This window comes from Thermobia domestica, chromosome 18, assembly GCF_964235325.1.
Source record: "Thermobia domestica chromosome 18, izTheDome1.hap1.1, whole genome shotgun sequence".
Classification (NCBI taxonomy): domain Eukaryota; kingdom Metazoa; phylum Arthropoda; class Insecta; order Zygentoma; family Lepismatidae; genus Thermobia; species Thermobia domestica.
In genome coordinates, this window is record NC_137471.1 from 145130596 (window position 1) to 145202684 (window position 72089).

The following is a 72089-nucleotide window of genomic DNA, read 5'->3' on the forward strand; positions in this document are numbered from 1 at the left end:
CATCGTCCCCCGAAGCGACAGCATCATGAAGATTTTCGCCATCGGTTTGGCTGACTTGTACGAGTAGTCTCACGATACTGCTCGCGGTCTCGCATAGTTTTAAATAGTTGATATTATCGAATTCTTTCTTTTCTTCTTCTTCTTATTATTATTATTATGGCATGTTATATTATCTGCAATTAGTAGTAGTAGTATCAGTAGTAATAGGAATTATAGCATTAGTTGTAGTAGTAATAGTACTTGAACTAGTAGCAGCTGTAGTAGTAGTAATAAATCTACCATTAATAGTAATAGTTGTAGTAGTAGTAGTATTGTAGTAGTACTAATAGCAGTAGTAGTGGTAGTAGTAGTAGTCTGTTGTAGTATTTTTTTCTTTTTCTTTTTAATCCTTTCATCCTTTAATTTTTAAACGTCTGTAATGTGTCATCAACAAATTGATCACATCGGACCCTAGACAAGATTTGATTATGCCGTTCCAATATAATTTCAAAACTAAAGGAGTTACTATTAAAGAGCATTGTGTGAACAGAGTGCACATTTCAATACGTATGTATGGCACCACCTTAATTTCGAGGCATGGAGGCCTCTTAAGTACGTTGATCGACCTTTTGTTCGGGATAGACATGGCGAAGGTTATAGGCGTAACCTGTAATTTCCGTATTAGAGTGGAGTATTTGTACAAGAAGTGATACCTGTGTGTGTGTGTGTGTGTGTGTGTGTGTGTGTGTGTGTGTGTGTGTGTGTGTGTGTGTGTGTGTGTGAAAAGAAGTAATTAAAAGTCGTTGCACGTTACGATCAAAGGATTGCGATCTTTTCTAATAATTACTTTTCGGATCAGGGATCACAAAATTTTTGAACAGCCTCTAAATTGATTTTTCGTATTTTTTACGGAATGAGCACATCATACTGACTTTAGAGATAGTTTGGGTTCAATTGGATCCAATTGGCTAAGGATAAAAGTCAATGGAGAGCTTTTGTGAACGCGGCATTGAACCTCCGGGTTCCATACGCCATAGAGTTAGTTAGTTAGTTATATGTAGTTCTCCAGATGTAAAGCATAAAAGAAAATTTTTGATTGAAGTATATTAGATCTTTTGGGTAATTGGATCAGCGCCTACAAAAGTTTTGAACGGCCCCTAAATCGAGTTTTCGTATTTTTTTTTACGGAATGAAAAAAAAATGAAATCTTTGAGTTTTACGTCCCAAGGTTATGCCGGTTAGTCTAAAGGAGACGGTGATGATGAGTAATGGATGAAATCGTGGAATGAAGAAGGTGGGAGGAAACGGGAGAACCCCGAGAGAACCCACGAACATGGTGTCTGTCCACCACAAAGTTCACTTGGCGGGCTCCTCGGATCGAACCCGGGATGCCAAACACCAGAGGTGAACGCTCTACCACTGAGCCACCGCGGCCCCTCTTTTACGGAATGAGCACATTATACTGAGTTAAGAGATAGTTTGGGTATGTCTATACTGCATGTAGTTCTCCAGATATAAGGCATACAAGAAAATTTTTGATTGAAATTTATTGGATACTTAGATCAAAAAATTGTGGGATTTTTTTACAGTGTCTGTGTTGCACTATTAGTAGTTGCTATAGCATATTGTAAACATGTTTATTTACAAATAAAATATTTTGAAAAGTATATATATATATATATATATATATATATATATATATATATATATATATATAGTGGCGTATTTAGGGGGGCTTCCAGGCTTAAGCCCCCCCGAAATCGTACTTACTATAGTAAAGTATATGTAATATCTTGCAGAATTTTCACATTTTTAGGCAAAGCCCCCCGAATCAAAATCGTAAATACGCCACTGTATATATTAACCGTGATTCTTAGTTATTAATTTATAAGGATAATCATATCCTATAAAACATTTTAGAATATTTTTTACGTGAAAGTGTTTACGTTTCAATGATTAACTTAAAACCTATTTATTCAAGTTGAAAGAGTATATAGTAGAAAATCACTATATTATTGTCACGATAACCAATCGACATATTACTTCACCTACTTCGACACTTCCTACTTCACCTACACTCAATACACGTTTTTTTAATCTCTTGATAAAATGAAATCTTCGAATAAATTGCAACTTCCATAAATATAAACAAATCTCCACAAGTATAATCAGAATAGCACAAAGCAAGAATGAAGTATTGAAGAAAGTATTAATATAGTATTAGTAAGAGCACGTGTAAAGAAATTATTAACATTTGGACAATAGCTTTATTCGCAATGCTTGTGTTGGTACTGTGTGTATCCAACGCATGGTGTGACACATCTACATTGCGTAGGTTGTTCTAAAAAAAGAACATTCATTACAAAAGGTGGTGGTGTGACGAGGGTATAAAATAATAATTTTAATATTATCAGGTGATAATTCACAAATTTACTTTTCAGTATGCAAATTCCCTACTGAAGTCAAAAGTGGACTTTCTTCTGGAGCAGCCACTACCATGCTTGATACCTTCAGAGAGCATGAGAAAACAAATACTATATAAAAAAATAATATCTCAGGGATTTGAAAAATATCTCAGGGTTTTAAAATGTTACCTTCAGCTATGGTCACTGATGCTACTTGTAAAGGAGAGTAATTAAATTCAACACTTTTAAAAGAAAAAAAAAAACTTAAATTAAGGTGAATAGTTAGCAGCCTGTTAATTCCCCATTTACACTCACAACTGAGGTATGTGGTTCTATGGGGCGATGCCTTCCTGAGCCCCAACCAGGAAGGTGGTCAGAATACTTGAGTTAAGTGATGGAATCTTTCCTTAATTCTCCATCCTGCAAGAAAACACATCTGAAATTAACACTTTGGGAAAGGAAAACCAAACAGGAAAAAGGAAACCCTCTGGCTACTGTTAGGTGGTATGATTTATTTTCTGAATGATGATGTAGGTTATTCCACATAAACACTTGATAACTGCATTTTCACTAAAACACTAAAATGCCAATTACTTAAATGGTGCACCACTGAACACACAATTAAAATTTTATATTTTCACACTTTGTAATAACCAATACGTACAACTGGGTGATCTGATAACACATGATATACGTTATATGTATATATATATATATATATATATATATATATATATATATATATATATATATATATATATATATATATATATGAATAGATAAGTAAACAAAAAAACTTCACCGATCATAATAATTTACAGCGTATAGAAAATGAATTCTATATCCTCATTTCCTGACAGTTTATATGTCTCTTTCCGTCTTTCACTATGAGGACAAGTAAATAAACAAACATTTACCAAACTATATTACAAGGCACAGTTTCATTATTATAAGATAAATCAGGTTCCACATCCGCTGAGAGTCTCTGCACTCGAAAGGGATGGTGGAAGTTCATGTGATGATTAAACACACTGGATCCTTACAATTCATACTGAAGTTTTGTCTATGGAAACCTGAAAAGATCCTGGTAGTAGTAGTGCTACAAATATGAACTGGAGTGCTAGACAGCACAAGTAAAATATTATCTTCTCTGTCTCCTTAAGAAAGTTCCGGAGAGCCCTGCCCATAGGCTAGGACAGGCAATTAGCTCTTTTGAGACATGTTTCTAGTAGTACAGATCTTCACTAATAAAGATCAAAATGTAAGTGCGATGCACTATGCAAAGGTCAACCTAAATAAGTTGCACTGAAAATCTTAAAATTATAGGTGACCATTATAGCCTACGGTTCCTGCAGAAAGAACAAACACGATGAAACTTTACTTCAAGATATGGTGTGTATGAGCACGGAGAACGTTGTTTCACAGTTTTAAGCTTTTATATAAACACTCATGATGATATAGTTGTAGTATAATAAATACTTGAAGACTATAACTGAACACACAAACGAATCACGGTATATAACTTCTGTTATATACAAGTCAACGGAAGTCCTCGTAGCCGTCGTGCTGACGCTTCCGGGTTCTAATCACAACTAACTTTCGGTTTGTCTCCTTTTCCCTGCATAGTTCTGTTTCTTGCTGAAAAGCAAGAGACTCGCTCTTCTCGGAATTGTTGTTGGAATTTTTAGTAGCCGGAGGCTAAATCCTGGGTGGTCTGTGCAGACACAAGGGCCAGGACCGTCAAAACTGAACCGATATTTCAAACCACACTTGATAGGTGCTGCCCTCACTGCAAGTAGCGGCAGTTCTGAAAGTTTTTGGACAAACAGTTTTCCATTGCAGCAATACATGTAAACAAATACATATTTTGTTATTACATATTATTTACAACATAGAAAACCATCATTAAACATACATAAAGGTATGAAAGGTAAAACAGAAGATAATTACACAGATATACACTGATGACACTAAATAATTATAGTATAGGGATTCATTTTTCCATGGCTTACCCATTTTCTTCTGTTATTACCGGCTGTCATTTCTCCAAGAAGGAGAGAGAAGGAAAATTTGTTGATGCTAACAAATTTTGAAAACAAACCAAAGATCTAAATGTCTTTGACGAAAGGAATCACATTTAAAAATCAAGATATGAATTATAACGTACTTTCCAAGACCTTGTGAGCGTAATACGATAGTATTAGTAAAATATATATGAAATAGTCAAAATAAAATACACAATTTCAAACAAGCAATGCATCTCGGGAAAAATAGAAAAAGATTTGCTGGCTGACGACCAACCGTCACTTGCTATAGACGCTCAACGCCCGAGAGGTGAGACATTCTTTTGAAAGGTGTGAAAAGCACACGTATAGAAATTCAAAATCCAGCATATCGATGCTAAAATTTTTATGATATTTTAAACAAAGAGTACAGTGCATTGCAAGCTCAATGTTTCCAGCTAGGGATTCTGTACAGAGGAAGTTTCCTGCATACTTCCTATACCTATATTATTTTCCTCTTCATGGTTAGCTAGACATTTCTTCTTCCTCATAGTAGCAAGCAATTGTCAACAGACTTTCAGGACAGAACGCTGTTGCCAGAAAAAAATCGCTGAATTTGGTCTCTCAGCATAAAGAAATCCAAATCTGCGTTATACGAAGTAACTGATATTATATATTTTCTTCCTATCTCTTGTATGCAGAATATTCAAATACGGTCATACATATAGCTATTTACATACTACTTCCCGGTAATGAGATGCATGTGAACTACATATTCACATCAATAAACCTACGATAAATGTACATATATAAGAAAAAAATAAATATCAAAGAGTATTAATACTACCGTATTTCGCTCTGTGTTAGATATTAAACAATATGTAAAATAAACCTAATTAAAAAGCAATTAATTCATTCACAAAATTAACATAGTGATATGTAAATGTGCACTCATCTGCCTTTTGGTATGCAAATGAAACAGGGAACTCGGCTTCACACAATAATTTCCCCCTTTGATGCCATGTGCTGTGTTTACTAACACAGGACATAGATCAAACAGGGTGCATATTTCTTATTATTTCGAAAATTATATCACAAATATATTACACAAACACGCAAAATGATGAATACATAGTTACAAAATATAATATATCAACTAACTATATATCGAGAATTCAGGCTTCCCTAGCCTTAACTTATACTAAGACATGTATATAATATTCCCATATAGCACAAAATATCACCAAATACACAAATCACTAAATTACTATGTACTCACTATGTACTCCCTATGTACTCCCATGCGCAAACAAAATTGCGCGTATACTGTAACTCACGATTTTTCTCAATTATTTCATTTCCCTTATGTTTATGGGTAAAATTCAGTTATTAGTATGTGGAGATAATAGAAAGCAATCCATCTTACTATTAGCTTACTATTTATTACTAATAGCGATTGTTTTTAGTTTATGGTATGGTATGCTTAATCATTCCGTCTCCAGTTTTTTTTAACACAGCAGAAGTAACTTCAAACTTCAACTCACTGCGATTGTGTCTGTAGAAAACAAAACAAGCGTGACCTGCAGCTTTACACACAGCGTGACGAACACAATCACAGCCATAGCTCGTTGTCTGTTCTAGTGTTTCTGTGTGTGTGTGTGTGTGTGTTCCTTTTTAGAGTATTGACTCTCTCTCTCTCCTTTTGTTTCATATCAACAAGTGCAACAAATGCAAGTCTGTGTAAAAAAATCAAGAATGCTTTCTTTAAACAAAACTAAATTTTACAGCTCTCTTTGTGAATAACACGAATGCTTCCGACGAATTATACAGTAGCGTGAAAAACTGATAATAAAATGTTCTAACATGCATAAGCTCCTTTTCCTAGCGTGACCACACATTAAACATAACAAATTAAATTTTTGGGATTACAAATTATCGCATTACGTGTCGGTGTAGGCCTATTCGTTTTCACATTCGAGCGACGAAAGAAGAAAGTGTGGTTATAGTTATAAAAACCGAATACCAGATTTCAATGAATTCAAGTTACATGGCTCCTACATATCAAAAAAATGATTTTTCGATGTCTGCCCATCTATTCGTCTCTCGGTTCGTCACGCTTTTACACGCACTCAAATAGAGGCCATACTGTTCAACGTATCTGGACCGAATTCTAGACATAACGTTTTAATAACATAATATCTTACACATGTATATCCACAAGTTGATTGTCTTTATATACTAGGTGACCTTAATTGGAATCAGCTCTGTCTTGACAAAGCCGAAACAAAATATTTGAACCGTATCCTGGATATGTTTGGTTTTGTCCAACTCATTAAAGAACCAACCACAATAACAGAGTTCGGTGAATCATTACTCGATCTCATTATTACCGATAAAATTGACATGATAACATCAAGTGGAGTTAGTCCACCCATTGGATCATCCGATCACTGGGTGACACATGCTATCTTAAACATTAAAAAACCGCCAAGAAAGTCATTTGATATTATTCGTTATCGCAACTTTAATATATTTAATTACGACGCATTTCTACAAAATGCTGAAGCCTTAAACTGGAAACAAATTGAATCTCAGGAATCTATAAATGCTAAAGTTAATTTTCTTCAGACTTCTTTAAAACATCTGTTTGATCAGCACGCGCCAATAAAAACAGCTGAAGTTTCGAATAGCAAATTGCCTTATGTGTGTAGTAATACGAAGCTGCTAATGTAAATACGTGACCGTGCGCTCCGCAGGTTCAAACGCACTAAATTGAAGCAACACTGGGATGAGTACAAAGAGCTTCGTAATTTTACTACGGCAGTTATTCGACAAGAAAAGATTGCGTATTTTTCCTTTCGTGTAAATAACGCTAAAAACAATAAAGACACTTGGCGGACGTTACGTAATTTGGGAATAGGTGGAAAAAGTTCATCGTTGAACCTCCCTGAAGAACTAAATTTTCCTGATGTCATAAATCGTCATTTTGCTAAGGTTTCCGACATCTCAGTAACAAGTGACGATACATTTGATAAACAAATAAATCGGTACAGTTCACTGAAACACACTGCTTGTGGAACTCCTTTCATGTTAAGACCTGTTCATGAACATGAAGTTAGAAGAGCAATTGTTAACATTAAATCCAATGCAGCGGGCTTTGATGAAATAAACCCACATATGCTTAAAATAGCTTTACCTGTTATCACATCTCCCTTAACTAATATTGTGAACTACTCCTTATCGAATGGTAAATTCCCTGATCCCTGGAAACTAGCTAAAATTCTGCCATTACCAAAGAAGGCTTGTATTAAATCAACTAGTGACCTTCGGCCAATAAGTATATTGCCAGTTCTTTCAAAGGTAATTGAAAAGTTAGTGCTTCAGCAAATGATTTCATATATTGATAGCTCTGGCATACTTCCATGCGAACAATCTGGGTTTCGTAAATTTCACAGCACTTCTACTGCTTTGTTAGGTATTAAAGACAATGTGCTCCATGCACTAAATGACAAAAATGTGGTCATACTAGTTTTATTAGACCTCTCAAAGGCATTTGACCTTGTACAGCATGGTGTTCTCTTAGCAAAAATGAAATACTATAACTTTTCAGTAAATACCATAAAATGGTTCGAATCTTATCTACATAAGAGAAAACAGCAAGTTACTTTACGGAGTTCCTCTCATTATAAAATTTCTGAAGCTGCTGTACTTGATAGAGGTGTACCACAAGGCTCAATTTTAGGGCCAGTTTTGTTCACCTTATACACTGCAGATCTGGTATCTGTTGTACAGCATTCAAAGATGTACTGTTACGCAGACGACACTCAATTGTTTATAAAAGCCTTGCCTCAGGACTTACCACAAGTTGTTCGACTCCTTAACCAAGATCTTAAGGCTATCAGTGACTGGTGTATTGATAACGGTCTTATTATTAATCCCTTAAAATGTACTTACACTGTTCTAGGTTCCGCTAATCAACTTAATGAAATTGCTCCGGACAAATTAGAATTACAAATAATGGACTCAAACATTAGCTATTCACCTTGTGTAAAAAGTCTTGGAGTACAAATTGATGATAAACTTTCTATGAATAATCACGTCTCTACTCAGTGTTCAAAAGCTCTAGGAATGCTAAGAAACTTGTACAAAATACAAGACTGTCTGTCCAAAGATACCAAGCTACTCCTGACACAAACGCTGATACTGTCTTTGTTTGATTATTGTGATGTTGTGTATGGCCCGCTTCTAACAAAAAGCAATGCCATTCTGATCCAAAAGGTACAAAATTCATGCATCCGCTTCTGTTACAACATACGAAAATTCGATCATATTTTGCTTATTCTGAACAGTAATAGCATGCTGACAATGTCCAGAAGACGACATTTGCATTATTGCTCTCTCATTTATAAAATTCTTAAAACAACACGTCCCGCGTATTTATACAAGAAACTCACTGCTAGGTCAACTATTCACACTCACTTAACACGCAAAAGAAATACGTTTGATATTCAACACCATAGACTCAAGCAAACCACTGCGGCATTTTCAGTATTAGCACCAAGGTCATGGAATGCTCTACCAAATGTAGTAAAAGAAGCTAACACATTTAATTCTTTCAAGAAAATGTTAAAAATTTATTTACTTAGCCAACAAAATTTAAGTTCAGGTACCCATGAATTGTATTCTATCACTTGAACCACGTAAATGAAATCAGACTTGACTTTGTACATATTCTTTATTAAATAATCATGCATTGTAAAAATATTTCATCACCCTCCCCCCTGCATTGTGAATCACAAGCATAGCTTATTTTGTCTCTATGTTATTGATTGGTATGTGTTTGTTTTCATGTTTGTATTTGTATGCTTTTTTTTCTTTCTTCACTTGTCGTACTTGTGCGTGTGTATGTGTTTTGTTAAAAGTACCACTTTTCTCTTTTCTTTTTTTTTCTTTTTTTATCATCTTACTGTATACCTGTATTTTTCTTGTATGTAACCGTATCTTTTGTACTCAATTGATTGTATGTTTTTTTGTATAACACAATGTACTTCCTTAACAAGGGTTAGGTGGTAGAGCAGCAATATGCTGAACCTCGCCCGCTTGAATAAAGCCTTTTTCAATTCAATTTTTCAATATCTTTCGAATTTTATGTCCTTCGACATCTAAAAGCAAGGGTAATTTACTGAAGGATTAAAATTTAAAACAATTCAATTTTCTCAAGTAAAAAAAGCTGTCACGATTTTATTTACTTTTTATAAATATATATTTTATTAACGAATCTCCATCGCATATGTATATTTTTTCTGAAAAAATATATATGGTGTAATTTACTGTATGGTATGCGTTCCTTTTGCAGAATTTTCTCAACCACATTTCATAAATAAACGTATCATTAATAACCTAACAAACAACTCGTTCGAAGGAGTAGCTTAATCTTAGGGTGAGCTTTACCCCGATAGTTTTCCCATTAACGCCTCAGGCAATTTTGTTCATATTTCGTAAAGAAATGTTTCATTAATAAACTAACATACAGCATAAATCGTTTATTCCGATAACATACAGAAGAAGTGGTTTTCTCAAGGGTTGAATTTTTTTCGACAATTTTCTCAGTAATAACTGATACAAATTTGTTCTAATTTCAGTAAAATATTTTCTGTAATAATCTTACAATATGGTATAACTCGCTTGTTCCGAAAAGAAAAATCCAAAAGAGATACTTTGACAGTGATTTTTTTTCCCAGCGATTTGCTTAAAAATTACTCGATATACTGTCAAAATTACAGATAGAAGAGTTTACCTTTGGGGGTAAGCTTTTCCGGATGACCTTCCTAAAAAAACATTCAGGAGATGTTTGTTGTTCATACTTTACAAATACATGTGATATAAACAACCTAGCTATATGGTATAATTCCCTCATCCGGAAAAACTAGAAATGGTATATTACTTTTGACAGTAAGTTTTACCCTGCGATTTTCTCAAGAACGACTCAGGCGATTGTGTTCGTATTTCATAAATAAATGTTTTACGAAAACACTAACAATATAGCATAGCTCGTTTGTCCTGAAAAGATCCACAAGGGGTAATTTATTCTTGGGGGTGACTTTTTCCATGATTTTCTCAGAAATTACTCAGACGCTTTTGCTTATAGTTCACATATAATTATATCCTTAATAATTCTAATATATGGATCAAGTTATTTCTAACGAAAATATGACCAATGGGTACTTTACTTTTGGGCCTGAAGTTTCTTATAGCAAAGTTTTCCAAAACATTATTTTATTCGCAATTTCCCAAATACATGTTTCAATAATAGTTACAGCCTAACATAAGTCAGTGTAAAAAATTCGAGCGAGAAAGTACAGTGCGTTTGCTCCGTATCCTTTCTTAAATATATTTTTTAATGTTACACCTAATCACAATTTTCCTAACAAAATCGAAACTTCTTTTTAAATGTGCCTTGTTGTGGTCAAATGGTTCAAGTGCATTGGTTCTGGATTTGATTTCCAGTGAGACCTAGTGTATTTTCATCCAAGAGATGTGACACGTCGGTGCAAAGAAAAAAGTGTTTAAATAAGCCTAACCAAGCTAATCAACAAAAGAAATAATACAATGTTACGAAATTATCGTAGAAATGTTGTTAATATTAGGTAGGTGCGACTGAAATGTCCAAACGATTATTGTCAATTCCAAAGGCCTTTGTTTTCGTCCGGCGGGAGCTCATGTGGTTCGGATTCTACGTTAATCAGTAGGTCCACGTCTCATATAGCCTCGCTGCTGAAAGGGACGTTAAACTCAAAATCACATCACACATCTTTGTTTTCGCCTTTGTTTTAAATGTCTCTGTTTATGAGCTCCTTAGTGGCTAAGCGGTTAGCGTACGCGCGTTTGGCATGGAAGACCCGGCTTCGATTCCCGGCGTGAGCTCACGTGCTTCGGAGTCCACGTTAATCTGTAGACCGACGTCTCATATAGCTTCGTTGCTGAGCGAGACGTTAAACTCAAACTCAATGTCTTTGTTCATAAATGTCTTTGTGTATGGTTTTGCATATACGTGGCATGGACATTAAATTGTGATTTCTACGCCATATGTGTCTAATTACATACACAGCTATAGAACGAACACAACAAACTTGGAATATCTACATTGTTTGCGTATGGAAAATAATCACGCTCTACTGCACAGGAGAGCCGTGTGTATGGAATTCCATACACATGGCAATCAACGTAATAAGAAATGTATAATAATAATAATAAATAACAGAGGCTCGACAAATATTCTTGCAAATAATAGCAAAAAGTTTGCGTCACACACTTCACTTTGCTGGACACACCAGTGTGCAGCGTTATACCGATTGTGGCACACTGGAATATAGGGTGTTTTTTTTTCAACTATTTCAATTGCTTCAATTGAAATGGATCTATAATAATAAGAGAGTGAATTTAGTCTTCTTACCCTTCGATTTAGAAATAAGGTTCGCGAGAATTTCATAAAAGAATAATATACTCAGAATTGTATATAGTAGTTTGTTTTATTCAAAATTACATACTTCCTGCAACTGTTTTTTGATTGAAATGATTTGAAAATCTTTAAGTTTTACGTCCCACGATTATGCCGGATAGGCTAAAGGAGACAGTGATGATAAGAAATGAATGAAATGATCGAGTGAAGAAAGTGGGATAAAACGGGAGAACCTCGAGACAACCCACGCACAGTGTTTGTCCAGCACAAGGTTCACTTGGCGCGAGCATAGATCGAACCAAGGACTTCATGCACCAGAGGTGAACGCTCTACCACTGAAACACCGTGGGCTCTGAAATTACTTAAAGGAGAAAGGGACTAGTTTATGAAAACTTGATGACGAACACATTTGTTAAAAAAAATACCAGCTTTTCGTGAAATATTGCTTATAGACAGGGGTGGATTAAGGCTTTTGGGGACCTAGAACCAACTGTTTTAAGGGGGCCCTATGTTAAGAATAGTTCCAGTGCATAAATTTTCTTTTCTGCCTTCCACAGCCTCATAGGCATATGGAACTACCGAGAACTATGCTGTAATATTTGAATGTGCTCCAAGTTTAGAATAATTAGTTTAGTTAAATTCATTATTAACAATTAAATAATTGCATTCATTATTAACAGGTAAATGCTGCTGATAGAAAGTCTTAAATCTAGCGATACCGCGAGCGTAACGAGCGGGAAAAAAAATAGCATCGGTCTGAAGCCTATAATATAATAAGTTGATTACTATATTTTAGTATTAAACAGAGGGATTTTAAAGGGCCCCCTGAGCTTGGGGCCCCGAAGCCTGGGCTCCATTGGCTCCGCCCTTAATCCGCTAATGCCTATAGATTATAAATTAAAGGGGACGGGCCGGGTCCGTTCTAAAAATTCCGGCCCGTGCAGAACTCTAGCCCCTGTGTATATGCTATCTTTGAAAATACAGTAGAGTTTCGCTTATCCGACATGAAACAGGCATGCAGAACGCCGGATAATATGGATGTATTAAGTAAGACCTATTAAAAGTCAAACTATGATATAATTTTACATATTACGCATCTAATTATCATGTTTTGCAAGAAACAAATACAATGCATTGACTCAGTGACGTATCCAGCGTGAGGTCCTGGAAGCTGTCCCTTACCAAACCTCAAGCACTTTTAATAAAATTACATTTTCCCTTTTGAGGTTCTTTTATGTCAGACTAGCAGCGTTCACCCCGCTTCGCTGCGGTCATCTCGGAACGCAATAAACTTTGTTACTTAGATAATTTTTACTTTTTCGCTTTCAAGTGATATGATAAAAACCATAGTAGATTGCAGTAAATGTTAACATTATATCGCCTCTCATTTATGTTAACCCGCCCCGCTTCGCTGCGGTCACCCCGGAACGCAATAAACTTTGTTACTTAGATAAAAAAACCATAGTAGATTGCAGTAAATCTTAACATTATATCGCCTGTCATTTATGTTAACCCGCCGAGTGACACGGTCATGCGGGTTGCATATAAATATGTTTATTTTTATACCTATGATGAACTAACAAAGGATTTGTACGTAATGGACACTTGAATGGTCAATTATCTCAAGACACTGGTAATTAAAAATTAAAGTGATATGATAAAAACCATCTAGGGTCCAAATCCTAATAACCCCCCAAAAATGAAAGAAATTGGTTCAGCCGTATTAGCGTGATGAGGGAACAAAGGATTTGTACGTTCTCTTTTATATATATAGATTACTTTGAGTCAGTGTCCAAACTGTGGCCAATGCGTTGTTGTTATAATTCTAACAAGTAACAGTTCCCAAGTGTAACACTCCGATTTTGGTAAAATTTGGCAGGTAGATACTACACATAAAATAAACAAATAAGTGCTTCTTTATTTTTTGCTGGAAAACGGTTTTAGGGGGCAAAAGCCCTCACCCAAAATTTTGAAAGTTGACGCCCGAAAGGCAAAAACAAGTGGACCAAAGAGAACGAAATTCTGAACAGATATTGCGGACATAAAATTAGGAAATACGTGTTTTGTATTTTCCTGGAAAAAACGGTTAGGTGGGGCACAGACCCCTCCAAACCTTTGATCATGAAATATCAAAAGTGCTAATAACAGTATGCCAGAGGTGCCTAAATTTACACGAAGAATTGAAACAAAACTTTGTATTAGTACAATAAGTAAAAAGTAAACAAATACGGCATTTTTATTTCCTGCGAAAAAACGGATTTAGGGGACAAAAGGTCCCACCCAGAATTTTGAAATTGGACGCAAGAAAGACAAGAAGAAATGGACCGAACTGAATGCAATTGTTCACAAATGTTGTAGAGGTAAGATGAGGGAATACGTGCTTCGTATTTTCCTGAAAAGAAAAAAAAACTGTTGAGTGGACCGAGGCGTTGACTGTCGGAAGGAGAGGACCGAAGCGAATGAAATTGTCTGTAGACATTGGATATGAAAAATAAAGCCTCTCGTGTTTCACAAGCATCTCCATCAGATTTCTTCAAATTTGGCAGATCAACAACAAGCACAAACAGTTAGCGTATTTTGTAGTATATCACGAGGCAACTTTAACCCTTATAATGTTTTTCCGCATAAACAAAAACACGTGCCGATTAATTTCCTGTTTGTTGTTGATGTGCCAAAATTGATAGGAACATCTTAAAAACACGAAAGTCCTTATTTTACATACAGTCTATACAATATCTACACACAATTTCATTTGCTTCGGTCCATTCCTTCCTGCACTTTTACGGTAATATTTACTTTTTTTTGAGGGGCTCTAGGCCCCAACACTGTTTTGTCGTACAAATTAAAACGCATTTCATTTATTGTTTTGCAAATTGTTCCTATACGAAGTTTCGTTGCAATTCTCCATACTCTTTAGGAACTTCTGACGTATACTTATTTGCACTTTTAATATTTCGTAATCAACAGCTTAGAAGGTCCGTTCCCCACTCAACCGCTTTTTTTCCAGGAAAATACGAAACACAATTACCTCGAATTACGTCTAGAATATCTATGCACGATTTCAAAATTTTGGGTGGGGAATTCTGCCCCCGTAAAACCATTTTTCGCAGAAAATTAACCCGTATTCTTTTGTTTTTTGCGTATTGTCCCTACACAATGTGTCGTTCAAATTCTTCATGTCCTTTAAGCACTTCTGGCATACTATTATTAGCACTTTTGATATTTCACGATCAAAGTTTTGGAGGGGTCTGTGTCCCAACCAAACGTTTCTCTTTTTTTAAGGAAAATACGGAACCCGTATTCCCTCATTTTTCGTCTGCAATATCTTTGCACAATTTCATTCATTTCGGTTCACTTCTTCTTGCCTTTCGGGCGCCAACTTTCAAAATTTTGGATGGGGGCTTTTGTCCCCTAAAACCATTTTTCCGCAGAAAATAAAAGAACAGATATTCGTTTAGTTTTTGCGTATTGTCCATACACAAAGTGTCGTTGGAATTCTTCGTCCTTTAAACACATCAGACATATTGTTACTAGCACTTTTGATATTTCATGGTCAAAGGTTTGGAGGGGTCTGTGCCCCACCTAACCATTTTTCCAGGAAAATACAAAACACGTATTCCTTCATTTTACGTCTGCCATATCTGTGCACAATTTCGTTCACTTTTTTTGTCTTTCGGGCGTTAACTTTCAAAATTTTGGGTGAGGGCTTTTGCCCCCTAAAACCGTTTTTCCGCAGAAAATTAAAAAAAACATGTATTCGTTTATTTTATGTGTAGTATCTGCCTGTCAAATTTTATCAAAATTGGAGTGTTACACTTGGGAAGTGTTACTTGTAAGAATATACCGTAATGCCATTGATACCAGGTGGAATTAAAGAACACTTTTAAATGCGATTACAATTTCGTTTCCGTTCTGTTTATAACATTACTGTATTAGAGCGATACACTCATTGCCATTTGCTATTTTTGTTATGTGATATACGTAGCAGACAGTTTTCCTTACATGTCTCTAGAAAATATTTTTTTGATTTCGTTTGTGTTAGAATGCAGTTTGATCGGTTCATAAATGAAAAGTAAGAAATGTTTAAAAGATATACAGAACTGTTGCATTATTATTATTATTATTATTATTATTATTGATATTTTTGAAAAATTAGAATTACGTGCTTATGAGCTTTCGTGTCGGGCCCCCTCCGAAAAGTAAAGCTGGATATGTGCCTGCACTGAATGATACACGTATGAGTCAAGGTATAGACGGGCGTGCTAAACGATCGAGTCCGGAGCACCAAAAACAGACTAAGAACACAACTTGCAGTTTTTCTTGCCGATTGATGATTCTTTTTACCTGCTATGATATGTCGGATAATAATGTGAAATAAACGAAGGTCAAGACCATGGCGTATTGGTGTTTCATGCACGTAGACCTGTAAAATATTTGTGCCGAAAACATCTTTTACCCACTAGCTAAATTTTGGGAATGATCGCACATCTTGCCTTATAAAGAATATATATAGCATGCTAAAAACCTAAAGACCAAATTCAATGATTTTCTATAGTTTTGTTTTTTAATAACGGGAAACTTGTTTATTTCATCACGATAAATCACGTTTGATACTAAGATGTCTGTTTCTGTTTATATATATATTTTCATACTTTATTGGAGACAAATTTGTTTTTTTGTTATGTTTTTTTTTTTCAAGAAAAGGTGATGATAAAAAAGCTATATAACAGCATAAACTGAAACCAATGGCTATTACTAATAGTACACTAATTCTAAATAAATACGTCATCAGAGGAAACAAAAAGTTATTTCTTTATTGTATTGTTTCAGTTTTTATTAACATACAAATTATACACTTCTATAATGTTTCGTAAAAAAAACTTGAACAGGATCGGATGAGATTCGATCTGGGGTCAAAACAGTATAAGAATTACTAGTCCGTCACTCTACTCACTTGATCACACAGACTTTCTTTTGTTGCTTATCTTTTTCTTAAGAAATAAATCCTCATGGCTATAGAGCATGTCACTTCCAAACTTAAGACAAGAGTTTTTCTCTTTGTTTATATATTTCCGTACAACATCTTGGTCACAGAAACTAATTTATATTTTTGTTAGACAATTTACACCCTAGATTTAAGCCAATAAATGCAATATTTTACTCCAATTTCCAGTTCCTTGATTCAGCTAATCTTGTTATTCCCTCTGCAATCGTGCTGTGCTACTTCAAAAATTCCCTCGAAAACATTATTGCCAGTATACACAAAACCGAACATAATTTTGTTTTTTGCTTATAATTTTATTATTTTATTAAATTTTTGGTAATATCTCCTTAGATAGATTGCTTTCTATTATCTCCACATACTAATAACTGAATTTTACCCATAAACATAAGGGAAATGAAATAATTGAGAAAAATCGTGAGTTACAGTATACGCGCAATTTTTTTTGCGCATGGGAGTACATATATATGTGTCACCGTCAGGAATAATTCACGCTTTTTGTGCGACTTCGGCTTCGGTCTCCTCTGTACCATTACCTGAAGTTGTTTCATCCCTTGAAACATAGCTACTTCTACAGTAGGTAAGCATTCCCGATAATTTTGACCTCATTGGTTACTGGGTCAGCTAGTGTGTACATGTTCTTCCCTGAAGATGCTACGATCTTCCAGGGACCAGAAAATAAGAGAAGAAGTTTCTTAGAAACACCTGCTAGAGCATCCGACTTTGGAAACACCCTAGATAAAACAAGATCACCCACATTGTACACCATAGTACGATGTGTCTTGTCAAAATTTCTCTTTCGTGCAGCAGCATTTTTCTTGTGATTTTTCCTTGCAATTTCCACATAAAACTGCACGTCATGGCGTTGTTCCACTTCGGGAATCTCAAAAATTCTTGCTATGTCACGTGACATAGAGAGGCCAAAATGGCACTCATACGCAGAAACGTCAGTAGTCAGGTGTTTCGCTGAGTTTAAGCCTTTCTCAATCTTCTCCAGGTATTTGGGCCACAATTTCTGGTTATCATGGCACAATTTACGCAGCAGCCGTACGGTTGCCTTCACTGCCACTTCTGCCATTTCTCCCTGAGGATAGTATGGCGTGGACATAATGTGCTTGATCCCTAGATCTGATAACTCTCTCTTCCAGCGTTCAGACTGGAAAGGTGCCCCTCTGTCTGTTAAGACTAGTTCCACACTAGGACTTAGTTTCAAGTACTCCTTTAGCTTCCGTACTGCAGTGGTAGTGTTCGCTCTTCTGGATGCATATAACCCCACTAACTTGGAGAATGCATCGTAAAACACCAAAATATAATGGATTCCCCCAATTCCTTTTGTGATTGGCCCAATCCAATCTACGCAGACCAAGTAACTTGGTTTCTTCACAACAACAAGAATCAGTGGTCCTAGACGATAACATTGGTGTGGGGTATTCTTCTGACATAAATCGCAAGAAGCACAGTATTTTCTCACACTTGCTCTCATCTTCGGCTATACGAAAAACTTTGTCAGAAGTGGTAGTAGCTTACTGGCCGACATGTTCCCCCGATCCGAATGGTAATAATCGAGCAATGGAGCTACTAACACTTCTGGGATGCAGATTCGAACTCCTTCCTGGTCACGTTTACATAAACGCCCGTTCAATACTTCAAAACGATGACAAGCACAGTTCACACGTGGTGAGTTTGTCTTCTCTACTTCCTTCTTGATTTTTCCATAAAATGGATCAGAGGATTGCATCTCTGGCAATATGGCAATCATCTTCCTCAACTCACATGGGATCTCTGTGAGAATGGACATCAGTGATTCTTGAAGAATGGGTTTCCGTGCAGCACTGAGGTCTTCCTGAGTGTGAGGAAGGTATCTTGGGTGGCAATCACTCAAGGTTCACTCGACTTAACAAATTCGAATTCAAAATTGAAATTCGGGAGCAGCATAAAACAGCGGCTAATGCGCTGATTAGTAAGCCTACAATATAAAATAAACTTCAGTGCAAGGTGATCACTTCTAATTTTAAACTTTGTTCCTACAAGATAATGTTTAAATTTCACTAGCACACCTATGAGTCCCGCGAACTCCTTCTCAGTGATTGAGTAATTCCTTTGTGCAGCATTGAACACACGTGATGAAAAACCAATCACAGGAATCTCATCATTGTCATCACGTTGGTACAATAAAGAGGAGCACGCGAAGTCGCAAGCGTCACATTCAACTATCAATTGTTTATCAGGCAGGACACTCTTCAATACAACTTCCTCTTGGAATATTTGTTTAATCCTGTCTATTGCAGACTGATGAACTGGTTCCCACTTAAATTTTACATTTTTCTTCAGCAGACTGAACAACGGATATGACTTCCGAGTACTTCCTGCTGAAGCATCGGCAATACTGGCAGTAACCTATGAACGATCTCAGCTCTTTTACGTTCCATGGTGTTCTAAAATCCAACACCGACTTCACTTTCTCCGGATCTTTACCGATACCGTGTTGAGAAAGCTGGAAACCAAGTATGTTCAATTTCTTCCGCGCGAAGTTGCCCTTCTTCAGCCTAAGAGTTAGGCCACCTGCAGCAAGTAAACCTAACATTCTATCTAGGTGTTCTAGGCGTTCTGTGAAGGTTGTGTCGGCCAAAACTAGGTCATCGACACATTGGCCACATTAATCTCTTGCTTCAGAACCAATAATCATATCTAACGCACGTACACATGAGGCTAGACTTTGTTTTGTTCCAAACGGTAATTTCTGGAAAGCATACGAAATTCCTTCGTGCAAGGAACCGAGATATTTTTGGTCACTTTCCTTTACTTTTATTTGTAAGAACATATCAGTGGCTTCCATACAGCTAAATCATGACTTACCACAAATATCCTGAAGAACAGACAAGGGAGGCATGGGCCGCTCGGATAAATCACCAGAAACTTTCGCCAAAGCTCGACCATCTAAACATACGCGTATACGTCCATCACTTTTCGCAGTAACAACCAGTGGATTAATGTAAGCTGTTGGTTGTTTACGAATAATACCCCACGCTAACCATCTCAAAAATTTCGTTACATACCTGGTTTTTATATCTCTTAGGGTAAGGATAGAGTTTTGTGTTTATGGGACGTTCGTCCGTTACTCTAATCTCATGCTCGTAGTTAACTATGCAACCAGGCTTGACATCAAATAACGCCTGATGCTTAACTAGCACAGCTTTCAAACTTTCTTTCTGTCTGTCCGAGAGATCTGAGTAGTTCGAAATGAATTCTTCAATATCACTATGGGAGGCGCGAGTCTTTACTTACAACCACTCTTCCGGTGGGAAAATATAATCTGCCAATTCTTGGGTGCTTGGGAATCTACCATCGTCCAAGCGTGGTGCACGAGATGCCTTCTCTCTTGAGGTCTTACACTCTTCAGGTGCAATTACCGTATTGGCCTTCCTTCTACCATCTGACGGGAAAAACCATCATCAAAATTATCTAATTCATCCATTAATGAAAACGGTCTGCTGAACTCACCATTCCACTCAATACAACGAACTACTAAGTCTTCGGTTGCACAATCTACTGATCTAAAAGATATTTCTACATCATTGGGATGGTTAAGATGTAGAATGCCTGTGTTATAGTTTAACACGGCACGAGATTCTGTGAAAAAGTTCGAACCCAGGATCTATGACCTATTCAAACCAGAAATGATGATCCCTAACGTATGAAATTCCTTCCCTTGTAGTTCTATCACAAGTAGAGTCTGTCCTACTCACGTTTCCAAATGCTGACGTAACTCTAATATTCTTCGCACTTAAAAATACAGGTGGGGGGTTACTATTCGACACAGTGTTCCAAAATTCTTTCGAAATTGCGCTTCAAGTCGCTCCTGTATCAAGGAGGCAATCAACATCGTGACCAAATAATTTTATATTTATCTCTGGAAGAGAAATGACATTGTTGCTAGGCAACGGTTCATTACAAGAATCAAAAAGGTTCTTAAAAATTCAATTTGCCTCTTCAAAAATCTCCCTGTCTATGTCAATATGTTCTCCATTTCTACTTAACAATGAAATTTTATTTTCAACATTAACCTCATTAAAATGTGACGTGCTAATTATTTTTCTACAAAAATCACAATTATTTTCTTCTTCTTCTATAGTACTAATTTCCTTTACTGCAGTTTCGCGCTCATCTGAATTAGATTTATCTTCTACTAAGGTTACGCTATTAAGCACATATTTTGAAAAATTATTAGTCAACTCAAATAAACCAGTAATATCCGTGTCCAGTCTACCGTTGTCGCAAGTATGTGCAGACAATTCTCATTCTCTCCCTGAGAAGGATGAGCGATTAGTCATGTCTGCACGTGTGTTACTGTTTTGGTTGGGTGGAGGACGCTCCCTGTCATAACTCTCCAACGCTTGTATTGATTCTTCCCCTCTGAAAGTGTTTCGCTGAGGCGCGGGATTCCTTGCGTTGCCTCTCCTACCTCTGGCTCCACGGGTGGTATGGTGGCTGGAATTGTTGTTGTTTTTGCCACGTCACCAACCAGATGACCCGCTCCCATTACCATGGTTACGGGGCGGAGTGCTCTGGTTGTTGTTGTGTCGTCTCTGGTAGGGCTGTTGACTCTCGCGATTTCGCTTAGCCTGCGGGAGAGAGTGTCTCCTACCACTTTGGCCGGGGGAGTTCCTTCCTTCGTTTTCCATGCTTATTTCAAGCATATTAACTCCCTTCCTGGGGTTCTGTTGAAAGAACTGCTCCCTATTGTTCATAGAGGTTTGCAGTTCCTGCACCAGATTTAGCAATTCCGAAATAGTTTTCGGGCGAGACGACACAATGGCACGAAACAACCAATTTGGGAAGTGCCTGGGAAGTACTTTCAGCAACGTACTGTCAGACACCGTAGGCTCTAGGATGCTGTTCTTGTGCAACAAGTCCAGCAGGTACTCAGCTGGAGACTTGTGCACTCGACTGTCATAGTGTGACGTCAGTATAGTGGCCCTGAGATTAGCTAATCTTTCTTCACTTAAATAGCAGCTACGGAACAGTGATATGAAGTCCTCATACGAATTGATTTTACATAGGTTCACTTGAAACCACTGTTGCGATGTATTTTGGAGAGCCCTAGAAACCAAGCTTAGCCGCATTTCACTCAGTACCCCAGTTACCTCAAAGTACCGGTCAAGGTCCTGCAGGAAGTTAAACGTCTCGGTCTCGCTCTCGGTGCCAACATAGCTCGGAAGGGTGACATCTCTATGCAGCAAGCCGAGTGCTGTTGCCAGGTTCTGTCTCGTCTTGTGTGGGCCCACACGAGTCGTCGATGGAATTGGGTCTGTCTCGCCGGATGCTGCCAGGTTCTCAGGTTGAGAACCGGACAAGTCCGCCTAGAGGAGATGTTCTGTGATGGAGATCTTGCTCGTGTGGAAGAGGCGGAGATGTTCGCTAATTGTCTTTCGATTACTTCATTGGTCTCTCTCTGTACGGTATTCTTCCACTCCTCCATCTTTTGCTCTAATTTTTCACAAACATCTTGCACGGTGTCCTGCATCTGACGGATGCTACCATTACACTCAGAACGTATCTCCTCCAGATACGTTTCTTGTTCGATCTCCCCCCTCTAAGTCTGGCTATTTGAGAGGCGAAGATCACCTCTATTCTCCTGACCGGATTAGTTAAGCTTATAGTGATCTGTTCAACACGAGACGTGACTTGTTGAAGACCCTCTGTCAACTCGTTGTAGTTCTCTTTGAGTTGTCTGGCAACACTGCTAGCCCTCTCTTGAACTTCCTCTAATTTTTGCACTGTCTCGCAGACACGAGAATTTAACTCCTCCCTAGTGCCTTCAATCTCCCGCCTGAGTTCTAAGGTGGTATTCTCCAACCGCTCTGAGAGTTGACGCTCACTGTTCTCAAGCCTACTGTTCTAATCTAGCGCTACTTGATCTAGCCTTTGTTCTAATCTAGCGTTACTTATTTCTATGGCCTGTTCGAGACGTTCGTTGTTTTCTCTCGATTCTTTTCTCACCTGCTCCAGGCCATGTTCCAAACCTTGTTCTAATCTAATACTGCTTTGTTGCGACTCATTTCGCACCTGTTCTAAGCTACTCTCTAAGTTTCTGGCACTTTCTTCTAATTTATTCTGACCTTGCAAAATTTCTCCTAAAATGGCTGCTGGTTTATCCCACTAATACTGCTAATCTCATTACTGATCGTATCAGAACTACTAGGAAGGACAGTCGGCTCTATTTGGTTTTCTTCCCTAACCGACACTTCCGGTTCTCTAACGGTGGCCGGTGGAACAGTTTCCACCCCATCGGTCCTATCCGTAACACCATCTACGCGCTCGTCTGCTCTCTGAGCGAAATCCTCATTTACAAACTCGTTTTCCATTTCTACTACTTTACGGCGAGCCTGTGCTCTCGTTACAACCATTTAAAATATGAATACCAAATAAACAAATTGACTTCCCCCTAAACTCTAATTTCCTGAATTCTCTAAACAGATCTTAGAATTATAGAGGTCAACACACAAATTAGAAACATATCAACATAGTACCACACGTTCTTGGAAAATTTTGGGGGTTTACAACACATAAACCGAAAATTTAAAAGCCAAATTTTGTATTCTGACTAGAATATTGCCCCTTTAAGCTGGAAGCCACATGTTTGTGGCTATGAAAATGCCCCTTTACGCTGGGAACCACATCTTTGTGTGTATCCAATGCATGGTGTGACACATCTATATTGCGTAGGTTGTTCTAAGAAAGAACATCCACTACAAAAGGTGGTGTTGTGACGAGGGAATAAAATAATAATTAAAATATTATCAGGAGATAATTCACAAATTTACTTTTCAGTATGCAAATTCCCTACTGAAGTCAAAAGTGGACTTTCTTCTGGAGCCGCCACTACCACGCTTGATACCTTCAGAGAGCATGAGAAAACAAATACTATATAAAAAATAATATCTCAGGGATTTGAAAAATATCTCAGGGTTTTAAAATGTTACCTTCAGCTATGGTCACTGATGCTACTTGTAAAGGAGAGTAATTAAATTCAACACTTTTAAAAGAAAAAAAACTTAAATTAAGGTGAACAGGTAGCAGCCTGTTAATTTCCCCTTTACACTCATAACTGAGGTATGTGGTTCTATGGGGAGATGCCTTCCTGAGCCCCAACCAGGAAGGTGGTAAGAATACTTGAGTTAAGTGATGGAATATTTCCATATTTTCCATCCTGCAAGAAAACACATCTGAAATTAACACTTTGGGAAAGGAAAACCAAACAGGAAAAAGGAAACCCTCTGGCTACTATTAGGTGGTACGATTTATTTTCTGAATGATGATGTAGGTTATTCCACATAAACACTTGATAACTGCATTTTCACTAAAACACTAAAATGCCAATTACTTAAATGGTGCACCACTAAACACACTATTAAAATTTTATATTTTCACACTTTGTAATAACCAATATGTAGAACTGGGTGATCTGATAACACATGATATACGTTATATGTATATATATATATATATATATATATATATATATATATATATATATATATGAATAGATAAGTAAACAAAAAAACTTCACCGATCATAATAATTTACAGCGTATAGAAAATGAATTCTATATCCTCATTTCCTGACAGTTTATATGTCTCTTTCCGTCTTTCACTATGAGGACAAGTAAATAAACAAACATTTACCAAACTATATTACAAGGCACAGTTTCATTATTATAAGATAAATCAGGTTCCACATCCGCTGAGAGTCTCTGCACTCGAAAGGGATGGTGGAAGTTCATGTGATGATTAAACACACTGGATCCTTACAATTCATACTGAAGTTTTGTCTATGGAAACCTGAAAAGATCCTGGTAGTAGTAGTGCTACAAATATGAACTGGAGTGCTAGACAGCACAAGTAAAATATTATCTTCTCTGTCTCCTTAAGAAAGTTCCGGAGAGCCCTGCCCATAGGCTAGGACAGGCAATTAGCTCTTTTGAGACATGTTTCTAGTAGTACAGATCTTCACTAATAAAGATCAAAATGTAAGTGCGATGCACTATGCAAAGGTCAACCTAAATAAGTTGCACTGAAAATCTTAAAATTATAGGTGACCATTATAGCCTACGGTTCCTGCAGAAAGAACAAACACGATGAAACTTTACTTCAAGATATGGTGTGTATGAGCACGGAGAACGTTGTTTCACAGTTTTAAGCTTTTATATAAACACTCATGATGATATAGTTGTAGTATAATAAATACTTGAAGACTATAACTGAACACACAAACGAATCACGGTATATAACTTCTGTTATATACAAGTCAACGGAAGTCCTCGTAGCCGTCGTGCTGACGCTTCCGGGTTCTAATCACAACTAACTTTCGGTTTGTCTCCTTTTCCCTGCATAGTTCTGTTTCTTGCTGAAAAGCAAGAGACTCGCTCTTCTCGGAATTGTTGTTGGAATTTTTAGTAGCCGGAGGCTAAATCCTGGGTGGTCTGTGCAGACACAAGGGCCAGGACCGTCAAAACTGAACCGATATTTCAAACCACACTTGATAGGTGCTGCCCTCACTGCAAGTAGCGGCAGTTCTGAAAGTTTTTGGACAAACAGTTTTCCATTGCAGCAATACATGTAAACAAATACATATTTTGTTATTACATATTATTTACAACATAGAAAACCATCATTAAACATACATAAAGGTATGAAAGGTAAAACAGAAGATAATTACACAGATATACACTGATGACACTAAATAATTATAGTATAGGGATTCATTTTTCCATGGCTTACCCATTTTCTTCTGTTATTACCGGCTGTCATTTCTCCAAGAAGGAGAGAGAAGGAAAATTTGTTGATGCTAACAAATTTTGAAAACAAACCAAAGATCTAAATGTCTTTGACGAAAGGAATCACATTTAAAAATCAAGATATGAATTATAACGTACTTTCCAAGACCTTGTGAGCGTAATACGATAGTATTAGTAAAATATATATGAAATAGTCAAAATAAAATACACAATTTCAAACAAGCAATGCATCTCGGGAAAAGTAGAAAAAGATTCGCTGGCTGACGACCAACCGTCACTTGCTATAGACGCTCAACGCCCAAGAGGTGAGACATTCTTTTGAAAGGTGTGAAAAGCACACGTATAGAAATTCAAAATCCAGCATATCGATGCTAAAATTTTTATGATATTTTAAACAAAGAGTACAGTGCATTGCAAGCTCAATGTTTCCAGCTAGGGATTCTGTACAGAGGAAGTTTCCTGCATACTTTCTATACCTATATTATTTTCCTCTTCATGGTTACCTAGACATTTCTTCTTCCTCATAGTAGAAACCAATTGTCAACAGACTTTCAGGACAGAAGGCTGTCCCCAGAAAAAAATCGCTGAATTTGCTCTCTGAGCATAAAGAAATCCAAATCTGCGTTATACGAAGTAACTGATATTATATATTTTCTTCCTATCTCTTGCATGCAGAATATTCAAATACGGTCATACATATAGCTATTTACATACTACTTCCCGGTAATGAGATGCATGTGAACTACATACTCACATCAATAAACCTACGATAAATGCACATATACAAGAATAAAATAAATATCAAAGAGTATTAATACTACCGTATTTCGCTCTCTGTTAAATATTAAATAATATGTAAAATAAACCTAATTAAAAAGCAATTAATTCATTCACAAAAATAATATAGTGATATGTAAATGTGCACTCATCTGCATTTTGATATGCAGATGAAGCAGAGGGAACTCGGCTTCACACAGTACTGTTTCGGTATACTCTAAAAATAATAATAATAAAAAAAACTTCAGATGTTTCTTCAAATATGTAGACGAACTCCTGCCTATTGATAAATATTTCCCGCCGGTACACTTCAGACATTTTACTTTTAAATTATGTCCTCATCCTCAGCTTTTAAGAAAAAGTATTTTTTCAAATATTTTCGTTAAGGAAGACTATCATTGCACTTGCAGTTCACTCACTGAATGTATTGATTTAGAGCTGTAAAAATCTACTACAAAATCTTCCAGGTGCTTGGCTTGTAATCCGTACACGTGATTTCCCTGAGGTTATACTCCCCTTCTGAAACCAGCAAGTGGCCCTAAGATCTTACCTCTTTCTTTGTTTGTCGGTGACTGTTGGTCACTGACAGTTCATGCTCCATTGCTCCATTCTAAGAGATTTACAACAGGAAAGAAAACAAAGTTTTGTTTCCGGAAAACCATACATATTATAGTTACTCGTCCGAAATGTAACGCAAAAGAAACTAAGGCAAACTAGGTATATTCCTTAGAAATTTGTGACGAGTTACCGTTACAGTTACTTTGGAAAAAAAAGGGCTTAGCGGAATAAGGATGTGAAAGCTCCTCCAAGCATACCTGCACCAAATTTACAGTATCGATTAACATTTATGAGAAACTCGGTTTCCAAAAGTTTCAGCCCCCCAAGCGCTTTTGGAGTGGTGTTAGGAGGGGGAAGGAAAATTGAAATTATTTTTTTCTCTCCTAAACGGCTCAACTGGTTTGCATGAAAAAAAGATGTTAGGTGTTCTCAGCAAGAGAAAAGTCGGAAAATATTTTTTTTAATATTTTGAGGTTGAAATTGGTATTTTTTTGAAATTTTCAAAAAAAATAGTAGAAGACTAACTGGGACGCCCACAATTTTTTGCCAGCTTGAGAGGGTCCCTAACAACATATATTGTTTTCATTTTGTTCGCAAGTGTACCTCATAGTGAAAAAAGGCAAATGTACATAGGTCAGCATCTATGTGGTATACGTATGATACACACTGTGCACCACTAGGATAACCAAAACCTTTGAATGGGGAAGGAGATGAAGTTGTTATAACATTGGAATCTTATGATAACAAGTATTTTTTGTCTTAACGGTAATTGGTCTCTGAGGATGAAGGGGATTCTCGACCATGTTCACACCTCCTTTGGCTTCAGCACTGCTGCACATCAACTGAAATTATACATTCCCGCATTTTGTGTTAATTGTGCACATAATCAATGTTCTGTGATACATATAGATCTTTCTTTAGTAATTGTTCTTGTTTTTTTTTTGTAACAGTTGGTTAATAATATGCCTGTTGTTAATAGCTATTCATGTGTTTAGTTTGTTTCGATGGTATTACTGTATATGTGTGTTTAATATGATCAAATAATGAATGAATAGAAAGAAATTAATCCTCATCACTGTTTCCGTCCAATATTGGAACAATTTCGGTTTTCGTGAACAGAACTGTTGGCTGCTGTTCTCACGTTGCTGCTATTTTGTATTATTTATCATATGCGAGGTACTTATCGAAAATCATTCGACCCGAACGAAAGAAGTTCCACATTCTGACTGTTTGTACTTCCAGTAAGTTATATTGGTTTATCAAACACAATATTTTATTTTTTTAATACTTTTTTTTACAAGTAACAATATAGACATAGCGAACACACACACTGCACACACAAATAGTATATCTATTTTTAGGCCGGAAATTCTCCGGTACTCCAGAGAATTATTATCAGGCCTATACATAAAACTTAGTTTACATACCAGCCTATACGGCCGGATGGCCTCCGGTATTCCACGAGGCCAAAAAAAAGACATTAAAACACATACTATGAAATACATAAAGACAGACAGACACATACATATATATATTGGTGGCAACACTTCTAATACACACACCACAACTATAAAATTATTTTATTTTTTCTTTTACTTTATTAGCACTACGACTGGTAACCTCCGGACCTCCTTGAGGTTCCAGTCCTTGGCAGGGTTTCTTTAATATTAATCAGTATTATATTATAAATCATTTTTATAGCTGTTACTTTTTTTTACTACAATTTTAATTAACTATCATTTAATTTATTATTAATTTTACATTATCTTTCAACAAGAAGACACGTACATAATACAACCTAATGACATAATATGATTATGATAGATTGCTCTTCACAGATGCTTTTGCTTGTGAGTGAGAAACCATCTTCACAAAGTATATATAAGTAAAATTTTATCATTTTTTCTCTTTTTTCTCTTTTTCTTCCTTCTCTCCTCCATGTATTTCTTTTCCCTTCCCCTTCCCTATTTTTCCTTTAAAAATAATAAAAATAAAAAATAAACCCCCCAGGAGTTGTAGATAAGCATATTTCAAGTGACTTTAGTCGATTATTTACTAATTTAATACATTAATTTAATACATTAACGCTCTTAAGTCATCATTCTTTATTTCCTTTAACCAATTATTTATTAGTATTTTTAATCTATGCATTTTTCCTTCTTCCCTAATTTCTTTTGGAGTATTATCATAAAGTTTCGGAGCCAAATAATATGTTTGATTTTGTGACATACCCTTATTTACTTTTATTTTTTCAAGATCTTTTTGAGTTACTTTTCTTGTTCCATACCCATGAGAAATTTTATTCCATTTATTTTCATGTTTTTTACATAGAGTAGGACTGCTTTTATATATAATTTTTCAACAGTTAAGACTGAAAATTCTCTATACAAGTTTTCTAGACTGTCTTCTTTGTTTTTATTTAAACATATTCTTATAATATCATTTTGCTGAACTTATAAAGGTCCTATATGCGTCTCATAGGCAGATCCCCAACTTAAGATACCATACTGTAATATATTTTGTGTTAGTGTATAATATACCATACGTAAAACTTTTAATTCTAAACACCCTCTTAATTGTACAAATTTATACAGCAATTTTCTTAATGTCTTGGCTACATGTTGAATATGCGATGTCCAGTTTAAATGTTTATCAATTTTCACTCCTAAATAATTTTGTTCAGTTACTTTATTTATTGTATTACAGTTACAGTTTAAAGTATTAATACAGTTATGATATTTTAAGACAAAATTTTGTGGCTGTCCGGTTATTGTTAGTGAGAAAGCAATATAATTGGTTTTCGTTAAGTTTAGTACCAAGGAATTTAGTTCAAGCCATTGTTTTACTTTCTTTACTGTTATTTCCGCTTTTTTATAAGTTTCTTCCCACTTTTTCCCTGTTATTGTTATAGTGGTGTAGTCTTCAAAAGATTGAATATAGTCATCAATGCCTATATTGTACAAGTCATTTATATAAATTATAAATAAAATTGGACCTAATACTGATCCTTGTGGCACTCCATAGCTAACCTGTGTTAATTCACTCATAACATTTCCAATTTTAACATCTTGCAATCTATTACTTAAATAACTAGTAAACCACGAGAGTACTACACCTCTTACTCCATAGTGTTCTAGCTTAGTTAACAATATATTATGAGATATTGTATCGAATGCTTTGGTTAAATCCAAAAATATTGTTATTACTCTTTCATTATGAACCATGTACTTTGTTATTATTTCCGTTAGTTTAGAAATTGCATCAGATGTACTTCTCTCTTTTCTGAAACCAATCTGATTTAATGCAAGTCTGTTATTAGTTTCAAGAAAGAAAACTAATCTCTTTTTAATACATTTTTCTAATATTTTAGCACAATTACTAAGTAGCGATATTGGTATATAGTTATTGAGATCCTTTTTTGACCCTTTTTTATATACTGGTTTCACGAGTGCTAGTTTAAATTGATTAGGGAAAATACCTGTTTCTAAACTCATATTATATATATGCAACAGTGGTTTAATTATTTCTTCTTTCACATTTTTCAATATTTTAGCAGTTATTTCATCTAGTCCTGGAGCCGATTTTGCTTTTAGTTGGTTTATATAAAATGAGATTTCTTGTTCAGTAATAGGCATAAAAAACATACTGTTTTTTAGCTTTGTTTCCTAGATTTTCATTTATTTTGGTTAAATTTACATTTTTTATTAAACTTTCACCTATATTGCAGAAATATTTGTTGAATGTGTCAACTACTAGTTTAGGATATTGCTGAAAGTTAATGTTACCCGTAGACGTTTGTATTACTTTAATGTCCATGCTTTTGTTTTCTTTTTTGTCAATAATGATTGATATTACATTCCATAATTTACCGGTATTGTTTTCACAATTAACAATCTGCTTTTTTGGTAGTCATTTTTTACCTTTTTTATCGGTTGAGTTACCTTATTTCTATATTTTTATAGTGCTCTTTTATTTCTAGATTATCTTTATTTTTTATTACAAGTTTGCTTAATTTGTCTCTTTCTCGTATATGTAATATCAATTCATCAGTTATCCATGGCTTTAACTTACGATATTTTGGGATAGTTTTTTTCAATTACTATTTGTGAAGTTTTAATACATTTTTGTAATGTCGAAATGAAAGCTGAAGTAGCTAAATTTACATCCAAACTTTAATACACATTCAACCAACTACACTTCTGTATTTCATTTTTTAGTCTTTGGTAATCTATAATAGTTCTAAGTTTGTTTGTTATTGATTTATCGGCAATTTCCATATTTAAGTTAACACTAGTAATATAATGTTCTGTAATTGCCGTATGCAATATTGCTGCAGTGATATTTTGATTATACTTTTGCCTTAAAAAGATATGACCTATACATGTTTTAGTTGTTTCAGTTACTCTTGTATAATTATCTATACATGAAATATACCCGTTTTTATAAAGTATCTTTAAGTAGTTGTCTGCATTTTCGTCGTACCTATTACTTAATATGTCAAAATTTATGTCTCCAATAACCAACCCATTTGTTTTGACATTTTTAAGTTCATTTTCGAAGGAGCGTAAGAATTCCCCTTCATTACCACTTGGCCTTCTATAAATACACATTAAATTATAGTTTTCTTTGCCATATGAAATATTTAAACTTAGACCAGAAGCATCATTTAATTCTAATTCTGTAATATTCTCAATACTAATGTTATTATTTATGAATACCATTACACCATCTGCTTTATTTAGAGATCGTTTTGTGAAGAAACAATGATAATTTTTTAAATTTATTTCATATTGATTATGCCATGTTTCGGAGAGAACTAATACATGTAAATTAAATTCTAAATTTTGTAATAAAATTAAAAGCTCATCCCAATTTTTACGAACACTTCTAATATTAAGATTCAAGATGTTGATACCAATTTTATCTTTAAACACATTATTAAATAAAGTAACGGTTTCGCATACATTAGTTTCGATATTTTGTTGAGTATTTATATCTTCAATTATAGAACTTGTTTCAAGCATTTATTTAACCCTTCCTACAATTCTTACTACCTGTTTTTGCTGAAAATTACGTCAATTTATCAACATCTTCTACGCTACGTAATATAAAAACATCTTTACCTCCCTCTCTTTTATGCAACTTTATGCTACCTGTACTATCTACCCTCAGGAAGGCACAATTCTTTTCGCTTTTAATTATCCTGGATTTTCCAAATACCTTTCGGCGGTTTAGAGTTAGACTTTGATTGACATAGATGGGTTCATTATGGTTATATCCTAAGTGGGTACAATTGAGATTCCTCTTTACTTTACGTTTCTGGAGGAAATTTTCTTTAACCTCTCTCCGAACAAACTTAACCATTATTGTTCCTGATGTTTGATGAGGAGCTTTCTTTACTCTATAACATACATCGATCATTTCTCTTTCAATGTTTATGTCTAAAGCACGGCCCAACTGTTTTATAACTTCATATGTATCTTCGTTGTTTTTTTCTGGTACACCATGTATTTCTATCGTGTTTCTTCTTCCATACTGGTCGAGCTCATCTAATCTCATCTCAGTGTCTAGTAGCTGCTTTTTGAGAGCGATGTTTTCTCCCTTCAGCCGTTCAATAGTAGCAAGGCACGCAGAAATGCTTTCTGATTGTTTTTTGATGATGTCTGCATTTTCATCCAGTTTCTGATGCGCCAGGTCAAGAGACTTTCCAAGTTCACGCTCAAGGTCGGTGTTGTTTTTTTTAATCACGGAGATATCATCTTTTAGTTCTTTTAATAGTTTATAAATGTCTTCGATAGATGGAAGCACTTCATTCTGTTCTGAATTGGTATTACGCCTAGCTTTTATGCAACCTTTACACTTCCAAGGCAAATTTGATTGTTTCATATATTCCACGTCACTTTCTTTTAACTGCGAACATTCTAGGTGGGTCCAGTTTAGGCACTCAATGCATTGAATTTTAGAGATAACATCTTGTCTCAGAACAGGTTTGGAACATTCAATGCTGGAGCTCATGATGTTTGTTTATATCTTATGATCGTACTCCTATTCAGGTATTTGATGTTTACTTGTCAATCAATTTACGATTTTTCCAACAGATAGTAAAGTCAGCGATATTATTTAACAAAATGTATATAGTTAAATGAAAGAGTACTTACCGAATTCGTTATTCTTGTATCACTTCACTCACGTAAACAGTATCACTTAAATTTAAACTAAATATTAGGAGTACATTATAATGTGTCTTTACACATCCATACCAGTGTTGCCATATATAGACCTATACTTCCTAGACCGATATATATACTTTCTAGACCGATACTTCGGTCAGAATCATAGTGCTTTCTCCAAAGTAGGGTCACGATGGCTTAGTGATAGAGCGCTTACTTCTGGTGCGAGATGGACCTCGCTCGATCCCAGGTTATAAAAGTTCGTGGTGGCTACCATCGTACCAGTGAGTCTTCTCGGGATTATCTATTTTAACTTACATTCTCATTTCACGAATTATTTTCCAATAATTAGCATCCATCTATTACCTGTCTGTATTGTTGGATCGGATTTGAGTTTAGCATTCCTTCGGTAGCAAAGTTATATGAGCCATGGAGCTACGAATTAACGTGAGATTCAAACCGCTTGCGTTCCTGCCGGGAATCGGAGCCGGGTCTCCTATGCCGAAGTCCCGTATACTACCCACATAGCCGTGAGTGATTTCTCTGTCTTCATTAGTATAGAAGGCATAATATTTAAACGTTTTGGATTTCATATAATTTCAGTTCTTCCTCGATAGCCAATTCTGTACTGAGACAAAGTAGATCAATCAAATATACTTATCTTTCCTTTTTCGAATACTAACGAGGTTCTTGTAACTTGGATCACGTTCTAAGACTTTTGTTAGTTGAAACATCGTCTTTAGTTTTAGTTAGTTTAATCGTATGTCATTATACTCAACGTTTAATAAAATATCCCAGGATTTCTTCAATTTCTTTGGGGTGACCCTTGCCCCCGCCCTGTCGAGTTGTGTATTAATGGAAACTACGGCTAAAAATAATAAACATTCCCTTTCCCCCAACTTCGATCCGACATTTTGTTCTCGAGTTATGGCTTTTTTTTTGCATCTTCCGACAGATTTTTGGCTGGTCATAGTACCGAAAGGAAGTATTTGTACACCCAGGTTGGTCTATACTTTTTGTCTTATCTTGGTGTCAGGAATCTGCTCCCAAACGTTGTCAGTGTTGTTTTGAAACACTGTATATTTCTATCCTGTTTCTGATTAGCTCCTGTCTGCTAAGCACCTTCCAGTTTTCCCAAAACCAACCAAAAGTGAACTACATCTACTTCATCGTCTCCCTCTCCTATGCTTTCTTGTTGTATAGTACTTATTAAATATTTATTTTGTAGTTGACAGAAATTGAAAAAATTGATTAAAATATCTGGTTAAAATGCTAGTAGAGGAATTCTCTCTTTAGTGCAGAAATTCCCTCTTTGTATCTTACCGCCATTTTAGGCGACAAGGGATTAGGCAAGATGTGAATTCCCATCTCACCTAAAAGAGCTGACATTCTTCTCTTGGAGATATCAGTGACTGATAAATCGTTAGGCGAGATGGAATGGAATCTCCTTTTTTATGGAAGATATTTTTCCTTCTCTGATAACTTACTACAAGGATGCTGGTGACCAGAACGCCTTCCAGTTTCCCACCACCCTAATTTCAAGACAGCGGAAGTACGAACAAATCTCCTGAGGCAAATTTGTCAAAACAACTGTTACATGCATACCCACTTTGTGGCTTGATGAGTCAAATAGTAATACACTAAAACAAGTTTCAATGCTTATATTCATAATTTCTTTGCTTTTGTCTTTAAAATAAGTTTATATTTAATTTGTTCATAGAATTACATTGTGATTTTGCTTAAACATAATATTGTTTCCTTTTCTTTTTTAAGAGTACTTTTGTGGAAGCTTCCTATTCGGATAGTTGTGAAGATTCTCCTGGACCATCAGACTGTATTGAGGCCACAAATATGTCAGAAGATACTACTGTGAAAGTTTCCTGTGAAACTGTCACCAATGACGAAACGCGTGATGATGTAATTAGAGTTCCTCAAACACACAATAAAAAGCTAATGTATAAACAAAGATCAATAGTAAAGTATCTTAAAAATAGCCGGCCGTGCACACCAGAACATGAAGAACAGATTGCGAAAAGAATTGCAAACATGATAGTAACAGGTCTACTCCCAGGAAAGGGTTTCTGGAGTTAATGTCCTTTCTTGAACCAGATTATAGCGTACCGTCTAGGCGGACACTATGGAGACGCTTGCAGCTTTTTTTATTCTGAACTTAAGAAGCAAGTACAACAGAGGCTACAAAAAGCAAAAGTAGTTGCTTTAACGACAGATATATGGACGTCTCGAGCAACAGGTTCTTACATTCCAGTGACATGTCATGCTCTGTATACGAATTTCTGTACAGAAGATTTTATTCTCAAGACAATTGAACTAGAAGAACGACATACAGCTGAAATTGTAGCTAATGCTATTAAACTGTGTATGGAGGAATGGTGCATCAAAGACAAAGTAGTTGCATTAGTTCACGACAATGCATCGAATATGATTAATGCTGGACGTTTGTTGCCGGTTTACAATGTATCATGTTTGGCACATACATTGCAGCGATCCATACTGACCAGTTTAGAGAAAAGCGAGCTAACAAATATAATTTCAATCTGTAGCAAAGTGGTAGGGCACTTCAAACATAGCACCACTGCTTCAGTTGCGCTTGAAAAGAAACAAGAAATTCTGAAGTTATCAAAGATCGCCTAAATCAATATACAAAGACTCGCTGGAACAGTGTATATTCGATGATCGAACGGTTGCTGGAACAAAGAGAAGCAATAACTGCAGTGTTCTCTGATAGAAATGTCACTAAACATTAACTGAAGACAAGTGGCAAATCATGGAAGATATCGTTCGAGTACTGAAGCCACTACAAATGGCTACAACAGTTATGTGTGATCAAAAGTGTTCCATTTCTTTTGCTTTACCATTAGGCTATGGTCTTTTTTCTAACCACCTGTCGGAATGTTCTTCAGATTCTGAAATTGTTAAGAACTTGAAATCTTCAATATCAGTTGACTTAGGAAAGCGTCTTCAGCTCGATGCATTATGCGATTCTGAATCATCAGATTTTTTGTCAAATAGTGTTCTGAAATGTTACCTCTTAGCAACAGTCTTGGACCCAAAGTACAAATCATTACCATTTCTGAACTTTAAAATGCAAAGATCCATAGATTGGTTCATGATATGCTCGTAGAATCTAAAGGATCAGAAGATGATTTATCACAGCAATCGTAAGGTGGGTCATCAGCATTAGACTATTTGCTTGGAATATTTCCATCGTGTTCAAAAAGTCCTAATGTAACAGATGAGCTTACTCTTTATAAATCAGATCAGTGTCTTTCGCAAAGTGGCAACAGCCTTGAATGGTGGAAACTTAACGAACATCGGTTTCAAAAATTAGCATGTCTTGCTAAAAAATTCATGGTGATTCCAGCAACTTCCGTCGAATCTGAACGAGTATTTTCACTTGCTAGTAATATCGTTACTGCCAGTAGATCTAGACTTCTCCCTGAAAATGCAGATACATTAATATTTTTGAACAAAAATCTAAAAACTCTCGCTTGCAAACCGCAATAGGTTGGCACAAGTTGCACAGGTGAATTTCATTTTAAGTTAAAAAGCGCTTAAAATGCAATATGCAAACACGATTTCACAATCAAACTCAACTCGTAAAATTTATGTTTATTGAAAGTTTGATAGTTTTTCTTAAGCTATATCAATCAATACCATTTTAAGTTTCCTTTCGGCATATTTTCTTATGTTTCTTTTCTTGTTTTGAATTGATAGAATTCACTAGTGTTTATCTAATAAAAGTCGTTGTCCTTAGAGTTTATTTTATGTAGGTTTAGTTACTGGCGATGAAATTAAGGTGATTATAACCAGAAAATAAAACAGATGTAGGTTTATTTGCAAACAAAAACTTTAAAATATTGTATTGTGCAAGTTCCGTCAACAATCCAGTTAAACCTCACCAAAAAATAAATAAATAAATAAATAAATAAATAAAATAAAAAAATACGGTGAGTTTCGCTAAATGTGATGTAAACTTTTAAGGTCACACATGTAATTTGAACCTCTCATTTAAAATAAATAAATACGTATTTCAGCGTTCTTTGATTTTAGCTACGTAGAAGGGATTAAAAAAGTCAGAATGGTTCGCTAAGATATCCTCCATGCGTGGTATCGTGGAGCCATTTGCTAGTACCTTCATACTTCTTTATGCGTTTAAATTTGCTGCTCATATTATCTCTTAACCTACATGCTCTTAAACAAGTAGAATGAAAGTACGAAATAAATTACAAAACTATTTAGAAGCTTCAAAACCGGTTTTATTTGTCTGCAAATGGTGGAGTTTTGTGTTGAAAGATACAAGAGTTGTATTATTTTGTTTTTAAATGTTTATATATACTGTTGGTATACTTTATAAGTATATTAGGAAGATACATACGTAATAGATATATACTTCAATTCAAACTTTCTACATCTAGAATCAAAGCAAGATAAAAGAACACGCGTTGACACTGACAAGATTTGTGAACTCCAAATACATCAAGTTTCTAGAACTCGAAATACATCAAGTTTCTTCATTACAAAGAAAGGAAGTTGTTATTTCATTTTATGAAAAAGTAATTTCTAAATATTAATGTTGTGCTATGTAATTAGTTATTTTATTTTCAAAAATACTTCACACAGAAAAAAATACACTATAAGAAATTGATAATTATACACAAGTAGTGTCCAACAACCAGATTTCTTAATAAATTTTACAGTCACTCACGAAGATACAATATGAAGGTCTGTAAGTCATTTTTAGACAACTGAGCTTTTGTCCTAAAAATGCACTGATAATGAAAACAAGAACTTCTTCTTTACATATACAAATGTTTTTGTTTGCATGCAAATTTATGATCACAAGCCTAGGAATGTCATTATTTGAAATAATGTATAAATTACATAAACTTGCCAAAATTCACCAAAAGAGAAAACTGAAATACATCTCACAGATTCATGGATATATCATACCTTTATTCTTCTTAACGACATTAAATCAAAAATAGCAAAAGCGCCTCTCCTCTGTTACAAGTTTCAATAACAATGTAACATTATTAATATTACTCTTATTGTAATATTATTACAATATTAGGTTTGGTTCAATTCTCTGTTTCTTCTTGTCACTGGAAAAAAGCACACTACATACTAGACAGAAGACACAGTGAAAGGCACATCTTCTTCATTCGGTCTTCGGGAAGTATCAGTGTTGCAAACCAGAAAATTCAAAAGCAGCAAGTAGAGGGTAGAAAAGTAAAACAATTAAAAGTAAAAGGAAAATTAAAGAATAGTATAGCTATTGAAGTATCTGCTTATTGCACCTTGGTGTTTTTGACTTGTGTGTCTGAGATGAAAATATATTGATATAATTGTTTCCTAATCGCTAAAATATGACATTCATTAGGGTCGATTGCACCATTCTCTGATAAAGATAAATTATCGGAATGATCCAACCTTGTCGCGGTAGTAGATCTCATCTTACACAAAATTATTTGCGACCAGTGCGACATGACACACATGACCTTGCGACCAGTGTTACCTTCTCTGACGATTAAAAGATATCAGGATAGTGTAGAATTGGCCCTATTATGTGCAAATGTTCGAATGGAGTGAAATTATCAAAAATAGTTTGTAACTGTCAAGCTAATTTATGTTTGAAATAACGGGCGAACCAAAAGTTTGGGCACGGTAGAGTAACTGGAGAAGAACACTTCTAATCAAAAATGCGCAAAAAGAAAAAAAAAAGTATTCAATATGTTTCAAGAAGCTATCCGATTATATCAAACGCAACACTCTACCTCCACCTTCTGGAAGGGAGTGGCGGGCATTGATTTTTCAAATGGAAACTCCAATATTTTATTGAAGATTAGACTACATCGCAAATATTGTAAGGTATAATCAAAACTTTCTCGTCGATGTGTGATATCGCGCTGTAATCGGCGAAATTAGATACTCCCCCTCTTCGTTCATGAGCTTGATATTAGCTCCGACCATCTGTACACGGTGCAGTATTTTAAGAAATGCATTTCTCATATGCTAACTTCAAATTGTTCAAAAAGTCTGCTTTTTGAAGCTGGTACTTCTTTATAAACTTTTGATTCCAGAGATCGCAGTGATAACTAAGGGGGATGCTCCATAAAGCCATTAAGCCAGCCATAACCCGCACTTTTGTGCACAGTTTAAGATTCCGGCATATTCTTCTTCAAGGCATTTTCGTATGCGAGAGTCAAAGTTCGCCCGCGCCTCGTTCTAAGCACATAGTTCATCTTAATTGCACTAAGGAGAGTTTCCCACAAAAAGATTTTCTTGAAATATTACAGCATCTCTATTTGAGTCTTCCTTGTACTTTTTAATATGTCTAGCAAAGGCTGATTTCGATATGTTGTGTTCTCTTGCTACCTTTGGTATATTCTTCTTTTTCTCTATTACTATCTTTACGGCTTGTAGAATATTACTGTTTGCTGTTTGCATGTAGTCTAAGTTTATCTTCTTCCACTTCGTGGCATTTTTCTGAAACATGTGAAAAATACTAAATAAATATAGCGTTAGCCAAGCGGAAACACAAGAATTATAATAAAGCTACCTAATATTTTCACACTTGTGAGTAGAAAGGAGTGGGACAGTGTCCCAATCCTCCTCAATTCATCATGCCATAATCCTCCCTGTATACCCACTTTTACTACTGTCACTATAAAGCCACGAACTCTGGTGTTAGAATCATACAAAAATGTTTTAAATATACTTTCAATACCTAACTCTCTACTTTTATATTAAATTCTCTACTACCCCTTCATATTGTCAAATATTTTTATAATATACATCTCACATAATAGTTATCAGCGGTGAAGGAAAATTTATCTTTGCTTCTAAAACCTTGTGCACGTTCAGAACCTGGTAGCAATGCTCATTAAATGTTGCCACCAGATCTGCTAGCAACCACTATGACTTAACACAAATCACCAGAGAGATATATCACTGTCCCACATCTCCAACTTTCCCAAACCTCACACTTTTCCCCTATATTTTTGTTGGCTCCCTGATACGGAATTTTATAAAAATTGCATTATCTGAAAGTGCCAAGGGGGTACATATTTGAGCAAAATTTTACTTTCGGTTTCACAGCGACTTCAGTCTTGTGATACAAGTATAAAACAAAGAACTCTATGTTGCTTCAAGACACAAATTACCTATAAAACACCATTTAGAAATAACATCATAAGTGAAATTATAACGTAAAGGTATGGCGCATGTTTGTTTTAGCTACCCACCCGCTCGAGGGTTATGCCTTCCACGGGGGAAAGAGAAGTCAAGGGTACTGCGAGAAAGGAGTTAGACATGGTCTAAGGGATTTTCAACAATTTATAATAACTTTATATCATAAAAACGTAAGTAAATAGAACATTACGGTCTTTACAATCGTAATCATAATGACGGTGGAGAAAGGAAATTGTACAATGAAAGATAGACATCATGATGAAAGTATTTGGATTTACATTTCATCATATTGCGTTGATGAGTGAAATATCTATGAGGTGAGGTGCATTTGGACGAGACAAACTATAAGATATTGTAAAATGACGGATATAGGTTATTCTTCTCCCTTGGGGGCTGCTTAAAGCATTAATCAAAGAAAGTGGGAAACTCTGTTAGTGACAAAGGAATTATTGTGTAGAATATGATTGTATGATATTGTGCGGAGGGTGATACAGAAGAAACTTTTTTATTAGCGGAAGATCTTGATGATTCGGTGGTAAGGAATAATGATACATTGTAAAGAGGAGGAAGAGGTAGAATGACTGATGCTGTGAACGATATAAAAATTGATATGGGCGTTGATGGAATCGGAGAGGAGTGAATGATGAGAATTGAGCATTCCGGACGTATTTGAGGCAAAGTTTTTCTACATGGAACCAAATGTATGGAAAAGTCACGCGAGCATAGAGTTCTGGAACAGAGCTCGGGAGTTTGATGTGGTATAGAATTCTGAGTGTGTGATCTTCGAGAACCTTAAGTTTTTGATAAAAGTGAGCAGCTGCCAGAACCTAACGGTATGGCCGTAACTAAGCACAGGTCGAAGAATGACTATATAAGTGCTTAAGAGTAGCTTTGCAGAAATACTCCAGGTTGTGCGAGTTAGTCGTTTTAATATATTTAGTCGATTACATGCCTTTTTGTTGATGTCCTGGACATAGTCTTCCATCTAAGGTATCTATCTATGGTGTGTCTTAAGTACTAACGGTTTTGAAGATTCTAAAACGATTGTCGTTAACAGTGATGGAAGTAAGTATGAATTACTGTGAAGCCTGGAGCGTTTCTTAGGAGGCAGAAATACTATAGTTTCGGTTTTAGCAGCATTGGATTTCAGTCGCCGTTTATTGCACCACAGAACAAGTGTGTATTATTGGTTGTAAGGCGTTGTTTACTTAGTGAATAATACGGCAAATTGCAAGAAAAGTTGTATCATCAGCGTATGGAAATAACAATATTTTGTGGGGGAAGAGGCATGTCAACAACATAAAGTAGATATAAAGAGGGTGAAAGTAAAGAGCCTTCGATATGCGTGAGTGCATAAATATTGTTTGATATGACTGTTGATTAATGTATTCGTAAGTACGGTGGCCAAACAAGAAATTGTAAATAAAACGGATATATGCGATTAGAAGGCGAAAATGTAGCAGTTTTGAAAGCAAACCCTAACGCTACACGTCAAAAAATGCCTTCTCTAAATTAAAGAGTACCAGACAGGATGGCTTGGTGGTATTATACTGCTTATGGATGCAGTTCAGGAGACGCAGATGCTAATTTGTGGGCGGGAGCCTGCTTGATGGTGTGGTAAAGATGGTAATGACAGAGATGAACATGAAGTCATTTGAGGATATTTTTTCCTAGGATTTTGGTGAAGATTCTGTTGAGCTGTATCGGACGGTATTCTTGATTTTAAAAAACAAGAGAAATTTGGATGATTACTAAGATTGAACAGTATTGGTGGACTTTGTCTTACATGTCGATAGATGTTATTTATTTCAGGGTCATTATAACATTTATGATAGATGACATTAGTGATTTGCGTGGTAGAAATGAAGGTAGTGAGTGCTTTGTGAGTAGTTATGTTGGGTTGAAGATGAATATGTGGTGAATTGAAGTTGAAATGGTCTACAGGATAATAATTAAAATGCTAAGTGAATGATAGAGGTGTGAAAATCTCCTATAATTAGGAAGCAAAGGTTTTAGCTTCTTCTTGGTCTCTGTGCAATTCCTGATCATGATGTAAGAGAGAATAAGAGGTTTGGGTAAATTTACCAGCTAATGCATTGAAACGCATCTAATATTGCGAAGGGTGTGATATGGCAGAAATTGTGTTTCAAATTTTAATTCATTGTCGTAATTTATATACTTTAAGATAATTAAACACTGTTCGGTGGAGGGCTCTATGATGCTAAAGAGCTTTGTGGTTCCCAGTGCAAACATATTCTGTATAGATTTGACGTGAATGTTTAACTAGAGGAAAGTAGCGGGGAAGAATTTTAGGATGACGGGGTGATATATATGCGGTTTGAGAGATGAACTGCTCAGTTGCGAGTTTAATGATTGGTGGTAAAGATTAGAGTGGATTAACCCTTAGAATACCAAGCTTACAATGTTAGGTTAAGTGAGTTATTTTGACCCATTCCTGCTTCTTGTAAAAATATATATATCAAGTTTCATTCAGGGAGTTAAAGTTTCTAACGTACAATGAAAAGGGCAATGTACCTGATCGTTCTTTATATTACAGTACATATTATACGCAGTATACACTGTCAGTGGCGGCTCGTGATTCTTTCAAACAATACTTGAATTATAGTACAGTAACATTAGAAATTTAATCATAGAAATACGCTGTCTTTGTTAGGAAAAATTCTGTCACACATTGTATTTTGATTACACCTGACAGTCCTTGCAGAGCGGTTTGCTGGTGCAGTGCGCTTTGAAAGCAAGCATGTGACATATTACATACTTTTGAGGAGTAAAGAATCACGTAGCTTGCGGAATGGTTAATGGAGGAATACCTAAAACATTAGCCCACTACCTCTCTTTGATATTGTAGCATTTCTTTATAAAACATCATCTGAACCAAATTGATCCACTCTTGGTATTTGAAGGGTTAAATTCATTTTCAGTAAAAGGAGGATAGGTCGCTGACATTGTATGAGTTTAGTAAGTTTATTAGCGATCTACATTCCAGAGGATCTAGAATGTAGATGAAAATACTGTGGGCGAGAGATCATGTGATCACTATGTCAGGAGTAATGTTAGATCAGGAACGGATTGGTTTTGGTAATGGGTGAATGAAGCCTGTAGTGGAGGCAGTGATAAAATTGATAAAAACAATTTTTCTCGGTCTGAGCGGCTATAGATGTCAATATTGGAAGAGATCAGGTAATGTTGAAAATTATTAGAAATATATTCGAATGGGAGGGGAATAGGACGACCTGGTAGAACATACATGAATGTCATTGTGACACATAAAGATATGTAATAAATAGTTATGATTAGATGTTCTGGAATATTAGATGGCGAGTCAATACTATACCGTGTGTATACCAGTTAAAAAGTGACATTAGTGATAGTTTGTTGATATTTACTAGGGATATAGTTATGAAGAGGCTGGAAGTGTGGGAAGAGAAATTTAATATGAAAGTGAAGAAAAGATTAATGGAAAAGGGAAGACGGCTAGGGTGGAAGTCAAATCAGGAGGAGAACATTGACAAAAATGTGGTAGTAATAGGTGATGTGACGTTGGCGGATGATGAGAAGAAAGTGTTAAGTTTAGGCTATAAGTTTAAAGGAAAGAACAAAGATTGGACGCAGAAGAGGTTATATACTCGGTAGAGCAAGCCATAGTTCAAGTTCAGGACAAGGAGATAAGGGATAAGATAAGGAGAAAGGCTAAGGTGATTGTGGAAAGGAACATAAAGAAGCCAAAGGGGAACTTTTAAAAACACGAGTACAGTATGTTGAAGGATATAAAGAAGCGAAAAGACATATGTGTGCAACAAGCGGACAAAGGTGGTGCCAATGTGGTGATGGAAAAGCAATGATACAAAGAAACATTGAATGATATCTGTGATGATACTTACGAGGTGATAGGTGAAAGATCTGTGTGTGAGAAAATTGAAGAAAAAGTTTTAGTATCACTAACAAAAGCAGGTTTTGAAAGAGGTCTTAATAAAGGTAGGATACCAGTAATGAAAGGCTTTCCAAAAGCCGTAGGTAAAAGTATTACATACATAAGGAGTAGGTAAAAGTATTAGATTGCCGAGGAAATATATTTGAACCATTGGAGGAGGAGTTAAAGAAGGTTGTGGAAATGTTAAGGAGGCAACAAGACAGTAGCAGTGTGAAAAACTCGGTTGAGTTAAGAAGAAGGTTGGAGGAAGTAGGACAGAGCAAAGCTAAAACAATCATTTTCAGTGTCGATGTGAAGGCTATGTTTCCAAGTCTAAGAAGAAACAGCATTGTTAAAGTCATCACTGAATTGATGAAGGATAGGAAGATCAATGGTTGGAGTGGAGAAGGACTGAAAGAGGCCCTGAAGACTATATGGAATAACAGTTATTGTGTTATAGGTGATAATTTATTGAAAATCAAGGAAGGACTAAGCATAGGTTCCAGGTTGAGTCCAGTGCTAGCAGAAATTACTACGAACGACTGGGAGAAGAAAGTAAGGATGAAAGAAAGTGACAGATTAGTGTTTTTTCCTAGATATATTGACGATTGCTTGGGGATTTCGAAAGGAACTGTAAGGCAATTGGAAAAGTTTGTAAAGAAATTGAGGATATAGAGAAAGGCATACAACTGGAGATAGAGGTAGAAAAGGAAGAGGCTATAGTTTTCCTGCATATGAGAATAAGGAGGAAACAAGGAGCGATATACACAGAATGGTATCAAAAAAGTTGCGCGTCGGGAAACTATTGCCACGCCCGAAGTGATGTAGATTACTCGACCAACAGGAACTTCATCATTAACATGGAGAATAGAATTAAGCAAATTACCAGTGAAAGAGAAAAGACGGAACAGAGTATACAGTCATTCCATAAGCAGCTGGAGAATAATGGATACGATAGAAAGAGGCTAAAATACAGGAGATGGGAGAAGATAAACGAAGAAAAAGAAATAAGCCGAGAAGGAGAGCAAAGTGAAGGAGGAATAGAAGGAAGAAGAAAAATGTGGTGGGGGATAGAAAATTTGGGAGAAGAAACAGAAATCATTAAAAGAATGTTTAAGAAGATGGGGGGCATCTCAACTTACAGAAAAGGGAGCAAGAGGTTTCTGGATGTAATAAGAGAAAAAAGAAGGAAGAAGACAGAAGAAGAACAAGGGGTAATGATGGAGAAAAAAGGACTCCTTTATAAAATTCAGTGCGGCGAGTGTGATATGTGTTATATTTGGGAAAGTGGAAAGAGACTAAGAGAGCGTATAAGACAACATAAGGATGACGTTAGGTTACAAAGGAACAAAAATGCGGTCTACAAACACGTAAGGGAGACGGGACATTCAGTTAATTGGAATGAAATAAAAATTCTAGGCCAGGAAGAAAGAAGCATAGTTAGGAAATGGAAGGAGGCACGGTTTATAGAAATGGAGGGTAATAAACCTATGAACTGGAACTCAGGACTGATCATCGACCAACAGTGGAATAGGCTGTTGAAAAAGCTTAAAGTATAAGATATGAATACACATATCTATTATATTGTGGTATATATATTGATTGTCTCACACGTGTTTATGTATATATGTTATAGTATATGTATTTATATATATATATGTGTGGTTGTATAGTATATGAGTATATACTAGGGATAGGCAAAACCGGTTTTTATAAAAACCGGAAACCGGTTTCTAAAAAAACCGAAATCCGAAAAACCTACATTTCAGTCTTTTTTTTTACCGAAACCGGTTTCGGTTTTCTCCAAAAACCGGTTCGGGTTTTCGCCAATACCGGTTTCGGTTTTCTCCAAAACCGGTTCGTTTTTCTCCGAAACCGGTTTAGGTTTTCTTCAAAAACCGGTTCGGTTTTTCACCAAAATCGGTTCGGTTTTTCGCCGGAACTGGTTTCGGTTTTTTCGGAAGCCGGTTTCGGTTTTTTCAGGAATCTGTTAGTTTTTTTCCAAAAACCGGTTCGGTTTTTTCTCCAAGTCCGATTTCTGTTTTCTCCAAAAGCGGTTCGGATTTCTAAAAAGAACGGTTCGGATTTAAACGAAACTGGTCTCAAGTTTCTTCAAACCCAGTTTCGTTTCTCACCAGGGTGGAGTTTCGTTGTTCTCCGTAAACCGGATCCGTTTACAACAAAAGCAGTTTTTTTTAAGATATTGGTTTTTAAGCTTTTTCTGTGTTCTTCAAGTTATGTTAAAAAGTCATGCCTCAAAAAGGCATGCAGTTTGAAATCAGTGTTACTACGAGTAGAATCTAACCCGCGGCTACAGATAGGTTAGGTTCGATGGAATGAACCTATAATTTCCCAATTAAGAAAGACTTTAGAGAACTTTCCCTTATAGGGGCAATTTGAATTACAACTTTTCTCTCTTTCGTACTTTTCCTCCTAGCCGACAGATTTTATATTAATTTGCGATTAACCTCGAACTGAGCGTTTTCTTCGGCCGCTAGTTTGGAATTAAGTAACTGGTACCTTAATGAAAGAGAAGTAGCATTGAAGTTTGTAACTTAGAGGCTTAACTTTGAGACTGTACTTGAATTGCCCAGTACAAATGTGAGGATTTTTGGCTTGCACTTAAACTACTAAATGAGTCCAATAAATAAATAAATAAGAATTTCATAATAAAGTATTTATTACAAAAGAAATTAAAAAGAAAAGAAGTACAATCAAGTTACATACAGCGTGACCAGACTATTTATAGTTTAACTGACATTCCATTTTACATAAATGTTATTAGCCTATAGACTGCTCCTCAGTTTGCGAAATTTTCACATATTGTAAAAATGTGAAGAGAAGAAAAAAAGAAAAGAGATTTAAGAAATACCTGGACTTGAGCAGCAAGGTGTTAATACTTGCGTAACCCTTTAGCTTTTGCTTGGCATGTTATTGCTTCTTTAAGAAATTTTAAGTTAAAACATATTGATGGCGAACTTAGAAATAATTTCTAGGTTCGGCAGCATACTTGAGTTTTAAGTAGTAGCGCAATTGCTGTAAATTGGAGACGAGACCAGCGCAGGTTGAGTGCCGGCCCAAGACAGGATATCGGCAAGGTCGAACTCACCTCTTTTATACTCTCGGGACGGTGGCTATTCCATCATATTGCACCACACGTGGGCGGATAGTCAAGGCCAATTTAGCTTCTTTCTACTGTCTTTACGACCTCTATTTTACCTTGAAGAAGTGTGTGGGCAGATAGCCAAGGTCAATCCAGCACCTTTCAAGAAGCGCGTGGGCAGGAGTCGACACGTGGCAGGAAGCAGAGTACAACTAACATTGCCGTTGCCCTAGCGCCCAACTATGGTACTAACCCATGCTAGGCTATACACCACGCGGTGAAATCATATTTCTATTGAGACTTATTATTTTATTATTTATATATTTAGTTTTTTTTGTTTTTTCTTTACAACTGGATTTCGTTCTGCCATCATGAATGGCACAATACCTTTTTTGTTTTGTTTTTTATAATTCTGTTTGCTGCTCTGCGGTCTTACAGCCAACAGGGGCCAGGAACACAGCTTAGTCATGCAGAGTTTTAAATTAATCATTCCCGAAAGAATATTCTTTTTCCCTGTCACAATGTCACCGCCCCTAGCTCCCACTCCAAACCACAGAATCAAAACCCGGCTATCAGGGTTATCGGCGACTTTAGATAGTAACATCTGCCTGGTAATGAAGGATAGGTTGAGATCAGTGTTGGGCAAATTTCAATTGAATTAACAATTAACAATTAAATTTACAGATTAATTGTTAATTGCAATTAACAATTGAAATAAGTAATGGTTAATTGTTAATTGCAGTTGGCCATTAAAAAAGGAGAATCAATTGCAATTGATCAATTGATTGAAAGTAATTGCAGTGGAAAGTAATTGCAATTGAATTCTGTAATTCAATTGCAATTGAAATTAATTGGCAATTGATTCAATTGCAATTGATTTCCACAGCAATTACTTTCAATTGATTGATCAATTGCAATTGATTTTCACTGATTAATTTTCAACACTGTAGTTCAGAGAGGGCATGGGGCAATGAAAACTTTAGCCACGACCAATTGACTCACCACCCGTCGTGACCCACGACCCACCGTGACCCACTCTGACCCACCACCCACCATAAACCACTCTTACCCACTGTGACCCACAGACCCACCAAAACCCATTGTCATCAACTCTGACCCATGATTCACGCCCTCTTCTCTACTGACTAAAGAGTTTAAACTTGTAATAAAACAAGCCTATAAAATTATCACTCATCGGAGTTTGAATTTTTACGATCAATAGCTCAAGCACCGCACTAATACAATAACGGCGGATCTGACCTTTCTAATATAAATAAAAAAGAGTTTGTTCGTGTGTCTATCTGTCTATCTTTGTGCGGCCTGTGGACGAGACGAGTGGACCGAAACTTTTCAAAATTTGGTCACGGGTAGCTTGGTCTAGGCCCCAGACCAAGACGAAGAGGTTTTTTTTAATTCTTTACTAGGGGGTCTCCAGGGGACGTTTACCGGGACCGGCCTGGGGACCATACAAGTCGACCGAGAGTTACCAAATTTTGGTCAAAGATACCTTGGTCCAGGTCCCACACCAAGGCAAAGCTTTTTCGAAAAAATTCGAACCGGGGGGTCTCAGGGGGGCGTTTACCGGGACATGTAAAAGTAGTAGAAAATGACCGATATCAGTGTCGATTTCATAGTTTTCGCGGTCGCTGAGATCAATGGTGAAACTCCGATCGCATTAACTTCCAAATTCACCGTATTCGGCTACGGGCTGTGGGTCAACGGAAGGGGGGGGGGGGAATGCCGAAACGTACAAGTAATCCAAAATGCCGATATTAGTGTCAAATCCATAGTTTTCGCGGTTGCTGATATCAATGGTGACACTACCATTAGCGATGACTTTCAAATTCATCCACCGTTGTATGTGGGCCTTGGGTCACCAGAGGGGAGAATTCCGAGACATGTAAAAAAAAAATAATCGAAAATGACCGATATTAATGACAAATCCATAGTTTTCGGGATAGCTGAGCTCAATGGTGAACTCAAGACCACGTTTACTTTCATATTTAGCCCCCATCAGCTAAGAAAGGTGGGCATTATAAAGGGGATCATGAGACATGTAAAAATAATCCACAATGACCGATGTCAAACCCGTAGTTTTCGCGGTGGCTGAGATCAATGGTGATACTTTCATTAGCGATGATTTTCAAATTTAGCCACCATTGTATGCGGGCCGGGAGTCACCGGGGGTGGGAAATTGCGAGACATGTAAAAATAATGGAAAGTGACCGATATTAGTGTCAAATCCATAGTTTTGGCTGTCGCTGAGATGAATGGTGATACTTCCACAGGCGTTGACTTCCAAATACAGCCCCCATCGGCTGCGGGCCAGAGGCATTTTTTTTTTCAAAATTGGAACCAGAGGATTATAGGGACATTTACCGGCATATGTAAAAAGTAGTAGAAAATGGCAGATGTTAGTGTCACATTCATAGTTTTCGCGGTATTGGTTGGGGGTTGGTGGGGGCCAGAGGAGATTTTTTCACAATACGAACCAAGGGGATCTGAGGGGGCGTTCACCGGGACATGTAAAGGTAGTAGAATTTGTGTCGAATCCATATTTATCGGGGTTGCTCAGACCTATAGTGACACCCCCGATAGTGTTTACGTTCAAATTCAGCCCCCATCAGCCTTCCCAATGAAAACATATATACGTTGTTGGATATATATTCACACAAAATATATCCAATGTTAGAAATGTTTCTTAATTGTTCTCCCGTTGTTCAGTTTGTTTACATTGATATTTTATCTGATCCGTTCGAAGAACGGGCATAACAGCTAGTATGAAATGGTAAAGTGTTTGTTATGGACCAAATTACAATGAATTCAATTATATAGATAATTATTATAATTATAACTAATAATTATTTCGTTGTTGAATTATAGAGCTCATCCGTGGCTAAGCGGTTAGCGTACGCGCCTTTGGCGTGGAAGACCTGGGTTCGATTCCCGGCGGGAGCTCATGTGGTTCGGATTCCACGTGAATTAGTAGGTCCATGTCTCATATAGCCTCGCTGCTGACCGGGACGTTAAACCCCAAAATCAACTCAAAATCAAATCAACTTGTTGAATTATACATACTTTTCAGTGGAAAAATGATTAAAGTTAAAAGTCTCAAATCAACGTAAAGTAGACCAACGTAAAGGAAAAATGTATAAAATTTTCCATATAATTAAGCTTACAAACTTAAAATTTCCATGTAATTAAGCTAAATTTCCATTTTTGTGTCGTTTTGTGCGCCTATTTCCTCGTTTTCTGCGTCACCGGAAATGGGTCAATGTTATCCTACAAATATGGCGGAACAAGTTAATGCTGTTCCGTCAGGAACGATTTCGAGGTCGTTTCCTTCACATCGTCTTGTGCGTGTTTTCTACCGTTTTGTAAGCCTATTTCCACGTTTTGTGATTCAATGGTAGTGGGTCAAAATGGGCATTCAATGTGGGAAGAAAACTGATCCACTCTCCCACCAGTATCGAATTTCAAGGTCGCTTTTTTCGCATTGTTTAGTGCATATTTATACCGTTTCTGCGCATACTTTCACGTTTTGTAGGCCAACGAAAGTGGGTCAAAGGTGACCTACAAATATGGCAGAGAAAGACATATTCATTCCACTTTCAAGGTTCATTTTGACCTCTCCCACTGATGCACAAAGCGACACAAATCATGTATAAAAAATGTGAAGAAAACGACCTCATTTGATGGTGACGGAACAGCATTAAGTTATTCCGCTATACTTGTAGGCCATTTTGACCCATTTTTGTTGTCGCACTAAAGTGGAAATAGAAGCACTAAAGTGGAAATAGGAGCACAAAACGGTACAAAGCAGGCACTGTGCGATGCGAAAGAAACGACCCCCCAAATTCGATAGTGGCGGAACAATGGCTCTATTTTCTCACACATTGATGGACCATTTTGACGCATTTCTGGTGATGCTCAAAACGTGGAAGTAGGCGAACAGAACGGTACAAAATACACACTAAATGATGCGAAAGAACCAACCCCGAAATTCGATAGTGGCGGAATAGTGAGCCATTTAACTCCCACTTTAAAGGCCCGTTTAACTCACTTCCGGTGACGCACAAGACGAGGAAGTAGGCACAGAAAACTTTTTAAAAAATAATCACTAAACGATGCGAAAGAAACGACCTAGAAATTCGACAGTGTCGGAACAATGGGTCATTTTGGTCACACTTTGGAGGTCCATTTTCACACACTTCTGGTGACGCGCAAAACGTGAAAATAAGGGCACGAAACGGCACGAAACATTCACTAGTCGACGCGAAAGGAAGGACCACGAAATTCGGTACGTATAGTGGCGGAGCAGTGGGTCATTTTCGTCCCACCTTCGAGGCCCATTTTGACCGTCTTCCAGTGACGCACAAAACGTCGAAATACGCGCACAAAAGGTTATGCAATGTGAAATTAACGACCTCGAAAATCGATAGTAGCGGAACTCTTGGTCATTTTCGTCCCATCTTGGAAGCCCATTTTGACCCACTTCAGGTGACGCATAAAACGTGGAAATAAGGGCACGAAACGGCACGAAAATCCACTAGTCGATGCAAAAGGAAGGATATCGAAATTCAGTAGTGGCGGAACTCTTGGTCATTTTCATCCCACCTTCGAGGCCCATTTTGACCGTCTTCCAGTGACGCACAAAACGTCGAAATAGGCGCACAAAAGGGTACGCGATGTGAAATTAACGACCTCGAAATTCGATAGTGGCGGAACAGTGGGTCATTTTCGTCCCATCTTGGAAGCCCATTTTGACCCACTTCCGGTGACGCACGAAATGTGGAAATGGGGGCACGAAACAGCACGAAAATTCAGTAGTCGATACGAAAGGAAGGACCTCGAAATTCGGTACGTATAGTGGCGGAGCAGTCGGTCATTTTCGTCCCACCTTCGAGGCCCATTTTGACCATCTTCCAGTGACGCACAAAACATCGAAATAGGCGCACAAAAGGGTACGCGATGTGAAATTAACGACCTCGAAATTCGATAGTAGCGGAATTCTCGGTCATTTTCGTCCCATCTTGGAAGCCCATTTTGACCCACTTCCGGTGACGCACTAAACGTGGAAATAAGGGCACGAAACGGCACGAAACATTCACTAGTTGATGCGAAAGGAAGAACCTCGAAATTCGGTAGTGGCGGAGCAGTGGGCCATTTTCGTCCCACCTTTGAGGCCCATTTTGACCGTCTTCCAGTGACGCACAAAACGTCGAAATAGACGTACAAAAGGGTACGCGATGTGAAATTAACCTCGAGATTTAATAGTGGCGGAACTCTTGGTCGTTTTCGTCCCACCTTGGGGACTCATTTTAACCCACATCCCACGACGTACAAAACGGAAGTAGACGCACAAAACGGCACAAAACGATGTGAAGGAAACGATTTCGAAATTCATTGGTGGCGGAAGAGCAATAACTTGTTCCGCCATATTTGTAGGCCCATTTTGACCCACTTCCGGTGATCCACAAAATGTGGGAATAGGCGCATAAAGCGACACAAAACACGCACAAAAGATGCAAAACAAAGTACCTTGAAATTCGTTGGTGGCGGAACAAGTTAATGACGCCGTGAGCACCAATATAAGTATATACTGTAGTTCTTACCAGTTGGCGCGGTGGGTCAGTGGTAGAGCGTTCACCTCCGGTGCTTGAGGTCCCTGGTTCGATCCCAGCTCGCGCAGTTTGTACTTTGTGGTGGACAAACACCGTGCTCGTGGATTTTCTCGGGGTTCCCCCGTTTCCTCCCACTTTCTTCATTTCATTCATTTCATATCATCACCGTCTCCTTTAGCCTAACCAGCATAATCGTGGGACGTAAAACTAAAGATTTCACATCATTTTTTGTAATTCTTACCATCAAGGCTGAGAACTGCACGGTCCAATTTTTTAGCCAAAGTAGAAGCCCAACCGGAATAGTGATGTCAACCGACTCGGATCGGTTCAACTGAGCGTACAGCTTGAACTGGCTTGGTTGGGATTACCCATCGACTGAGTTCAATTGAGCCAATGGCTTGAACCGGCTCCGTTGAAACGAGTCCATAGGCTGGATTCGAGTCAGCTTAACTGAGCCGATGGCTCGAACCGGCTCGGTTGGGGTAAGCAATCAGCTCGGATCGGCTCGGCTCGTGTGAGCCATCGGCTCGAGCTGGCTCGGTTGGATGAGCTGTTGGCTCGGCTCACTTCTCGGTTCGACTCGATAAGTGAATAAGCTGTGAGCGATCCGCTTGAGCTGTTGACAACCCTAAACCCGGGTCGAGCAGTTTTGAACATGTTTGGCTGGAGTCCCATAACTTTTAATAATTTTTGGCTCGAGCCCGAATACTTGCTCCTCCTGAACTCAAACCAAGAACCTCGTGACCGATGTCCTTGCCTCCTGAAGATTTCTTGACGACCGAGATCGACAGTCAACTAATTTTTAGTATTCCGATACAAACCGCCTATATTCCATGTTTATACAGGTACACGGTGTTATAATGATAATTAATTATAGTAGTAGTAGTAGTATCATTGATAATTATATTGTCTATGTAGGATACTTGAAGATAGTGGTACTTGGAACTACACAAAGAATTTAGCTCGAATTGGCTCGACTCGACTGGAAACTCGATCCCAATTCGAGTCGAGTTGGGGGAAATTTTTCGAGCCGAGATCTCAAGTCGAGCTCAAAGATGTCTGCTTCGAGTCGAGTCGAGTTTTTAAAAAAAACTCGCTCGAACTCGTTGGTACCCATTCCTATTGTATGCATGACGGGCATATAGAGTTCGAGGGGGATAGTAACCACAAACATAATATATTTTAAAAAATACTTAGTTTCCCGGCTTTCTTCCCATGGGGGGGAAGGGATGATAGGTATCCAGCATTTCTTATAAGTACCTTATTTGAAATATGTAAAACAGTAACAAGTGGACAACATAATACACATACATTTTCTTATCTTCAGTTTTAATTGCTGATTTCAATTGCAATTAACAATTACAATTAACAATTACAAGTTTCAATTGTCAATTGCAATTAACAATTAAATGTTTCAATTGCACCCTTTGCAATTGACAATTAACAATTAAAAGTTTCAATTGCCTGGTGACCAATTAACAATTAACAATTGACGAAAATTTAATTGCAAATTTTATGATTGAATTCAATTGCAATTGAAATTAATTGTCAATTACAAATTGAAATCAATTGCAATTGAAATCAATTGCAATTGATTTTCAGAGCAATTACTTTCAATTGATTGATCAATTGCAATTGATTTCAATTGATTTTGCCCAACACTGGTTGAGATTAGCTTTTCCGGACATTATTTCTTTAATACATTTTTAGTGTACACTGAAAGTGTAGAAATTTTAAAAAATAACACATTCTATAAGTTATACACTCCAACACAACATGTTTGCATACAGTGGTTGTATATTTCTCAGGCGTTTGTTTCATGATCAATTGATAATGAAAATCGAAGAAAACTATTTCTCGAGTGATGGAGAATCTTTAATATTTAGAATGTTTTGCTAATGAACACCATATATCAGTTGCATTGTAATAAATTGTGTATGTAATGTATTTGCTTATTACATACTGCATGCAAGAAGAAAGAAAGCACTGATCATACATGAATTAGAAATTCCAACCAGAAGTAGGCCCAATCTTGCAAACGGTGCGAGATATTGAAAAAATCTCTCCTTTGTGGTACCCCTTGCCGATTTTTATCAAGACGTCTTTCTTTTGTGTCTATAAGGGGACATGTACAGATGTTGTTAGGAATGACAAGGAGATTCATGCTCATATGTGAGTGATGTGCTGTGTAGAGAGTGCATGTTAAGCTAGTCTAATTAAAGTAAATCCAGGTTCTGAAAATCTATTGATAATAAGGAAGGTAATTGTATTCGAAACAACTAAAGATTTACAGAAGAGTGAATATTGAATCGACGGAAAAACATGTTTTTAAGCGTAACTAATAATAATAATAATAATAATAATAATAATAAAGTACCGTTATAACAAAAATCCCAACTGGGTTTTGATGAAATTTCAAACTGGATTTAAGTAGAAGCTCAAAGGTAGTTCTTGATGAAAACGGAAGCCAATTTTGATTGAAAACTAAGCCGATTTGAAGATCTAAGACATATGTAGATTCTCAAGGAACCAATACCGGATTCGGTAAACATCGCAATGGGTTTAGTAAAAACTAAAACTCAAAACTGTTGTGGAAAACACATAAAACTATCTGTGGAAAGGAAATGGGTTCCGGAGAACAACGAAAAATATTCTGGTCAGAAAGAGAACCAGTTTTGGAAAAACTGATACAGGTTTTGATGAAAAACTGAACCGGCTTTGAAGAAAACCGAAATCGGTTTCAGTAGAAAAACCGTACCGGTTTTTGAAGAATACAAGAACCGGTTTTGGAGAAAACCGAAACCGGTTTCGATGAAAACCGAACCGGAAATGAAGAAAACCTAAACCGGTTTCGGCCAACCGAAACCGGATTTTTTAAGAAAACTGAATCCGGGTTCTGAAGAAAACCGATACCGGTTGTTTTTGGGAAAACCGAAACGTTTTTTTTAGAAAACCGGTTTCGGTGAAAATTTGAAAAACCGGTTTAGGTTTTTTGGGAACCGGTTTATGTGCCTTCCACTAGTATATACTGTATGTGTGTGTCGTCTTTTTAAGCGTATGAGTAATTGTATGTTTATCTGTTTATTTATATATTTAATTATTTATGTGTATTTATATATATTTATAATATTATTTCATTATTTATGCCAATTATTTGTTACTTTAGATTAGTTGTGCCAAGATCGTCCTTTTGATGTGTGTGAGTAATTTACAACAGATAGGAAGCCTCGGTATAGGGAAATACGAATTAGAATACTTGAAGTGGATAGGCTGCTGCCAGGAGCCAATCAGAAGCAAGATATCTCAGCTCTTGTGTGTATGTAACATAGGTGTCCAAACTCGCGAGCCCGCCGCTCGTGAGCTCGGCACTCACGCTCAACCGGGCTCGGGCTCAATAATTGAGCGCGAACCCGAGCCGCAATGTAATAAGTGAGCGCGAGCCCGAGTGAGTCCGTGCCCACTTGAGATTAGTGAGCGCGAGCCCAAGTGAGCGCGAGCCCAGTTGGGAGAAGTGAGCACGAACGCGAGTGAGTGCGAGCCCAGACGAGAGATATGAGCGCGAGCCCGAGTGAGTGCGAGCCCAGTCGAGAGAGATGAGCGCGAGCGCGAGTGAGCGCGAGCCCAGTTGGGAGAAGTGATCGCGAGTCCAGTTGAGACTGGTGAGCGCGAGCGCGAGTGAGTGTGAGCTCAGTTGAGTGCGAGCCCGCGCTCACTTCACACTCACGTGGACTAGTTTGCTTTAGAGTAAAAAAAAAATGGAAATTCATTCCATGTGCAGAATTGTAAAGGAAGAATTAAACAACTTTACAAAATGAAAAATCACATTCTTGAGGTCTGAGCTGTCATTTTATTGTCCAGAGGACTTCAAACACCTTTCGATAGAGAACCGACTTTTTCATGGCTATTATGAGAGGATGGTATTTGAGGCAGGTATTTGTTTTTGTTGTTTTAGTAACAACTTCGATGACCCAAGCTTTGTGTGTGTGTGTGTGTGCGAGATCATAGAATAAGGAAACTACTTGACCTTCCGAAGTATGAAATTTATTTACTAACAACTAATGAAGCTGTGCGTTCATAGAAAAGTCGAGCGAAATAATTATGTATTATTTAATTATAGCTTCTTTAAATCCCAATAAACAAGAGTAGCTCTTAGGAATGTTGATAACTTGCATCATAATGGTTATTCAGCCCATTAATTTATATGAGGAAACAAAGAATTTTAGCCAGTTAATTTTACTGACTACTTCTTGAGATCTCTAAAAAGTATTTTATGCGAAATTTAACCACTGTATTATGTAATTTTAATATATATAAATAAAAACTAAAACAATATTACATTGAAGATTTTTAAAGCAAGGAGTCCTTAAATAGGCCAGAAGAAGAAATTAGTAAAATTGAATGAGTAAAATCTCGTCTATTTAAAAGAAAAATACTTCCTCATATAAGTCAATGGGCTATTAAAAAAAGAAAGATAACAATTCAACATCAATAATAATAATAATAATAATAATAATAATAATAATAATAATAATAATAATAATAATAATAATAATAATAATAATAATAGTAGTAGTAATAATAATAGTAATAATAATAATAATAATAATAATAATAATAATAATAATAATAATAATAATAATAATAATAATAATAACACACCTCCTTTCATTAAAGTCTTTTTTCGAAAGCTACCCTGAAACGATGGCGTGTCGTTTGTTGCAACCAGAGTTAAAAGTGAAGGAAAACACGGGAGACGTCATCTCCCACTTCCAAAAATATCTATGGCGTATCTCCACTCAGGCCGGTAGCCAGTCCAAAATTGTAGGGGGACCCGGCTGAAGTTAGGGGGGACCCGATCCAACCATATTATAGTTCATCACTATATTATAGTTCATTTGCAAGCCTACCGTGAAAATTTTAGAGGGGGCCCACAAAAATTTAGGGGGCGGCCCCCTAGACCCCCTGGATACGGGCCTGCCTCCACTTCTTAAAAAATATAGTAGACAAAGATAGGCAGAAGGGCTGACATGACGTCATGCGTTCCCCAACCTTTTCAGATCAATTTTTACCCCTGGTTACAACTCGATTTTGATGTTTGACAATATTTTCATTGCGGATTTATCAAATCTTATTACCGTGAAGATTAGCACATACCTGACGAAATATCTAAGGGTTGCCAGGCACTTATTCATATTGATTCACTGTGAATAAGTGGTAAGTATTCTCATCTTTCCGACGAGCGAGATCTCATATAACCTCACTGATGAAAAAGAATATTAAGCTCCAAACAAACAAACACAAAACATTCTAAATTTCACGATAGCTTCGTAAATTGACATAATTACATTTCCTCTTTTAACGCAGTTCTTAATATTACCTTATTTTATATAAGTTCTATTTTTCCGTTATGTTACGCCATTAAAGAACCGGCTTTTAATATACATAAGGAAATGTACAGATGAATTGAAAACTAGAACCACAATATGTTTACCACTTTCGAAAGTATTACACATAACTTCTTGACTCAAACTGATGTTATGAGGTAAATTTCATTCATAAACATCTTTATTGAGCTTTCATTAACTTCTAATTTTCTTTGATGTTGCTTTAACAAAATACAGGCTATAATCAACGCATACTTTCAAATTTTCAGTTTTAATACTCTTAAACTTGGCCTAAATTAAGAAATATTCATATTTAATGTATTTTAGCAGGACAGTATGCTTTCAAATACATAATTAAAAGTAGTGGTTGCTCCAGAGGAAATTCACAAAGTTAAAAAATTAAAGTTTTCTTGATTCAAAGTAAGGGGTAAAAGTAATCTAATGGACTTAGAAGATGCAGGCCCGAATGGGAACACTATTGTGGGACTCCCGGTTCCAGAAAAACAAGTAAAGAAATCGCATTAAGACTATATTATCCTGGTAGTCATTGAGGTGTCATATCACTTACTAGGCCTATTTTTTCATCGGAAGTTGGAAACGTAAAGAAATAAAGAAACTACTGCAGAATTAACTTTAGAAAATATTGCTTTTAATACAAACTATTTACTCCCTCAAATTCTAGATAGAGGCCAGCAGGCTATACGCTCCCTTGTTTATATGTTCATGGATGTACATGTATTACAATATGTTATTGTGAATATTTCACAAGCCACGAGTAACAGAGCCATCCAACAGTCTGATGATCACTTGGCCGAGGGACCCGCGAGCAGAATGTATTAATTGCATGTATTACTTGCAGAATTTAGTCATAGGAGCCACACTGGTTTCCACAGGGGAGCATTATACTGCTAAGACGGCAGTGAATAGTAGATTACACTCTAGCGCGGGACCCGACTGGGAACAATCGGTCCAATCCGCTGAAGTCCGGCCCTGATTCTTGTATATGACAATTAATATAGTAGGGAAGTTTTCTTCTTTTGGTTTGAAGCAACAAAAAGTCTTTTAATTTTTATCCGTGTTACTTCTCTTACAAGCCCCTCCGATTAAAAGTACCTTTTAAGAAAATTAGAAAATATTTTTCCACTTTTCTTTCTCTATATATATAAAAGTTATTGCTCTGGAGGTATACACTACCAAAATTTCTAAAAAATCTCTAATTTTTAGTGCTTTGATTAGCACATCCCTGTAGGATAGGCCGGAACTCCTGCAAGTATTACTGGAGCCTATGAGACCATTGACACTGCAATACCCTCTGAAGTACTATTATTTCGTTGTGTTACATTCAAACCGATATAAAGGGATCAGAGAAAGTTCCCTTTTACCTTTTTGGTTTGCTTTTAGCTTCCGCAGAGGTAGCTGTTTTATTATAAAATGGTTTTAACAAACACTTAGAGTCACTGATATCAGATCCTGTTACTCCCTTTACCAAACGTTTAGCAGATTTTCGGGAAACGTTTAGCTCTTGTTATTATAAGTTCTGTAATTTCACGAATGTTGAATACCTGTAATGTCTTCCTAAATTTCTACTTCTAATTTTACTTCTAAAGCTGTCTTCTCACAAAAATATAAATAAATAAAAAATTAAAACCTAAGAATATCTGTGTTAGTTAAAAACAAGAGATATCTATGCGTAATGTGGGTGTTGGACATAAGCTCACCGGACATAAGCTCACCGACAGTCTCATATTACAGGGATGGAGAAAAGCTCACCGATAGCAAACATAAGCTTCCTTGAAGGACTTGTAATAAAATTCACCGAATATTGAAATTCAGGTGTTAGTTACTTCCTAAGCAGAAAATGGAGCTACTATCTTATATGACTTATTTATCAGGTATAAAAGAAAGATAAATAAATAAATAAGGACGTTGCGGAGTTGCGTTGTATTAAACGTGGCCAGACCTTGAGGAACTTGTAATAAAATGCCCTGGATATTAAAATCTAGCTTTTGACTACAATTACAAATAGGCCAAATAACTCGGTATAAAGTAGAGCTACTAATGTCGTATAGCAGTTATCAGATATCAGAATAAAATAGGGATGTTGCAAGTTTAATGTGTGAAACATGGGCGACAGTAAGCCTGATTTTGGCCCTGGAAATTTTCGAACCAAATTTTTCTTATAAGCCTGACAATTCATCAACTGCATTAAAATAATTTCATGATAAAGCATGAGAACTTACATAATAGAATTTGTTTGCTAACAGGACTGGTGATTTTTTTTTTTTAAATTTTACGAAATCATCATACTCAGATATAATTAGGGTTTGCTTCATAGTGCTGCCGTCGTGCTTGCAGACAAACACTCAAACAAGTTTCTTTCTTATTTACTAACACTAAGCTTTTTTTTTTGTTCATAAGTTGTTTTGATCTTAGTAAATAAGAAAAATATTCATTTAATTAGTATTGGTCTGCAAGTGTGATGACAGCCTTAAGACTTGAACTCTGCAACACTCTTAATATTTTATTCTGATCTCTGATAACTCCTATAGGACGTTAGGCATACAGCCTATTTTCTATTGAGAAACTAGGCCTACTAGTAGTCAAAGCCCAGATTTAAATATCAGGAGCATTTTATTTCAAGTTCCTCAAAGTCCACCCACGTTTAATACATTAAACCCTGCAACTAGGGACGGCCAGATCCGGATATTTTTGGATCCGGATCCACTTGGGTCCGGATATCCGGTATCCGGATATCCGGACACTGGATCCGGATCCGAAAAACGGATCTTGGATCCGGATCCGAAAAACGGATCTTGGATCCGGATCCGAAGTTTCGGATCTTGGATCCGGATCCGAAATTTCGGATTCGAAACTCCGTGTCAGAAAATTCGGGTGTTCCGAATCAGCAAAATTTTCGAAATTATTGACAAAGTGATTTTCATTCCTATGCTTAAAATAAGATTTTAAGACACTTTTGGTATCTGATCGTGTGACAGCCTTGCGTTCTCTTCATTCCAAATTTGATTGAGTAAAACTGTCGACTTAGGTGAGAGCAATCTCATTGTCAGATTCGATTCTAGTGGAAATACTTGACCGAAAAGGTAGTAAATCTTTTTTAAAGCGGTCGTCCTGATGGAAATTTGTCCTTTGTTTTCTGTAACACTAGTCAAATGCTGGGATGAAACCTTAGTCTCAGCCCAAGCTTCTTCATTAGACTCAGGCTGCTTACTTTTCTAATTCTTTTCTGAGTTATTGTGGTCACTGAATGAGGCCATTTCCTAGTCGTGATGGGCTAGGCCTTTGCTAATGGAACAGCCCATAAAATATAGATCAAATCAAATTAAGGAGCAACTTCCTTTTCTTGCTCTTGATGAGCTTTTTTTCTTTCTTTAAAAATACGTTTCTCTGTGACCGTACCACTCCAGTTAGAATTAAGAATTGTAGTAGAGACGAAGTTCTAAATGGCAATTAATGTATCAAAATCAATGTATTAATGTACTGTATGTGTATACAAAATACCATATGGAGGCACGAGCAGTAACACGTATCTTTGTAATTTGTAATCCACTACTTTAACTCTGCATAGGTTGTATAAGGAGCTATATCATTCATGTAAACACATAGGCGGATGCAGGGGGAGGGCGAAAAGTCGTTCGACCCTACCCAGCGCCACCATTAACAGTGTACTTTGGTAGTAATTTGTGGCAATTTCAGATCATCTAAGTAATTTTTCACTGCTAGCATCCTCAACCGCCCCCTCCAGGAGTCCGTTCTGGATTCGCCCCTGCGCAAACATAATATACAACTCATTCAAGAGTACATTTTGGTAGCTTTTTAAAATTTTTATCTTAAAGGATTGTCATTTCTCGTGGCTACTTATGCAATTTTGTCCACAGGCATACATGCAATTTCCTGTCATTACGCAAATACATTTATATACTTAATAGACCTCGGCTAGTTGGGGGCTTCGCCACTAGACCCCGTTACTAGGGCCTCGCACCACAAAAGCCTCTAATCATAATCAATTTAAAGAGAAATGTCTGGGGATTTGCCCTTAGACCCTCTGATATCTCATTTGATCGGCCTATGACCTCGTACATCATAAACCTACAACCATACCGAATCTCAGTTCAAATATCAAATTGTATGTAATAACAATCTGGTATCCCGAGACATACCGAATTTCAGTGCGAGTACATGGGGGCTTTCCCCCCAGCCCACACATTTGCTCGGTCTACGGCCTAGCACATCATACGCCTGCAAACATAACGAATTTTTAAGGGGCCGCGGTGGCACAGTGGTAGAGCGTTCACCTCCGGAGCTTGGGGTCCCTGGTTCGATCTCAGATCGCGCCGTTGGACTTTGTGGTGGAAAAACACCGTGCTCGTGGGTTTTCTCGGGGTTTTCCCGTTTCCTCCCACTTTCTTCATTTCATTTATTTCTCATAATCACCGTCTCCTTTAGCCTAACCGGCATAAACGTGGGACGTAAAACTCAAGGATTTCATTTCATAACAAATTTTTGTTCAAATAACAAGTTTCATTTCTCTAACATTCCAGGATTCCGAGATATAAAAGTCTTTTCTCCCCGCCCCTTTTCTTCTCCTCTAAGACATTCATCAAAAAACGCTTAAGTACATACCTAAATATTTCAAATGTAAAGTCCAAATACCAAATTCTATGCTCCTAACCTTCAGAGGTTCCCAGAAATCGACATGTTATTATAATAATTACAATCCCCACTCTCTTTCCTTTCCATCTCTTTTCTTTTCCTTTTTACTAAAACGTCAAAAAACACTGAAACACATGTCAAATTATTTTCAATGAGAAATGCAAATACCAAATTTCAAGTTTCTAACCTTAAAGGATATAACATATTAATAGTAATTGTAGTCCCCACTTAATTTTCTTCACGCCCTTTTTCTTCCCTTCTCGGCCATATATATATATATATATATATATATATATATATATATATATATATATATATATATATATATATATATATATATAACGTTGAAATACGTAGCTAATTATTTTAAGTGAGAAGTCCAAATACCAAATTCCATGTTTCTAACCCTTTAAGTTTCCGAGATATAGGCATATTATTATACTAGTTGCAATAATTGCAATTACCACCCGCCCTTTTACTTCCTATATCTTCCCTGCTCCTTCTAATTTAAATATCAAAAAGCACTTAAACAAGTATCAAATTATTTTCAATGAGAAACCCAAATATCAAATTTGAAGTATCTAACGTCAAGAATCATCACTGTTTTCCACCTCATTTCCCCCCTTCCTCGTCGAATTTCCCAAAGTCCTTCCTTAGTGGTATCCTACGTCACAAAGCCTATAAACTGTCCAAATTTCAAGTTTGTAGCTTAAGCGATTTGGCCTGTACGGTGATCTGTCACTCACTCACTCAGTCACTCAGGACTTTGCCCTTTTTATATAGAGAGATTTAAGATTTTATGGGAAAACCATGGATTTTGTTCTAAGGCCGCCAGTGTCTTAGAAATGTAATAGCTTTGCTATAAACTTTAAGCAATCAACTGACTGATCTGCGTCTATATGTATTATGTAAAATACCCCTTATGATATTTATTTTGCTCGTAATAAAAAAAATAGAAATGATGACGAAAATTCAGACATCCATGGCTTTAGCGTAATGCTGCAGGAGTTCAGATCATTGAATTAATCATAAGAGCCGACTGTATAAGGTAGCCTACATTAAATTCCAATGTGGAACAAAGAAAATATGCAGCATTACTATGCAGTTTTTCAACGTTATAACTCATTCTGAAAATATTATCATAGGTCTCACAAACAATCGAATTTTAATCCTAACTCGATTAATATATAACAAAAGGCAGATCTATACAACTACTGACTTGAGATGAAAGGGGCATACTTGTAGTACGTTTAAAGATATACTAAAGACTAAATGATGGGGTGTGCGCAACAATGGTCTACACCCCGAAAAATGTGAAAATGACATTTTCATGTAATCTTTTGTCATTTAAATTGAATTGTCTTCCCACTGAGTTAGATAAAATTCACCTAGTAAATTTTATACATATGGATATTTTAGTTCTGTGTCTCAATATAAGGCCTAAAATATTCAAAACAGGAGTCCGAATCTAACTTCGAAACTTCGGATCCGGATCCAAGATACAAAACTTCGGATCCGGATCCAAGATACAAAATTTCGGATCCGGATCCAAGATAGAAAACTTCGGATCCGGATCCAAGATCCGAAACTTCGGATCCGGATCCAATATCCGAAATTTCGGATCCGGATCTTCTAGGATCCGGATATCCAAGATCCGGATCCGTCTGGCCATCCCTATCTGCAACATCTTTATTATTTTATTTTTATATCTGACAACTGATATATAGCGTTAATAGCTCTATTTTCTACTGAATTAGGCCTACTGCTAGTCAAAGTCTAGATTTTAATACTTCTTTATACCCACCATATACCCGCGAGCCCAATTAAGGCAAGTGAGCGCGAGCCCGAGTGAGCCCGAGCCCAGTTGGGAGAAGTGAGCGCGAGCTCAGTTAACAGAAGTGATCGCGAGCCCAGTTGGGAGAAGTGAGCGCGAGCCCGAGTGAGCGCGAGCTCAGTTAACAGAAGTGATCGCGAGCCCGAGTGAGCGCGAGCCCAGTTGGGAGAAGTGAACGCGAGCGCGAGTGAGTGCGATCTCAGTTGGGAGAAGTGATCGCGAGCGCGAGTGAGTGCGAGCCCAGTCGAGAGACATGAGCGCGAGCCCGAGTGAGTGCGAGCTCAGTCGAGAGAGATGAGCGCAGGCCCTAGTGAGCGCGAGCCCAGATAAGATTAGTGAGTGCGAGCGCGAGTGAGCGCGAGCCTAGTTGGGAGAAGTGATCGCGAGCGCTAGTGATCGCGAGTCCAGCTGAGACTGGTGAGCGCGAGCGCGAGTGAGTGCGAGCCCAGTCCAGAGAGATGAGCGCGAGCCCGAGTGAGTGCGAGCTTACCTGAGACAGGTGAGCGCGAGCCCGAGCGAGCCCAGTGGAAAATGGCCACCTTTGTTATGTAAGACTGCAAGTTTCTCATGTATCTCATAGCGTCTGATGAAGCCAAAATGTTAGTTGGCGAAACTGTAACACGTATGTAATATTTGTATGTGAATATATTGTTTTGCTCAGCAAATATTTATTTTGTGTTTAAGTATATATAAAGCAAAGCTTCTACTTATGGAAAATATTACATGTGTAAGGATAAAATAGTATTGTAACGCCGCTAGTGGCGCATCGAGCCGGAAGCTTCTTATCGTGTGGAATGAGTTGATAGCCGGTAAATTTCCAATTAAGTTTGGGAGTGAGATGCGTTTTACTGATAAGTAATGTGTCAAATTGTTCCTCGTGTAATAGTTGTTAAAATATGAGTTTATGAGGTAAGTACAAGAGAATGTTGAGAAATAGAAATAAAAGTCATAGTCAAATAACTAGATACATGATCACTATTAAGTTAAATAGTTGTTTCGGGTGGAGATACATGAAAGTGCACGTACGAACCACTGTTTGTGGCATGAAAATCGAGGTGAAGAATGTTGCGAGATGCGTGCTGAACGTGTTTTAATATTAATGGTTGTGCAAAAGATGAACGTTTTGAAGAGTGTGGGTGACAAATGCTAATAGTTTATGCATATAAAGAAATTGATTAGTCTTCCGAAGTCTCACCTTTTCGATTTTGAACTTAATGAGTCAATAGTGGTACTACAAGTTTCGGCCTGAATTCTTCTGGAGCAAGCCGAGACTTGCACTTGTAGCTATATGTCGGAGGCCGGAATTGATACCAAGTTTTGCAGATTGGAACTTGTTGCAGATTCGGACAGTTTTCATAGGAAGAGGAAAAGTGTGCACCTCTTTGTAGGATAACATGTTCATAGGTTTCACCTGTTAGTAGGATGTACTTTGTTTTCTTGACAGCGTTTAACTGGGAGAGGAATTCGTCGTAATGAGCAGGATTGTTCAAATCGGTGTCTCTTCTTGAAAATTAAGATTTGTTTATGCAAAAGGTCGTTGATAGTATCCTGTGATGTTATCAGAATTCGAACTATGTACGTTGGTCCCTGATTGTTCCGAATACGGATGCATTTTTAAAGGTGTATCCCACTTCAGGAAGTTTAGCCTATATATCAAGTGTTATAGATTGAGGGACCCCTCGTACTACTATTGACATGGTATGTGGCTGAGGTTCCTAGTGTCGGATGTTGTTGAGAGAAGATAAAGTTGCAGTTTTCCTGAACATTTCGAAACTGGATTGTCACGAATTATTTTGCGAAGTTAGACGACTGTGATTTAATGATGAATCCATTTTTTTTGTTTCTACCATTTGCGAAATATCTTTGCGTTGTCGATACTGGAGATGTTAGAGAAGTAAAACCTTCGAACTAAAGTACTTTGGATTGTAGTTTTGCTGTAGCAAGCTGTAGACAGGCTGCAGAGGAGGATAAGCTGGCTGGAGTCAGAGTCGGATCTCGAGATGCTATGTGCATTTGTATGCTTCTTAAATGGTGGTGAACTCGTTGATGATGCTTGGTGGTTGCCACTGATTGCAGAACGAGAACTCTGGGAACTTGGTTCAGTGTATGCTCTGTCTCTTCGATTTCTCCGTATCTCGTTTATCTCCAAACGAATAAACGAAATGAAATTTTGAGTTTTACGTCCCACGAATATTCCGGCTAGGCTAAAGGAGCCAGTGATGATGAAGAAAGTGGAAGGAAACTGGAGAACTCCGAGGAAACCCAAGCACACGGTGTTTGTCCACCACAAAGTTAACTTAGCGAGAGCAGGATTTGGACCCTAGACCCCATGCATCAGAGGTTAACGCTTTACAACTGAGCCACCCCGGAAATTTTATCTTCAAAGGATGTATGAAAGACTTTCCATCGTCAATTATCATATGCGGTAAAATAACCGAACTGAAACAGTATCCAAAACTATTAGATGAGAACAGGATAAGAGTGAAAATGATCATAATGATGATCAAAAATTATACTACTTGTGTACTCCAGCCAGTACGCTCGTGAAAACTCTCAATTTCTTGCAACCTGTCGCCTGTTAATGAATTAGCATCACTGTGCGCCCATATGAGTGCAATAAACAGAGTCTAGACTTGCAGCTACGCCTCACTACATGTGCGCGAGCTGAGAAAGTATGTGAATGCACTACGTTTTACCGGCAAACCAAAGTGGCTAGAGACATTTGAGAAGGTTACGCCCTCTGTAACGTGAGTGATGGAAAAGAATTTATTTACAAAGTGTAAGTGGAGATCTGTGCTCTATCGGAATTTTACAATTATACGGTATAACAAATAACAAAAAATCAAAAAGAAAAATGGGCGTATGAAACCTTTATCCTTAGCACTATAAAGTAAGTAAACATATATAACACACAACTTAATATAGACAGATTGATTCAATATAAATACAATACAATTAGAGAAAATAAAAAATGTGTAAAGGGTTAACGAGGGTGGAGAATGAGGGGAGGTGCGAAGGACAAGTTAACACATGTGTATTGTTAATCAGACAAATGAATGTGTCTTTTGCGTAGGGTCATCTCTATGTGATGATGGGAATCGGAGAAGCCAAACTGAGCAGAAAGTGATTACTGTGCAGGATAGGATGGATGAAAGAGTGGAAGATGCTAATGAATAACATAATCAGATATAACCTTCAGCACCACATTAGCCCCAATTCGTGACTTTTTTTGAATTATTTGTAAACAACTGCAACAACAGTTTTCTTAATTGGTATGTTAGCAACTTTACGTGAGACACTGGTCGGTTTCCGGGGAAGATTTGGATTTCGTATTTATATGCCTAAAAGACCTCCAAAATGTGGAATTAAAATTTTTATTCTTGTTGGTGAAACATTATACTACACAACAAATATAGAAGTGTATGTGAGGACACAACCAGAAGGCCCGTTCCAGATAGATAACAAACCTGAAGAAGTAGTGAAGAGATTGTATCAACAGATTCATGGTTCATTTAGCAAAGAGACCTTTTTACAATAATCGGTTTACAAACTGCAATTTGGTTAAATAAATGGAATGAGACAGTAAGTTAACAATTACACTAGTTAACAAATTTAAACTTTTTGTTTGTTACATGAGAAAAATCACCTGATCTTAAAGGAACTTTTTGCGCTGAATTCGAATATGCACTCGGTTTCTCTCCATCACGTACAGTTTTCCCGTAACAGAGGGATTTTTGGGAAATTCCCTCAAAAATTTCCCTTTTTCAGATATTTTATTCCCCTAGCTCCTGTCCCCTTACATATAGTAACATAGAAATTATACCTAAATATACCCTGATTTATATTTAATAAACCCTACAAGTTTCGTAAAAATCGCTTTGTTCTTTCTAGCGAAATAAATATATTTGTATGTATACTGTGTGCACTGTTTATTGCACCTGATAGTAATGCTTTCAGATCTCCTGAGTTGGGGTAAAAACGATTTGCTTTATTACTACAAACACAGACATAAATATGAATATTTACAATAGTCAACAACACACTTGTATTGCTCTCTGTAAATTAGAAACGTGTATAAAAATAGAATGCACTTCCAACGTATATTTTTTTTAAACGTACAGTATATGTATATCTTAATACATATATATATACAATTCTCCAAGTTTTTTCGTTTTGTTCATGAAATGGTTATCAATATTTGTTATCAAATGTAACAGAATGCAAAAGAAAGAAAGAATGGAATACAGACTCATTGTTGACAACAATGAACTAATGCAGTCTGAATTTTCCACTACGGTATCGTTTCCCCCCTCCCCCGCGCATTTCTTTCTTTCTTGTGTTCTTGACACCTGGTGAGGAAGTTTTGTACATTTTTATATTGACGTGTGGTTTAACACTACTTCACTTTCAAAGTCGTCTTTGCTGCTAAGAGTGCTTTCATGTTTGATCTTAACGGCATTATACCCAACTAAGACCAGAAGTTTAGTTTGTGATCAGTACAATAGCGTCAAGAGGACGGCGTTCGTGTGTTAACTCACCAAATAGTTTTTGTTATGTGTGTGGCCAGTTTGTAGTTAAAGGACAGTGTGGATCCATTACGCCATCGGTGAAACTAGCATATTATATATATTTCGGATGTCGTGTGGGAGATCAGGACAAAACTTGGGCACCCAACAATTTGTGCGTCGTGCTACGTCACTTTACTTGCATGGGCCAAAGGGAAACGGAGGTTCATGAAATTTGCTGTACCAATGGTGTGGAGAGAACCCACCAACCATCTGGATGATTGTTATTTTTGTCTCACAGTAGTTAAGGGACATTCTAAAAAAAGCAATGTGTGCGTATGTACGGATATAAATGGGTTGATGGCGGAGCTAGGAATTCCTTACGTTCCAGAAAAATGGAGGTTATTTATCGACGCGTCAAAGGTCAGCCTTAAAGCTGTCCTTTTACATAATGGAAATAAAAAACCTTCTATACCACTTGCGCACTCAGTGAAGATTAAGGAATCCTATGACACCATGTCAACTTTGCTAAATCTTATAAATTACAAGGACCATTGTTGGCAAATATGTTGTGATCTCAAGGTAGTTGGTATTTTATTAGGACTGCAGTGCGGTTACACGAAGTACCAATGTTTTTTTATGTTTATGGGATAGCCGAGCTGATGACAAACATTATGAAGTGAAGGAATGGGAACCTAGAGTGAATTACGTACCTGGAGAAAGCAACGTCAAAAACGCTCCTTTGGTAGATCCTAATAAGATATTACTACCGCCACTTCATATCAAGTTAGGACTTATGAAAAACTTTGTCAAAGCCATGGACACATCTGGTGAAGGTTTCAAGTATTTGCGAGATAAGTTCCCTAACCTGAGTGATGCTAAGATTTCAGCGGGAGTGTTTATTGGTCCCCAAATTAGGAAATTAATGCTTGATGATAGCTTTGACAGCAAGTTAAACAGTGCTGAGCTAGCTGCCTGGACAGCATTTAAGCGTGTTGTGCGCAACTTTCTGGGCAATAACAAAGCTGAGAGTTACACAGAAATCGTATAGGACATGATACAGAAATACAAAGAGTTGGGTTGTAGGATGTCTATAAAAATCCACTTTTTGCACTCCCACCTCAGCTTCTTTCCTGCTAACCTAGGTGCTCTCAGCGACGAACAGGGGGAAAGATTCCACCAAGATATAATGGCAATGGAGAAAAGGTACCAGGGACGATGGGATCCTTCAATGATGGGGTCTATTGTTGGGATCTTGTTAGAGAATGCAACATTTCTTACAAAAGAAGGAAGTAGTGTACGTTTTTGTAACCCAATGGAAGTTTCATATATTGTGATAGTTTTGATTGTCTTTTCATGACCTTTTGGTACATTTGTATTATTGTTTATTGTAAATTGTCACACTTGTAAATTATATTGTATTATATTTTATATATGTGTTTGTGGTAATAAAGCAAAACGTTTTACCTCAACTTAAGAGATCTGAAAGCATTACTAAAAGGTGCAATAAACAGTACACACAGTATACATACAAACATATTTATTTTTCTAGAAAGAATAAAGCGATTATTACGAAACTTGGAGGGTTTGTTAAATATGAATCAAAGTATACTTAGGTATTATTTCTATGTTAGTATATGCAAGGGGACAAGATCTTGGGGTGTAAAATAAACGAAAAGGGAAATTTTTGAGGGATTTTCCCGAAAATCCCTCTGTTACGGGAAAATCGTACGTGACGGAGAAAAACCGAGTGCATATTCGAATTCACCGCAAAAAGTTCCATTAAGAACAAGTATTTCCTTTTATGTAACAAAACCTTTGTTAACTAGTGTTATAGGGACAATTTGTAAAAACAAGAGTGTTGCCCCCACGTTTGTGAATGCCAAACGGAGGAAAGAATACAGTAGTGTATTTGGTTTTCATTAGAACTGCACCATTGGTTCGTATGCATCTAAGAAAAATCTGTGTTTAGTGCTGATCTCTAGTATGCACAATCACGTCAAATTAGATGAGAGTACCAGAGATAACAGGAAGCCAGATATCGTCACATTTTACAACGATACTGAAGGTGGGGTGGACATAGTAGACCAGATACCTGCTAAATATGGCGAAGAAAGAAACACTACACGATGGCAAATAACGTGATTTTATCACTTCTAAAATGAATAACAGACTAATAGTGATGTTATACATTCAGCGAACACATCAAGGTTTTTCGGATTGACTCCAGAAGATGCTTCTGTACCTTCTCATGTAGGAAAGCGAGGCCGATGTTACATGTATAAACACAGTAAGGCTAGATATTTTGCCAAAAGTGCTGTAAGTTGATTTGCCTAAGTCACGCAAAAATGATGTGTGGAGACTGCTGCAGAATTGAAACGTGAATATACCGCTATTAGGAGAAATCCTGGTTTACTTCTTTCTAGTTAATAAATATTTTATTTTCAGTACCGCTATTTAAGCAATAAAATAGTCACATAATATCCGAACTTAATTTTAACAAGAAAGGTATTGCCTCAATAAAAATGTACAGTTTCGCTTAAAGCGTATCCACTGTCTGGTGTTGTATTTAATATTGTAAATGTAATACGAATTTAAATCCTAGTTCACATCTTATCACACAAAAATGTTCCTGGGTCCAGGAGGCAAAATGTAACCATTCATAAAAATTTTTT

At 36.8% G+C, this 72089-nt stretch overlaps 2 protein-coding genes across 2 annotated transcripts; one reads left to right on the forward strand and one right to left on the reverse strand.

Moving 5' to 3' along the window:
* Window positions 1–32050: 32050 nt before the first annotated feature.
* LOC145675285 (uncharacterized) lies at window positions 32051–32995 on the reverse strand. Its single transcript, XM_081745671.1, has one exon. It carries the CDS (start codon window positions 32993–32995, stop codon window positions 32051–32053), a length of 945 nt encoding a protein of 314 aa, XP_081601797.1.
* An 11499-nt stretch (window positions 32996–44494) lies between these two features.
* Window positions 44495–44968, forward strand: LOC145675286 (uncharacterized). The gene has a single exon (XM_081745672.1). The coding sequence runs from the start codon at window positions 44495–44497 to the stop codon at window positions 44966–44968; it is 474 nt and encodes a 157-aa protein (XP_081601798.1).
* Window positions 44969–72089: the final 27121 nt, after the last annotated feature.

What these genes read in the sequence shown, in the direction of transcription:
- LOC145675285 (XM_081745671.1), bottom strand. Translation starts at nt 32,995, where the DNA reads ATGAGCTCCAGCATTGAATGTTCCAAACCTGTTCTGAGACAAGATGTT.
- LOC145675286 (XM_081745672.1), top strand. Translation starts at nt 44,495, where the DNA reads ATGTTAAGGAGGCAACAAGACAGTAGCAGTGTGAAAAACTCGGTTGAG.